Source organism: Euleptes europaea, chromosome 7, assembly GCF_029931775.1.
Source record: "Euleptes europaea isolate rEulEur1 chromosome 7, rEulEur1.hap1, whole genome shotgun sequence".
Taxonomy (NCBI): domain Eukaryota; kingdom Metazoa; phylum Chordata; class Lepidosauria; order Squamata; family Sphaerodactylidae; genus Euleptes; species Euleptes europaea.
In genome coordinates, this window is record NC_079318.1 from 10,268,370 (window position 1) to 10,340,458 (window position 72,089).

Consider the following 72,089-nt stretch of genomic DNA (forward strand, 5'->3'; position numbering starts at 1 on the left):
ATATAAAGTAAGAGAAGGGGAAGGCAGGGAGGCCAGCTCTGACGGAAACCATTGCTGCCTTCAACCATAGGCCCGGCGGAACAGGCCCTGCGGAACTGTGTTAGAGCCTGCAGGGCCCTGATCTCATCAGAGAGAGAGTTCCAGCAGGCTGGGGCCAGGACCGAAAAAGCCCCGGCCCTAGCTGAGGACAGCCGTTTTACTGAAAATAAACACTGTGCAAGTTACTAAGAATAAAATAGGTTTATTATTTCTTATTTTACATAATCAGACCATGACATTAGTAATTTGTGTTGTCTGTGATAGGATTCTAATAAGAAAGACATATCAAAAGTTGCATGCCTTTGCTGCATTGATTGGTAGCAGGGTACTCTGACTAATATGCACAGTTGGATAAAGAAGAGAATTCACATACTATAACTAAGACATACAGTACACAACTTTACAGTCTTAACACATCTTACGGTTCAGCTGTACATTGAATTCTTCAGCTGATTTGATGATATTTTAATTGGCGTCGCTACTGAAGCTCAAGAAGTTTGCAAGATCAAGTGAAAGTCAAGTTAGCAAGAACTGTTCAAACTTTGTGGAAATAGGCAGTGTTGTATCAAAGTTCAGTGGAAACATGGGCAAAAGCAATAGTAGTAATGGGGGCAAGTTGTCAGTATTAATCTTGCCCCTTGATTGACACTTTAATGGGCAGACCCAGGTTTATATATAGTCACTTGCCTGTGATAAGAATTGCCTCCAGGTATGTAGGCAGGGAAACTTTTAAGAATTGTCTGAGGCAGTCAAGTTTTTTTTTCTCTTTCAGGCTGCTGATGTGCCACAAATAAACCAGACAAATACTCCAAACTAGGAACTTTTGTGGACATCTACAAGAAAGGCTAGAAATGTCTTGTAAAGACATTCACCAGTCCCTTGGCCAACCTCTGCTACAGCTGTGTTATTAAAAATGTAGGTGTGAGAAGAATAACAGGCCTGGGGGCTGAGGTAGGGTTGCCAACAAGTCTGGAGAACAATGTCCTGTCCCTTTAATAGAGGCTTAATCTGTGTAAATGGGCAGCTGAAGCTTCTCACGGCATGGGGGTAAATAACATTGCCTGGTAAATAACATGCCATTAAGCCTCTGTTAAAGGAACAGGATACTTTTGTCTCCAGGAGGTTTACAATCCAAGCCTTAGATGGGAAGCACATCCGGCAGAAGCACTAGGGGCAGGTCCAATAGTAGTCCATTAAGTACAACACAACTCTCCAGAGCAGCATGAGAGAATTGTCATCTTTTGTTAAAGTAAGGGAGAGACAAGGTTTTTAAAACATGGGGCATGAAACCCTGATATGTTCATGAGCCAAGGATGGGATATTGTAGCAACAAAGTTCTCCACTCTCTTGAGCTGAGGCTGCACGGCCTGGGTTTTCGTCAGCTTGTCCAGTAGCAGCATCTACACAGCTTCACAGCCTAGAAGAGGCTATCAGTACTGAGAAGCACATTAGGCCTTGTAACACAGCCACACAATTGTGTCTCATTCCTAACCCATGATAATTCTGGGCCACTTTTGGGTGTACACTGTAAGGCAGGATGACAAGGGAGCTCCAAGTCTCAATCATCTTCTTTCTCGATTGCAATAAATTTCTACAAAGGAAAACATGTTTATAATTGAACCTATTCCAATTCAGAAATGGTGGTGTTTTTTTTTTTTACTACGCAGTATTGATTTACATCAGATATATCCTTTGTGTGAGCTAAATTTGTCATTTCTCATATAATTGACCCTGTAAGTGAATACTCCAGGAATTGTATGTTTAGGATCTGATGTGACCACTGCACCACTGCAAAATGTCCTGACCTGTGGCAACATGCAATAACTCAGGCCATCATAATAATGCTTCGGCCATTCCTTGCCAGTGATCACATTGCCATCTCATACCACAGGGCAGGTCTGAGAGCAACACATTTACAAGCCCTAAAGACATTTCACTCACCACAAAGCCCGCGCCATCGGAGCCACTCTGCACACCTGAAATACGGCAGTACGGTGTTTCTCTGGGATTGCAGCCAACTGTCAGGCATGGCCTGAGAAAAGAATGTTGTGGTTTCTCCAGGTGCTGGCCAAGGCCAGCTCTAGCCCTGCAAACAATGTGTTTAGACTGGACTCTGTGGGAATGCTGGTAGAATCCTACCTCCCTGACAGCTCCTGGGAGGGGGGTTGCCATGGCATCCAGATCTACCCTGATTCGCCCTATGCTCTTTCATATATGCCCTGTACCGTGCTTATAGTTTTCATTAGTGTCCATTTGACTCTTAGCTTCTGTTAACCTGTGGATTTTCCAATAAATCAACTCTCTTTTGGACTACTTGTCTACGGGTGTCTGTTTATGGGATTATCATGGGACTAGAACTGACATTTGGACACTAATCCAAAACTATATTTTCATCCCTGGCTGGAGCCCTGGAGGGATCGCCGGGATCTCGGGTTGGAGCTGAGGACGTGCTCCCCGAGGGTATTGTCCCTGGCTGGAGCCCTGGAGGGTTCACCGTGAGGTCGGGTTAGAGCTTTGGGTCAGCTCCCCGAGGATTCGGATCTACTGCGTGCTATCCTTGAGGAGGTGCAGCGGACTCATGCTGAGTCCAACCGACTGACTGGGTTGGTCGTGGAGCAGTGGCATCGACTGGCGGCAGCGACCCCCTGGGAGACTGGTGGCAGCGGCCCCCTCCGCACCCACAACAAATTGTGGTGGCTGGACAACTTGCTGGAAGAGACCCGGTTGGTGCAAGAGGACTTAGCGCTTCAAACCCAGCTGTTTACCGAGGTTGTGTCCCGCGGGGCGCAGCAGGTGCCGGTGGCCCCGTTTCCCCGTTCCCAATGGCGGGAGCGGGAGGGAAAGATGTCCCGGATCCCAGCCAGTGCAGCCAGATGCGCAAAACGCAGCCGCCAGGACTGTATTGTCCCTTATGGATTTACCGCCAAGCACGGCGTCGCAGGACAATGTGGTTAAGGTACTGCATCCAGAGTTTGGCTCTTTCTCCATGGAGCTTGCCCGCCAGGTTTTACCGTTACTGGGCAATCATAAGGAACTTCAAGTGTTGCTGGAGCAAGCAGCCGAGCTGCTGGTGGCAGCCGCCACGGCAGCCCGTGCCGCTGCTTTGGAAGCGGCTCAAGCGCAAGCTGCTCAACAACGGGCAGCGGAGCAACTTTTGGTGGAGCACGACTGAAAGACGGGGGGGGGGACTGGAGTGGCCCTCGTTCTCGTTTTCCCCAGAGCCCTATCCGCCCCAGGATGTGGCTTGGCGGCGGCGGCTTGCCTTTGCGCCTGACGTACAGGATTACTTTGATGAGGTTGAGCCCGCTGAAGAGGACTCAGACGACTGGAATACAAATCTCCATGTTAGCCAAGCCCGACGGACTGGGGGGGCTGAGGAGGAGATACATGTTCTGAAGTATCAGAACCGGGAACTGTTAGAGCATATGGCCCAAATGCAGGACCAAATGGACGTGCTAGCACGCGGGTACGGTTGCTTGCAGCAGGCCCAAACCGTACCCCAGCCCGTACCGGCGCAGGTACCGCCCCCGCCCCCAGGGCAGCAGCCAGTTCCGGGCCAACAGTTGGTTCCTGGACAGCTGATACCTGGGCAGCAGCCGGTTCCTGGACAGCCGATACCTGGGCAGTAGCCGGTTCCTGGACAGCCGCCAGCGCTGCCCCCAGGACTGCCTGCCCAGCCGGGGGCCCCACTGCAACCGGTGGTACCGGTTGTACCATGGCAGCAGCCTCGATTGCGGGTGACTTTCGATGGCTCCGCAGAGGCAGTGCCTTGTTTCCGACACCAAGTGGACAAGAACAAGGGCATGCATTCCCCACGGAAGACAGCCGGGTAAGTTTCGTCTCTTCTCTTTTGACTGGGAGGGCTGCAGAGTGGATGATCCTGCAGTTTGACATCCGGGCCCGATCCGTCCGCTCTCTCAACGAATTTATGCGAGCGTTAAGACGGCGGTTCGAGGACCCGTTCCAAGGGGGAAAAGCCAAGGCTGCCCTCCTACAACTCTGTCAAGGATCTTCTTCGGTCAGAGAGTTTGCTGATGAGTTTGAGACTTGCTAGTAAAATCGTAGATTGGACAGAGGCTACCCGGGTGCATTATTTCCGAGAAGCCTTACACCCCGAGATTTTGAACTGGGCTTATATGCAACGGGATCCAGCCACCCTGTAGGAGTGGATCCTACTGGCGGAGGAAGTGGAAAGCCGCCACCAGTTCATTTCTCTTGCCCGGCGTCGGGCCAAGGAGGGGGGAGGCCAGAAAAACCCTCCTAGGGCTGCAGCTCCTGTCTGGCGGAGACCCGCTCAACCTGCACAAGACCGAGTGTTGCAGTTTCAAAGGGGAGCCTGCCTCGTTTGCAGTGCCATGGGTCACTTTGCTGCCGCCTGCCCGTTGTGTCCAGAGCAGCCGGCTCCTACTCCCTGGCCAGAGGGGAAGCCTTGTGTAAGGAGACGCGCTTGGAGAAGAGGCACCGTGGCTGATCGTAGCGCCGCACCAGGACGGAAAGCACCCCCAGCCCTCCACGTTGAGGAGTCTGCAAACGAGCCTTCGCCAACGGACCTGTTGGGGTCCCGGATTACAATTACCTTGGGAGGAGACAGCTCTGCTTCATTGGAGGAAGACAGTCACAGGGACTCCCCTGCTTTGAACTTGGAGTCTCCCCTGGATCAATAAAAAAACGGACCGGGTCTGCGGTGAGTGGAGCGACACCACAGACCTCCGCAGATGTTTCTGCAAAACCCAAGGCTCCCTTAATGGTGAGTGAGGTGGGAGAGACTGTTTATGTGGATGTAGTGTTGCAACATTATAGAAAGGGCCACCAGTTACAAGTTAAAGCTCTTATAGACTCTGGATGTGCCCGCTCTTTGATCAATGAGGCCACTTTTCAGGCACTCAAAGTTAAGTCGGTGTCTCTGCCGGCCCCTGTTCAGTTCGCCCAGATGGATGGCAGTGATTTTAAAGGTGGGCCAGTAGATCGTCGCACTTGGGGAGTGACGATGGGCATAGGCCGCCATTGGGAGCAAATCGACTTCACTATAGCCCCCAATATTCGTTACGCTGTGGTGTTGGGAATAAATTAGGGGACACAGCCCCTCCATTGACTGGGGGGCCGAGACTTTGACATTTTCCAGTCCGAGTTGCGAACGGCACCGATACGAAGTAGCTGTCAAAACCATACTCCCATCAACTCCTGCCTTGGCTTCAGACACTACTGGTTCATCCCAACTACCTGCTGAGTATCAGGACTTTGTGGATGTCTTTAATGTACAGGAGTGTGATGTGCTACCCCCCCCCCCAGAACAGACTGTGCTATTGAGGTGGTGGGGATGGGAAACTGCCAAAAAGCAAAATTTATGCCATGAGCGCTTCTGAAAGGACAGTGCTTCGTGATTTCTTAGACAAGAATCTGGCTCAAGGTTTCATATAACCCTCTACTGCCCCTTATTCAGCCCCCGCTTTCTTTGTGTGTAAGAAAACAGGTGACTTGCGGTTGTGCATCGACTTTCGAAAACTCAATGTGGTCACCCAAACCAATGCCTACCTCATTCCTCTGATCTCAGATCTTTTGGGGCAGCTAAAGGAGGGACACATTTTCACCAAGTTAGACTTGGTCGAAGCCTATTATAGAATCAGAATTCAAGAAGGGGATGAGCCCCTAACAGCCTTTTCCAGTTGCTTTGGTATGTTTGAATTTTTGGTGATGCCTTTTGGATTGAAAGGGGCTCCGGGGGTCTTCATGCAACTCATTAACGAGATACTACATGACTTGTTATTCAAAGGAGTGGTGGTTTACTTAGATGACATTCTTATTTACTCAAAAACCATGGATGAACATGTCGCCCTGGTTAGGGAAGTGTTGCAACGTCTTAGAAACAATCAGCTCTATGCTAAGGTGTCCAAGTGCGAGTTCCACCAAAAACAGTTGACTTTTCTGGGCTATATAATTTCACACCAAGGGCTCATGATGGACCCAGAGAAAGTGCAAGCCGTAATCAACTGGGAACCACCCTCAACCCGTAAACAGGTTCAAAGATTTCTCGGGTTCGCAAATTTCTACAGGGGGTTCCTCCCCAACTTCGCTCAGATTGCGCTGCCCATCACAGACCTCCTTAAGACTAAAGGAAAGGGAAGCGCAGCCACCTTGCCTACGGCTACAGTGAATTGGACCCCCCAGTGCCAAACTGCTTTTGACAGTCTCAAATGACTGTTTACCTCCGAACCGGTTTTGAAACACCCTGATTGTGAACAAATGTTTGTGGTCCAAGTAGACGCTTCAGAATTAGCAATGGGGGTTGCGCTGCTACAGGGAGGGGGGGACGGTCAACTACATCCGTGCGCTTACTTCTCTAAGAAGTTCACGCAGTCTCAGCTCAATTGGCCATCTGTGAAAAGGAGGCAGCCGTGGTTAAGCATGCCCTCACGGTGTGGAGACAATTTTTAGAAGGTTCTAAAGTCCCTTTTGAAGTGTGGAGCGATCACAAGAACCTGGAAGCGTTAACGGGGGCTCGCAAACTTTCCGCGAAACAGGTACGATGGGCGGACCTCTTTGCCCAATTCCACTTTGTATTAAAGCATGTGCCAGGGAAGCAAAAATTGCTGGCCGATGCTTTGTCTAGAGTGCCCCAAAACCCTACCATGATCGAGCGCCCCACGAAGTCTCTATTCACTCCTGCTCAGAGGGGTTTACTGCCCACCCTGGCAGTCCAAACCCGGTCGCAGACCCGACTCCCAACGCCGCCTCCAAAAGGAGGGGAAGCTCAAAGCCCAACCACGTTGGTTGGCCCGTCCACTCCGCTCCCCTCGCCTCCTTCACCGACACTGACTCCACCACCCATGCAGTCTACCAGTGCGAGTCCTGGGGTGCAGGGACCCGTTCTCCCGGGTGAACCGACCACCCTGCCCCCCTCAACAGCACCGGCTCCTTCTCCTGCAGAGAAGCCTGCCAGCACAGTGCCCACAACGCCGGATGTGGAGGCGCTAACAGATTCCTTCAAGGAAACTCTCCGTCGCGGTTGCCAAGCCGAGCTCTCAGCGCAAACCCTCCCGGCTTCTCTGATTGAACGCGGGGGTTATTGGTATAGAGAATCAAAGTTGTATGTTCCTAAGGTACTGCGGAGGGAGTTTCTGAGTCTGGTTCATGGGGCTAAGACCGCAGGACATTTTGGGTTTCTCAAAACGTTACATCTACTGAGGAGACAGTTTTGGTGGGTGGGCATGCGATCAGACGTGGATTTGTTCATCCACAGTTGCCCAGTGTGCACTGCTGCCAAGAGACCCGCCTGGACTATTGCAACCTTTGGAAACCCTCACTAGACCCTGGGAAGTGATCGCAATGGATTTTATGACTGATCTACCCCTCAGTAAAGGAAAAACTGTACTGTGGGTAATCACAGATCTGTTCTTGAAACAGGTGCATCTTGTACATTGCGCAGGTATCCCTTCCACCCTAAAATTGGCCCGCCTCTTTGTGTCACGTCTTCCAATTGCACAGTTTTCCACGCAAGGTGGTCAGCGACCGCGGGAGCACTTATGTGGCTAAGTTCTGGAAAGCTTTCCTAAAATTGGTTGGGGTGGAACAAGGACTGTCAAGCGCCTTTCATCCCCAAACAGACGGCCAAACAGAACGGGTGAATGCTGTGTTAGAATGCTACTTGCGCTGTTATGTTAATTACCACCAAGATAATTGGGTAGGACTGTTGCCCTTTGCTGAATATGCTTACAATAATGCTGTGCAACAGTCCACTGGGTTAAGCCCTTTTCGAGCTGAGTATGGACAAGACTTCAGCCCCATCAGCCATGTTGGTATGTCAGGGGAGGAGGGAGGTGGAGATGTGGCTGACTGGGTGCACACGATTCAGACAACCTGGCCGTGGCTGATAAAAAATCTGGAATGAGCCAAACGTAAATATAAGGCTCAAGCTGACAAACACCGTTAGCTGGGTAAAGAGTAGGGGGTGGGAGATTTGGTTTATCTGTCCACCAAGAATCTACGGTCAACCTGCCCATGCGGCAAACTCAGTGCCAAATATGTGGGTCCGTTCCCCATTTCCTGGATCATCAACCTGGTGACTGCAGAACTCTCACTCCCAAAATCGCTAAGGCGAATTCATCCCGTGTTTCATGTCAGTCTATTGAAACCGCCACTCCCCGGAGTGGCATCCTGAACCACCGCCTGAGGCACCTGGGTGGGGGGGGAGGAGCATTTTGAAGTTGCAAAAATCCTGGACTCGCATATCCATCATGGTTCTCTCCAATACCTAGTTCGTTGGAAACACTTCAGTTCTGCTCAGGATGAATGGGTGCGCTCGCGCGATGTTTCTGCCCCTCGCCTGGTCCACGAATTCCATGCTGCCTACCCTCACAAGCCCTGTACCGTGCTTATAGTTTTCATTAGTGTCCATTTGACTCTTAGCTTCTGTTAACCTGTGGATTTTCCAATAAATCAACTCTCTTTTGGACTACTTGTCTACGGATGTCTGTTTATGGGATTATCATGGGACTAGAGCTGACACCAACACAGAACATAGCATGTTAGATTTGCCTCATTCACCAAGCATAGGAGACTCCTACAGCTGTGGCAGAGGAAGCCATACTGTGCACATCTAACTTTACCGTAGATCTTAAAATAAATGTTTTGAAGGTAGTAGCTTTTAAACATGAGGTTTTTTTTTCTTTAATGCAAGAGGCACACCATTTCGGGAAAGCTTGAGGAAGGAAAGGAAGCAACCTGAATCCTGCTTTACAGATACATCCCATTTATGAGGTAATCTGATTCCTCAGACATAATGGGCCGAGCTTTCTTCAGTTTCTTTCTCACTAAGTGCAATCGGCAAGCTACCATGAGCAGCAGCAAAGCAGTGATGGCCAACCCTAAAGCCAGCGGTAGGACAGCACCTAGAAAAAGAAGTCAAAGAGTGTCAATAGTGGAACTCCTAAAGAAAGCAAGTAAGCAAAGCTAAACATTTTCAAACAATGGGCTACCCAGCCCTCTCTGATATGAAATGTTGTCTCTGTGCTATACAATGAATAACAGCAGGTTAACACTACGGGTGGCCATGTTAAAGTGCTACTGGGCTTTTGTTTTTTCAACAGCAGGTAAACAGGAGGATTCTTGCTTTGCAGAAAGTAGTTCCACATCTTGTTGGATGCCTTCCAAGTAAGAAGGCCAGTTTTCATATTACAAAGTCCACAGGGTGGACAGACATGCTCTGGGAGTTCTGTGCTGAGAACGTAATCCTCAGGCAGGTTTGATTTGGACCGGGACTTCAGTGCATGGGCTGATGGGACTTAAGCCTCCCTCTGGTAACATTTTCACAACTTGAAATGGACCTGGGGAGCAAACTAGGCAGAATATTTTTTTAATGCACACACAAGATGCAAGTCATTTTTGTATTGTCTATTGTTATCATTCTTGCAACAGTTTAAAATCAATTTAGAAAACTGAACCCAATATAAGCTACATCACTCATCTCCCATCATCTCTACTAGTGAGACCCAAGGCTTTTAGTATCAGGGAGGCATGCTTTGTTTTTTCCAATGTCCTGTTTAATCTGAGTGGGGGGAAAATAATTGTGATCTCATTCATTAATCTAGCTCTCTGAAAAAGAAAGTGGTTAAAAAAACACAGCAACACAATTACCTGTTTCTGGAACTGGGTGGCTCTTTCCAGTTTGAGTGCTCTTTAACACCACAATGTCATTTTTATTCTTATCATCTGTATCTTTCCCTGAGGTTCTAGAAACTGGGGAAAAAAAACAGCCAAAACATAGCAATAATCCTGCCTCAATAACTTCAAAATAATTTACACTATAGCAAATCTGTTAATTTTATACATGATTTCAGTAATGATAGCATTTAGAGCTGGTTGCTTTTTCAAAAAAGAAACTGGTTTGGAAGCAGGGAAGCAGAACTTTTAAAAAATCATAGGTATACTGGACCCAAACATATAAGTATTCCTGATATTCCCAAATACTGGTATGGTATTCAGGGTTTTTTTCAGGTTTCTGAAGTTTTTGGGTCCATTATTCCACATGAGGAAACTTTCTGGGTGGTGGTGGGGTGTTTTTAAAGATACAGGCAACAAAATTGCAGTGGAGCTGCTGGTATCTGTCGTTTAAATAACTCCCAAATTTCAAGAAGATTGGACCAAGAGGTCCAATTCTATGGGCCCCTGAGCAGGGTGTCCCCAGCCATCCTCCATTATTTCCTATGGAGGGAAAAAAATAAGAACATAAGAAAGGCCCCGCTGGATCAGACCAAGGTCCATCTAGTCCAGCAGTCTGTTCACACAGTGGCCAACCAGGTGCCTCTAGGAAGCCCCCAAACAAGACGACTGCAGCAGCACCATCCTGCCTGTGTTCAACAGCACCCAAAATAATAGGCATTGCTCCTCTGATACTAGAGAGAATAGGTATGCAGCATGACTAGTATCCATTTTAACTAATAGCCACGAATACCCCTTTCCTCCATGAATATGTCCACACCTCTCTAAAAGCCTTCCAAGTTGGCAGCCATCACCACAACCTGGGGCAGGGTGTTCCACAATTTAACTATGCGTTGGGTGAAAAAATACTTCCGTTTATCTGTTTTGAATCTGTCACCCAACAGATGACCTTGCGTTCTAGTATTTTGGGAGAGGGAGAAAAACTGTCCACTTTCTCCAAACCATGCATAATTTTATAGCCCTCTATCAAGTCTCCCCTTAGCCGCCTTCTTTCCAAACTAAACAGCCCTAAGCGTCTTAACTGCTCTCCACAGGACAGTTGCTCTAGTCCCCTAATCATTTTGGTTGCTCTTTTCTGCACCTTCTCAAGCTCTGTAATATCCTTAAAAAAACACCTCCAAGCTGCTTCAAAGGCAAAAGCATGCTTGCAAGCAGCAATCACTGCTCAAATGTCTCCCATAGAAGAACCAACAACAAGCCCAACAGAACCACTGCAGAACTCGGTAATCCCAGCAGAAGCAGAAGCCAATGTGCCAAGCCAAACAGAACCAAAATCAAACTAGAGAATTTCTGCAGTGGAAACTCAAAGTTGGGGGGGGGCACTTTTGCAAGCCCAACAGGACCAATTGCAGTGTGCAGATGCCCAGCAGAACCCAGGACCTTTGATAGATTGAGAGAGGAGTGGGCAGGGAATAGAATGCTGAGACAAGCCAAACTAGCCTGCATCCCCACCTCCTGATGCTGAGGATTGGATGGCTAGAGAAAGCCAGAGCTCTGATTGGGCAAGGAGTGCTGTGTATCTGGCTGTCCTATTCAGGCTTGGTTGCATCTATTGGTTGCTCAATAGAAAGTACCAAACATTTATATGTCCAGCATTTTCTCACTTGCTTTCCTGGACAGAAAGCACGAAGAGGAACACTGCTGACTGATGGAAATGAAAACTGTTTGATGGGACATTGCCCCTCTTTCCCTTCCCCCCATGGCTACGGGTCTGGTTATGTCACAGTAAGATCAGTAAAACAAAGTTAATGAACATAACCTGAGAATGCTAACATGTAAAGAGCAGAGCTGACCAAAAAAGAATGATGATCCTGCAGCTGGCTAGGACCAAACAAGACAGTACTTGTACTGTCCTAAACATAGTTAGACACTTCTAAATCCATTGGAAATAAATGGTAAATCCATTGGAAGAGTGTAATTGTGCTTGGGACAGCACCGTGAATTTGTAATCTTCCATTTTAATTTTAACTTACAAACATCCTTGGGGGACCCAGAATTGAACCAGGGCACTAGCATGAGGGAACATCTCGCATGTAATTTTCCTAGCCTAAATTGCCCTAAGGAAACTCTTGCTTGCCCCACTAGAGAGAACAATGTACAGTTAGCTTCTGAAAAGTTTTCCATTGAGGAAGAGGACATGGCTCAGTTGTAGATCATTTGCTTTGCATGCAGAAGGTCCTGGGTTCAATCCCTGGCACCTCCAGTTAAAAGAACCAGGTAGCAGGTGGCGTGAAAGTCCTCTGCTTAAGACCCTGGAAAGCTACTGCTGGTCAGAGTAGACAATACTGACCCTGATAGACCAGTGGTCTGATTCATTACAAGGCAGCTTTGTGTGTGTACAGGACACTAGTTAAGCTCTGAACGTTGAATTTACCCCTCAATACCCATCTCCTGAGTTCAGAAGTCCAGCTGGAGTGAGAGGGTGTCTTCAGTCTGTTTGTTTTGTCCTCCTAGACTGGAGCTTAACAATGAATCCCATGGCCCAGAACTCTGTAAATCATCAAACAGATCCAAGGGAATTACCATCCTTCCAAGAGGCTCTGAGGGCTCCAGACTGTGCAGGGAATTCCACACACAAACTTCACAAAAGCAAAATACGAGTGTGTGTTTTGCATGTAATTTCTAGGCAGTGCAACACCAACCCAAGATGCCAACAAAGACAGACGTTTTATAACAATGCTGTAAGTACAATGGTAGCTTTGTAGAGAGAACTTATGTTCACTGGCAGACATTCTGGCTGCCAGAAATGGATTGCCATGGCTGCGGGCGTTGACAACTGCTATTGCTGCATTGCTTGCCAGAATTTGTTGAACCAACAAAATGCTGCTATTGGTAGCTAAAATTAGGGTATGTGTGTTCACATTTAGATGGCATGATTATGGGAAATTCTCCTTTCTTTTGTCAGAAGTTGTAAAGAAACGTTTTGTGTGGAGATGGTCCTATCAGAAACAACATAATTATATCCCTGTAGATGGGTTCATTTGGGCAAATTTCCAAACAGAAGTGCCCAGGTTTCCCTTGATATGTATAGAGTGAACATACACTGCAAAATGTTTACTGCTGAGTTACCTCAGGAGCCACTTCATTTCAAGAAGTGTGTACTGTCTTGAATGGGGTATGAATGATGAAAAAACTATAATATGCATCTATAAGCACTAAAAAAAATTCCTTACATGCTCCCAGAAAGCACTATAAAATTGATTCAACATTCCTATAAAAATCCACATACATCTATTAATAGTGAACAACAAAGAAGTACTGCTTTGCACGTAAGTCTGTGTTAAATTATCAGCCTCCGCATCCATAACTGGCTACTCAAAAGAAAAGACAGTATTAGATGCTGCTTTAAGGCTAAAACCACAGCGTCGATGTGACACGACTCCCACAAAAAATGACTTCCCCGTGTCAAGCTGCCCTTCTCTTTTGCCCCCCACCCCCCCAAAAAAAGACATGGGAGATTGCTTACCTTGCTCCCACTTCACCTCATTGTCCACTGGCAGCAAGAACACAAAATGGGGTGATGTTAAGCCATGGGATAAGTTGTGTAACAAGAACAACAGAGATGAGGAAATTGACTTCGGCTATTTGATCAGCAGCCCTGCACTGAGTATTTCATGTAATTCCATCCTCAAACAAATGCACAACTAGTGTTCTGCAGCAACATTTTCCTGCTTTTTTATACAAAATGTTACGACAGTAAAACCAAAGTGGGGTGTGCGAAGGACACAGGATGCTCTTGTAAATAAAACTGGGAATGTTTGTTGGATAGGCATTATAGAAACGCTAGTACACATGGAATGTATTATTTAAATACCCCATTTGCTGGCTTGGGCAGTGATCACTGGAGATCATGACAACAGGAGTAATAAATGTGCCTCAATTGCTGTAGATATCCTCTCAATAGACAGGGATGTCCAAGTTTTTCCAGTAGTGGGCCACTTAATATATGAGGCTCTGTGTAGTGCATCTATCCCGAATCTTAGCCACTACTTCAGATTTGACAACATCATCATCCCTGAATGTCAGAGTCAAGAGGGTCCAGGTTTAGTGTACAAGTATTCGACATGACTCAAACATGATTTAAGCACATTGGAGGCTTTATTCATAGCAATTTTCCTTTTGTCAGCAATTCTTCACAATGCCCTGGTTTCATGATGTAATTGTAGTGGAACTAAACCTTAATAGCTCAAACTTTTTTAAAACTAAAAATCTCAGGTGGCCCACACCCTGGGGTCAGGCAGGCTGCATTTGGCTTGTGGGGCCACATGTTGGATACACATGATTTAATAAGATGGGTATCTATGAAAAGAAAGCACAGTGAGATGTTGGAAGGACAGAGAGAGGACAGACGGACTCTGCTGGAGCTAGCTGAAGCACCTTGGAAGGTACAGAATCTCTCTCTCTCTCGGAGTCTGATGTGAGGTAGCAGATCTGCTGTAGTGTAGGTGTGCCTCTGTGGCTCCACCTGTGCTCTACCTTTATACTTCTATAAAAAAATGCCATGAGTCTCCAGTGCTGTCTCCTCCAAATAGGACTAACAAGGATATGTGCCAGAACTTCTTAATACCTGGTAATTTGTTTCATTTATATCCCACCGTTCACCCAGTGGGGTCCCAAAGTGGCTTAAATTGTTATCTTCTCCATTCTATCCTCACAACAACCTTGTGAGATAAGTTAGGCTGAAGAGTATGTGACTGGCCCAAGGTCACCCAGCAAACTTTAATGGCAGTGTGGGGATTTGAACCTGGGTCTCCTAGATCCTAGTCTGAAACCCTAACCACTGTACCTGCCTGGCTCATTTGGTCTCTCATCTCAGACTAGAGGGCTTAACTACACTGTTTCCAGGTTTATCCCTGGATCTGACAGGGTCCTGCCAAGCCAATGTATACTGGTAATCCCTCCCTGCAAAGACAAGAGGGCTTTTCCTCCCCTTTTGAACTGGGCATCACACATACCAGTACACCAACCCTCCTTATGGCTCCCTCTGAGTCTGTGATTTGTCAACATATACATAAGAATCCATTAACTAACCCTTTCAATCATCCCTCCTCCTTCCCCAGAGCGGAGGGAAGGTGAAAACACCCATCAGGAACTCTCCCAGATGAAAATATTTTATTTATTTTATGTTATTTATAATCCACCTTTCTCATGCAGAGTCAAGGCAGATTACCCAGTGTAAATCAATGAAACCAACAGGATGAGACATCTATAACGCAATGTAATAGAACTGGGAATGAAGAAATCTGAACAAAGCCCCTCTCTTTGTGTCAGTTTCCCACCCATCTGAACAGAAGCTCTGGGGAGGAGGTATGAAAGGCAAACTACATACTGAACTTCTTTTCAGTCCCTGACTCCTATTCCAATTTTACAGAAAGAGTCAAACAGGACTGAGAATTGGAGTGAGATAATCATTGTCCTAGATGGCCATGGGTAAAAAAAAAATGATAGGAATTTTTTTTATTATAAAGATAATAACTTCATTAATATTCTAAAACAATGTGATGTATTAACAGAGAAACTAGCCCCAGATATTTCCCCACTGTCTTCCTTCCTTTGGAACATCTTACCCGAGAATCCAGAATTCAAACTCCCTTGCAGAATAAAGACAGATAAACAGAATGATTATCATTATTGGATTAAAAATAATAATAATTTAGAACCTCTAGAAAATTTTTTGGTAATGAAAGAAGTTAATATTACCTTTATAGAATATTTACAAATGAAACATTATTGGAATAATTTAAAAGAAAAAGCATTAACTGAAATTAGAGAAAACTCTGAGTTTGAGAAATTAATACTTCAAGATAAAGCTTCAACTTCAAAAATATATGCAATTTTAGTAAAAGAAAATTTAAATCCAACATTAGGCTATAGGGACAAATGGAACATTTATTTAGATAAACCATTGAGCGATCAAGAATGGGAATATATTCTCTCAAAGGGATTGGATTTCTCAGTTAGCTTGCAAATAAGATAAAATCTAATTAAGATGGTATATATGTGGCATTTAACTCCAATTAGAATAAGTAAAATCTACAAATCAATGAACGATAGTTGCTGGTACTGCGATAAAAAACAAGCAGACTTCATTCATATGGGGTGGAAGTGTGAGAGAGCTATAACGTTCTGGACCGAAATAGTGAAATATCTGTCTGTTGGAATGGAGATTGATATCCCATGTAAACCTGAGATACTTTTGTTAAATTTAGCCCCTAACCTAACTAAAGATAAACGATGTATGGGGGTACCCATGATAACTGCTGCTAGAATGAATTTTGCCAGGCATTGGAAACAAAAAACGACTCCAAAGATAGAGGAATGGTTGGTTAAAGTAAAAGAAATATATGTATTAATTAAGTTAACAGCATATCAGATACAATGAAGCTAGACGAACTATGGTTACGAACTGTAAATAAAATGGAAACTCTTATAATCAAGGGTGGGAAAGGACAAATTTCTGCGATGACAGTCTAGCTATTTTAAAGAAGACTAAACCGTGAAGCTGTAATATAGAAATTCAGGGTGTGTTTTCTTAAGTTTACACTCTCTCTCTCTCTCTCTCTCTCTCTCTCTCTCTCTCTCTCTCTCTCTCTCTCTCTCATACTATATATATATAGTATGTTATATATATTATATATATATATATAATTTTAAATTATGAAGACTGCTATATGTTTTTCTATATATTTTTTTTTTGCTATTGTTAATTTTATTGAATAAATATAATTTTAAAAAAGAGATAATCATTGTCCTACATTCTGTCGTCAATTAATACATTTTCTCATGTTCTTACATCTTCATTTTAACACATGCTGCTTAGAATGATATTCATAGCAACAGACTAAAATGAAATGAGCTTTTCAACCATTTTTACAGTGCTAAATGTGATGTACCTGGAAGCTAACAAAGCTTTTAAATCTTAATCCAAATCCTTTCAGGTGTAAATGTGATTATCACTGGTGTGGTCTAATAGTTAGACAGTTGGACAAGGATCTGGAAGAGCCACATTTGAAGCCCCACTCTGCCGTGGAAACCTGTTGGTTGACCTTGAGCCAGTGACACACTTTCAGCCTAACCTACCTCACAGGATTGTTATTGTGAGGATAAAATGGAGGAGGACAGAATGATGTTGTGAGACAGTTTGGATCCCCACTAGGGAGAAAAGAAGGACATCAATATCTAAATAAATACAGATAAATAAATAATCGACATATTGTGTGAAACTTTTGTGTGAAAATGTAGGAAATAAAATGTAGCCTTTCTACTCTTCTCTCCATGGGGATACTCCACCATCACAGATCACCTTGCTCTGATGTTAAAGGATATCACAAATTGCTGAAGACATGAGGATTAGGCTGTTAGACCTTGTCAATAACATTTATAGTTTTAAAACAATAGTGACATTTTAAATCAATGTTATAATATCTGAAGATTTGTACATTTTGACATTTACTGATTATTTCTAAGATTCTAGGCAGCCAAATGTACTTGTGGTTTATCAGAAAATATCCAAAATGCTTGTCCCAGGAGGCTTGTTTTATCTTCTACAAACCAGCCAGGATAAATGTTGTCCTTTTACCAGTAAATGATCATTTGGTAAATGTCAATAAATGTCAGAATTATATGATATTTCTTGCTGGTTTCTAAAAATCATTAGAATTACCTGTAAATATCAACATTCATAGAGAATTATGACATTTACCTTTGGATAGGAAATGTCAAAAATTCCTGACACCAGTAAATTTCAAAAACTATCATTTTATTATTTTCATCTCATAATTTACACACTCCTTCCCACCAATGTTAAGAATTACCATAAAAATCAATATTCAGTGGATTTCTGATACTTAATGTTTTATCATCACTGGCTTACTCAGAGAAGACCTTGTAGTTTGTAATTATGTTGCCTGACTTGTAAAAAGAGAATGCAGCTGCTGGGGTTGCTCTTTAAAGAGGGGATTGCCAGGTTAGAAAACTACATGGTAACTTTTTACCCTTATGCAACTCCCCCAACTTTACTCACTTTGAGAAAAAGCTACGGGTCCCCAGGGGACAAAAGACAAGTGGGAACAAAAGGTAAATACAAAAAGAAGCTTTGAGTGACAAATTTTGGTAGAAGAACTGCATGAAAAGCAAAATACCTCCTTCCATGGCAGCGTTCTCCTTTAAACTGCTTCCCAATTCTATTTTTAAAAAGTGGGAAATGATGAAACTAAACGTAGTACACAGCTAGGGTTGCTAACCTCTCGGAATGAGGAGGATTGTTATAGCTGCTCTGTGGATTCCCTGGTACTATAGTACCCTAAGAGTTCCATTTCCAGATTATTACTCTGAGCTTGTACTCATTCAGCAAGGCAGTCAGATTCCTGAAGGAAATTGTTTTCATTGCCTTTGCAGCCACCGTAGATGAAATGTTGGCAAGTGCCTATTAAAGCATCAAAATGCCAGTGAGGGAAGTGTGCTTTTCAAGGGCCAGCAGCTGGGGGCTCCGAGCATTGCTTTGTCATTGTAAAAATAAACAACAAACATAGGGTTAAACTTGCTTCTAAACAGGGCTGGGGGGGGGGAGGCTAGGGGACAAAATTCCTAAGGCCCAAGTCAGCTAGAGGGCCCTTGAAGCCAGCATCAGACTGCAGTCAGAATTATGTTTCTAAGGGCATACTTTACATTATTACCTGAACCACTGTAAAAAGGAGGGGAAGTATTAAAACAGGAGGGCGATTTGAGTGATGTATTTGTCATAGCCTGATGCAGAAATCAATCCCACTGAACTGATTGGACACTTTGAAATACGTGTACACAGGATTACAGCCTCATTTTATTACTGTCATCGCTGGTGTTCAGTATTGATCCGGCCATGAAATCCAGCTATTTGTTAGCTTTGAACAATATTCCATCCCCTACCACAAGCATGGCCAAAGAGGGAGGGAAGGCTGCACCCCTGCCAGGGAGCATTGAGAGGTCGCAGCAGAGCTGCTGGGGCCATGGGAGCAGCACTGCGCAGGTACTGAATGGCTAGTGGAACCTGGCACAAGTGTGGGGTGATGATACCACTTGCCAGCACCAAGTTCTACTAGCCACTCAGTAGCTGCACACCTACACAGAGCTGAAGCCATGGTGCTGTCTTCACCTCCTCCTTCTGTGACACTCAGTGGTGGGGTTTGGGATTATTCCCCATGAGCCACTTGTGGCTTTCAGCAAGCCAGGGTGCAGCAGGGTGAACTCTCTTGGCCTGTCAATAAATTCCTGCCAAATGGCAAGAAGATTTTTACCACTCATCAGGGCAGTCAGGTAATGAAAACTGTGGTAGAACATGTGGTAAAATGGTTGACTGCTTGGTGTCTTCTTCAGCCTGTCACATTAGAAAAGATGGAGGCCTGTCAAATTGTACCATCCAAGGACTACTTTCTGCATATACTGAATTCTACAACGTTTGATCATCCAGAGGTAGGATTTCCCCACAAAAAGCTCCAAAATAAGAAACATATTTTGAAACTGTAAGAAAAGGGTGTGTCAGACCATTACCAATACTTTCTTAGAATATGTCATCCTGGTGATATATTCAATTAAAGTTGTTTTGGCCATTGTGTTGTTCATCTTCTGTAACTATGTCTGAAATAACTAAACAAGGAACAGTTCCTTGAAATAAGAAACAGGTGGCATCCCCATCTAGATGTGCAAAGTATGTTTGTGGATGATGGTTGCTTAGCATAAAATGCTACAAAAACAGAAGAGTGACTTCTTAATGTTGCAGTGGTTTAACTGCAACCCTCCAGGCAGATTATGTCTAGGCCAAGATTTATAATCTGGGTACTAGTCTGAAAACAATGGATGATTCAAGGATTCTCACGTGGTTAGTCTTACCTGGAAAAACCCCAGCAGGTTTTGTTCCCTTTGTTCCCTGAGAGGGTGATTGGTTGGTCTGGTCGGCATCAGGTATGTGATGGCTTACAGGAGTTTTCTGGGTGATTTCTAATGAGAGTTCCTTGTCAGCATCTTTAATTAGTCCCATGGCATGTTGCTGGCTAGAGCTCACGGCTGTGTGAGTTATCATCTTTTGTCCAGAATTCACTAAATATTTGGAAATTGAAAGAAACACAATATATCAGTTCAGAAAAATAAGGATTTTTACTGATAATAGGAAAACTTACATGCTGTAGTCTAACAAGCAGGAACTGCATGGAGAAACAGAGTTTATGTAGACAAAAAGACAGCTCTCCTCTTCTACCTGCACAAATGGGGCTGTGGTGTAGAGGGTGGGGGCATTCTGCTTTCTGCACTTGGAAAACCTATACTCTGCACTGCATACACAATCCAAAAGAAATAGGCCATTACCACACTAAACCATTACCACACAGCATCCTCGTTGTCGATTCGTAAAGTCTGGCTACACATTCAAATTTTTTGTCCCCGTGCTGGCTGTCCCTCATGCTGGCTGTCCCCTGTCTGCACTTTCAGGAGGGGAAAGCCTTACGTTCCCAGGGGAGTGAAAATTGGAGGGAGGATCATTAATAATTTGAGATACATTACTGGCAGAAAATAGCGAAGACTTGAAACGACTACTGCTGAAAGTTGAAAGAGAAAGTGCCAAAGCAGGACTACAGCTGAACATTAAGAAGACAAAAGTAATTACTACAGGAGAATTACACAACTTTAAGGTTGACAATGAGGAAATTGAAATTGTTGAAGACTTTCTATTCCTTGGCTCCATCATCAACCAAAAGGGAGACTGCAGCCAAGAAATCAGAAGGAGATTGAGACTGGGAAGGGCAGCCATGAAGGAGCTAGAAAAGATTCTGAAGTGTAAGGATGTGTCACTGGCCACCAAGATTAAGTTAATTCATGCCATCTTATTCCTATTACTATGTATGGGGTGTGAAAGCTGGACAATGAAGAAAGCTGATAGGAAGAAAGTAGATTCCTTTGAAATGTGGCATTGGAGAAGAGTGTTACGGATAACGTGGACTGCCAAAAAAACAAATCAGTAGGCTATAGATCAAATCAAGCCCAAACTGACCCTAGAAGCTAAAATGACTAAACTGAGGCTGTGGTACTTTGGTCACATTATGAGAAGACAAGAATCACTGGAAAAGACAATCATGCTAGGACAAGTTAAAGGCAGCAGGAAACGAGAAAGACCCAACAAAAGATGGATTAGCTCTATAAAGGAAGCCACGGCCCTCAGTTTGCAAGATCTGAGCAAGACTGTTAAAGATAGGGCATTTTGGAGGACATTGATTCATAGGGTTGCCATGAGTCGGAAGTGACTTGATGGCACTTAACACACACACAAACATTAGTGATAGTGCCTATGAATAATCAATCAGTCTCAATTTAGAATTGCACCACAAATTCACTAGGGTACCTGTGCCAAATTTTTAAACAGGGCTTGGTTTGCTGATGGTGGGGTGACAGCACCGCTGATGTATCCTGCCTTGAAAAAGTTAACGGTGGATTTTGACACAAGTGTGAACACAAAAAATACAAATTTGCTGCTTAGATGGGCTGACGGAAAATACAGGGAAAGAAAGGAGGTGCAAAATGTTCAGTGCAAAGCCGATCTCAAACACAATTAACCATGCAAAAAACTGGGAGTAAGGGCAGCATTGAGAACAGACATGAGAGCCAAAAGAACAATAGTTGGGTAGAGCAATGAGCTACTCTCAGCGGGGAAATGGTCTCGTCAGCACCAAGAATAATGTGCAGCTGGTCATAGTAGAGGCATTTTTTGACACTATTACCCGAGATGTTGTTATGTGCCACGCTTCTCTTGTACTCTCGCCGGAGAGCTTTGGTTTTGGTGCAGCACTCAAGCGCAGAGCGGTGATGTCCCTTCCGCGCCATCTCCTTTGCGATCTTATCAAAAACATCCAGGTTACGGTGGGTTTTCTGCAAAGCACGCTGCATGGAATGCTCGCCCCAAATGGCCAGTAAATCGAGGGTTTCTCGTTCCCTCCACGATGCGCCATGAACATCCGCGGTTCTTTGCAAACCGGACATCGCGGAAAAGAAAGGTGTTCAAACGTGCTGTGCCTGATGGAAGTGGTCCCCTCAACAGCAACGGCAACTTGAATGGGGTTGGACAGGCGACCTCACAATTAATGCCATTGGCTCCCACCCGCAAGCAATCAGCTTAAGTCAAAAGTTGTGTAAAGATACCAAACAGTGTTGGAAGTTGAAAAAAGAAAAGATAGGACACCTGGTGGTCACCGCTGATATTGCAGAGAAGTAGGTGGTGCTGACAGCGAGGCACCAAACTCCGGGAGCCAATCGTGTGATCGGGGGTGTGGTTATAACATCATGGGCGGGCTAACAAAGCAACCGAAGCAAACATTTCTTCATGGGCATCCCAAACAGTAAATGCGTGTTAACAGGAAAGAACAGTTCAAAAGTGGTTTGGGTTGCCATGCATTTAACGCGGTTTAAACTGAACATCCTGGGAAAACCCGGAGCTGCAACGAATAAACTAAAATTTAATCCGAGGAAAAATTTATTTTAAACCGCAGCAAATCCCCGTGAAGAATCCCCCCTTGTGATCTGGCCAGCTGTGTAACTGCCATCAGGGTAAAACACGGAAGCCTGCAGAGCCTGCTGCTCATAGATTTCGTATTCCTACCTGTCAGCAATTTTATCTCATCCATTTTGGAGAATGAAGTTTGAACCCACGGACGTCTTGCTTAAAGATTGAATCACTCATGGTACAGTCGGTGAATATAGTGAGTTTCAATTAATCTATTTGTGGTATATGATATATTAGGATTTCTTGTTTTGTTCTTATCCTGTTTGTTACCAGTATGATTTGGGGATTTATTATTTCCACCCACAGTTTGTGTTGTACCAACAGATAGCTGAAGAAGAACATCGAAACGCTGGAATTATCTAGAATTCACGTCCTATTGCTCCGTTGGATTGGGTCCACTTCATTGGACTAAGGCTTTTCATATACAGCCAGACTGTGTTAAGCGGTTTTGACGCTACAGATTTAACTTCTCAATATTGTCATATTTGTACATATGGTTTGGTAGCTTTGCGTGCATGTATTTGTTCCACCTGCACTCCGTTTTTGTATGTAGCTGTGTTTACTTGTTTGTTAATATAGTGTTTATGATATATTGAGCCTCCGTGCTGCTTTATATAAGCTACGCTGTTGCAGCACAGGTCATTTTTGGTTTGAACCTCTTGATACTAGCTGGAGATCTCCAGCTATTACAACTGATCTCCAGCCGATAGAGATCAGTTTACCTGGAGAAAATGGCCGCTTTGGAAATTGGACTCTATCGCATTGAAGTCCCTCCCCTCCCCAAACCCTGCCCTCCTCAGGCTCCACCCCAAAAACCTCCCACCAGTGGCGAAGAGGGACCTGGCAACCCTGCATGCACTGATTGGCGGCTACTACCTGTCACAATCACCATTAAGGCCCTTGAGCAAATGCAAATAAAACATCATGCTAACACAAACCGGTGTGCTCTTCACTCACGTTTCTGACAAAAAATTTCATCGGACCCATCAGGACACTGCTCCTCTCCATCGCAGGCATACGTTATATCGATGCAGCAACCATCATCGCAGAGGAACTGGTAGCGTGAACAAACCCCCATGCAACCTACAACAGACCAATTTACAGGAAAACTAAAACACCAAACTGACATTTAGATCAATTCAGGCATTCTAAAACCTTTTTATCCAGCCTTTCCTAAAAACCTCCAAGCAGTTCACAGCAAGCCATAATAAGACATGATAAAATATTACAAAACAGTAACAATTAACACTGGAAACTATTCAGATTATACCCTCTTCTGATCTTGTCATTAGTAACATAGCCTCTTTCTAGTCTGTAATTATTTTCACTGTAAGAATAATGCAAAATTGATGAATGAGTCATATCCCTTTAAAAAGGAAGCAAAATCTGTGCAAGTGAAAACCAAATTTTGTACTCTGCACAAAAAAAGTAAATTCAGCCAAATTACAGGGCACAAACTCTGCTTATGTTCCATTGTGAGGGTTTATGAAAATATACTGTCCTGATTTTAACCACAATCACAGGCAGTCTCATTCCCATCTACCCTTCAGAGTGACCTACAGATACCATGCTGTTGCAAAACTATTATTTCCACAATTTTCTCACCTAATGCAGAGGGCACCATTGGAATCACCGTCACCGAGACATTATCCGAGCTCCTCTGGCCCGCAGTGTCAGTCACAGTCAGCTGCAAAATGTAAGTACCTTCTTGCAAATGAAAGAGCTTCACAGTTCCCGGCTGAGGTTCCTGATCCAAAGAAACCAGAATATTCATTGGTCAAGTTCTGTCCCTGGAGTAAGGCGCTGACACACCAATAAAAAACGATAAAGGTAATCTCCTCTGCAAGCAGTGGGTCATTACTGACCCATGGGGTGATGTCACATCACAACATTTACTAGGCAGACTATGCGTACAGGGTGGTGTGACAAGTTTTGACACCAGTAAAAACTTGTAATGAAATAGTACACATGAACACACACATGAAGCTGCCTTATACTGAATCAGACCATCAAGGTTCATCAAGGTCAGTACTGTCTACTCAGACTGGCAGCGGCTCTCCAGGGTCTCAGGCTGAGGTCACAAAATCACAAAATCACACAAGGTTGGAAGAGACCACAAGGGCTATCCAGTCCAACCCCCTGCCATGCAGGATCCCAAAATCAAAGCGCTCCCGACAGATAGCCATCCAACCTCTTCTTAAAGACCTCCAAAGACGGGGACTCCACCCCCACCCCCGAGGCAGGGCTTTCCACCGTCAAACCACCCTCACTGTCAGAAAGGTCTTCCTAATGTTTAGGTGGAATCGCTTTTCTCTTAGTTTAAATCCATTACTCCATGGTCTAGTCTCTGAAGCAACAGAGAACAAGCTAGTTCCCTCATTAACATGGCATCCCTTCAAATTTTTAAACATGGCTATCATGTCACCCCTTAACCTTCTCTTCTTTCACATCACCTACTTACCTGGTCCCTTTAACTGCAAATGCCTGGGATTGAACCTGGGATCTTTTGCATGTTAAGCAGAGGTGCTACTACTGAGCCACAGCCCCTCCAGGAGTTTCCCAACCTGGAGCTGGCAACCAACCCCCCATCCCCCACCAGTGGTGGTCAGGGGGGACATGGCCACCTTCGCCCCACCTCCTCCCAAAAGCATCGGGAAGTGTCAGCCTCCCGGGGCAGAGTTCTTTGAGATCACGGGAGGAGCAGCCTAAGGCTGGAGTGGGATGGGGAGAGCCGCCACTGCCGCATGCGAGCCCAGGGAGTCCAGGGTGCCGGAGGTGTGTGAAGAGAAGCAAATGTCTTTCTGTTGCTTAAATATCTCTCGATCCACTTCAACCAGATTATTTTAGTTTACACACAATAAAACAAAAGGCACAAAGCTGGTGATCCATCTTCCTAGCCAGCTGGATTGCATTTGCGGAAATGAGCTGGAGATCCATGGTTTGCTGGGCAGAGAAAGGCCCCTTGCGTGGTCACAAAAGCTTACCAAGTGGCTAAGAAGCAAATGATAAGAGGGAATTTCTGTGGACAAGAGAAGTGAAAAGCCAGAAATAGACAGTAGTAGTAATGATGGAAGCCTAATGAATGGCAGTACATTTGGCGAGTGATCTCCTCTGGCAGGACTCCTATGGCAAGCCACACTGCCCAGAAGAGGAACATGTCAGAAACGGTAACATTTCAGAAATGCCTTGAGCTCCTAACACACTGCACACTCTGCTGGACCACAATCACATTTTTTAGAAACATATTATCTCAGTGTTTTGGAGAGCCTGTACCCTTTCAGCATTCAATAGGAGGAGGATATTTGTCTAAAATGTTTTATGCTTAATTATACTGCTCTTAAAAAAAGAAAAAGGGTGGGAGGAGTGGGTACAGTGAGAAGCCTTAAACTTGTGATACTAAAGTCAAGAATTTGATAATATTGAGGACCTTCAAGATGGCGGAGATGTGAGGAGGCAGCTGCTTCAGCTCTCTGGTAATTTGGGTTTTTTTCCCCTTTGGTTTTGTTATAATTCTTGTAAACTGGCATCTGTGTACTCACTTAGAGATACAAGGAGTGAGATAAGGACAGCTGGAAGTGTCAGCTCCAGGCAGTGCTCCCAGAACCGGAGTTGATAAGCAAATTAAAGAGAGTCTCAGGAAGCTACGGTAAGATAGAGGACATCGAAAGCAATTATATAAAGTCAAGTTCAGCAAAAAGTCTGCTACTGATACCAGTCAGAAGAAAGGATAATGAGAAAACACAGGGGAAAAGGCATGAAAAGACTGGACCCTAATTCCCCCTCCATCTCCATGTTTTAAAACTTGCAAACAGCTGCGTATAGGTGAGCTGTTCTGTAACAAATAAGTTCAAGCTTCTGGGACAGATAGAGGAACATGATTCATCTTTGTACCAGCCGTTATTAATGCCACCTATGCAAGAAGCTTCAGCTGCAGAAGAGACGGAGGAATTGGACGGTGAACCGACGTCCCCTTTAAAAATCAACAGCCAGCAGTCATTGTTACTGGATAATGCAGGGAGCGTCTCTAGAGCAGAAATGTTCAAATGAGTGGAGAAGTGCTGTTAGAGAGACTGAAACAGGGTCCCAGGAAACATCAACAGAACACACTGCCTGCTCACTCTTGACTTTCCCAAAAAAAAGAAATGCTCTATGCTCCCCTCTATTACAACATCAAAGGAGGACAATCCTAACAAGACACCTGCCATGGAGGCAGGCAATGGCAAACAACCTCCAAAGGTCTCTTACCTTGAAAACCCTACGCGGTCACCATAAGTCAGCTGTGACTTGATGGCAAACAAAACAAAACAAAACAAAAAACCCTCCACAGTGCCCAGTGCCAAAATAGTTCCGAACTTTGCTGGAACAAAGGCAAGGCCTGGTCTCCCCACAATATAACAACAATGTTACAATTAACACAGCAAACTACATCAGAAACAATTATCAATTAACAATAAAAACCAATTGCAGAGAGCAGTTTAAAGCAGCAAGTTAAACATGGCATCAGGAATGGTTAACAGAAAACTTTCAAGTAAATCAGGATACCCCACTTCAAGCAAGCTGACCCTGAAAGTTTTGGGGGAATTTTGCTGGATTTTTAAAAGAAATGGCATCTAAATTAAAAGAGGTTTTTAAACACTAACATTCGTTCCAGTATAATTTTTTTGTGAGTCAGAGCTGTCTTCCTCAGATGCATCAGGTATCTGTTAAGTGAACTCATCCAGGGACGTAATTCTTCCCGTTGCTGGCTCATTTGAACTTATTCCATCTTGACTGAGAGTGTATATCAGTAGTGGCCAAGTACAAAAAATAAACAGTGAGGTCTCATGTACTATCACAGTAATCACTTATTACTTTTTTTAAAAAAAAACCTTTGCAAGATATGGTATTTTTCCTGTCTCCTTCACACTTGCCTATGTTATTTATTTAAAACGTTTATACCCAGCCTTATCTGAGCAAACTCAAGGCAGCTAACAAAACTGCAATAGCTGCAAGGACAAAACTGTGAGGGTCTGTATGCCTTTGCCTGGTGTGGTTTCTCTCCCCCCCAACCTGGACTCGTAAAAGCAGTCCAGGCCTTTTGCCTTTCCTTGGTTCAGGCGCTGGGTCTGACAGGCCCAGGTTGGAATGTCTCTTCCCACGTCCACCTCCCTTGCTCTCTCTGACTCCCTCCCGCCAGCTGTGGCCTTGGTGGGTAGATAGCCTAACGAGTTCCCTGAGGTCTTTGATGTTCTTGTACCATGCACAATTATCTCGTAGATTCCCATAACATACGTTTGACATCTGCTTTCCCGTAGGGGTTATAATTCTGTCTTTGTGAAACTGTATTCACTTGCAACTTTATCAGTGTAAGGCCTGTACTACCTGAAGCTTCCAATAAAGTTCCTTGTTTCTGCATGACAGTCTGAGCAAGTGGTTTTATGGAGTTTGCACAGGAAGGTTGGGAACCCTCACATTAAGTTGCAAGTCCTCTGCCTCGTTGTCCTGCTCCTGTACCGTTCTTGGACAGCTATGGCAGGCAACGGGGATGACAACGACAATAAGGACGACGCTGTACCCAAACAGCCCGACCTGACCCCTTCGGAAGGGAAGTCGACTGGGAAGACGCCCAGTGGAGCTGACTCGGGTTTGGGTGCAAAGCCCAAGCCCACCCGCTTGGAGACCTGGCTGGAATCTCCCCGGCATTGGTCGCTCCCGCAGAGCGACGCGCGGTCACGACGGACTGCGGTTCACGGGTTGGGGTTCGAGGACGATCCCGCCCGAAAGGAAGCCCTGCTGCTTCACCAGATGGATGAGGAGCGGCAGCGCTGGCAGAAAGAGCGCCAGGAGTTACTGGACCGGATGGATGCCATGAACGCAGTGATGCTGGACATGGCCCAAGCCATGGACGACCTGAAGGTTCAGACTCCACCCGTGGTTCCGGTGGATGGAGGGCAACAACCAGACCCACCCGTGGTCCCCGCACCTCCCATCTGTCCCGCTCCACCGGCCCGCCGAGATCTGAAGATCACGTATGACGGGTCGAGTGACCAGCTGACATTTTTTATGGTGCAAGTGGACATTTTTATGCGCGAACAGTCCTGGACTTTTACCTCGGAAGAATCCCAGGTCCAATACGTGGCGTCCCTCCTACAAGGTGAGGCGGCCGCCTGGATGGTACAGCAGTATGAGCTCCGCTCTCCGGTCTTGCGAAGTCTCGATGACTTCATGATCGCCCTTCGACACCGTTTCGAGGACCCGCATTTGGGTGAGCGAGCAAAAACTGCCTTGCAACAACTGCGCCAAGGGACTAAATCTGTCACGCAGTATGCAAGCGAATTTCAGTCGCTCTCTAGTCGGATTTTGGACTGGAGTGAAGCTACCAGGGTGCAGTGTTTCCGCGAAGGTTTGAACCCGGAATTGCAACACTGGGCTTTCATGCAAGGTAACCCTCCTGATGTTGAAGGGTGGGTTCGTCACGCCGCTGACATCGAAAACCGAAAGCAACTGCTGCTCCTGTCCCGACAACGCACCGGACGGGAGACCAAGACCCGGGGAGACAGGCCCGGCGGTCCGAAGGACTCTCGTCCCCCCTCGGGGGGAGGACCCTCCGTGACCGAACGCCGCAAACGCTTTGAGAGCGGGGTCTGTCTCATTTGCGGGGGGAAAGGACACTTTGCTTCTCAATGCCCTTCCCGACCCGGACGTCCGGGACCGTCTCGTCCGACAACGATCGAACCTGAGAAGCCCCCTCCCGAGGGGCAACCTCGCCGCCGGAGCGGCGCACCAAGCCGACGGGGCGCACCCTCGGCCTTGCACGCACGCGCCGAGGTCGAAGCCTCGGACTCTTCTGGCCCATCGGGGCCACGGATTACAAATGAAGCCTTGGACTCATCGGAGTCACGGATTACAAATACCGCGTCTGCTTCCTCCAGCGAGGAGGAGGACTGGGACAGGCCGGCAAAAAACGCCGTCGGTCTGCTGTAAAGGGGGCTCCTCAGCAGACCGCTCCGAACGTTGTGAAAGGAGCTCCACTGATGGTAAGCGCTCAAGAAGACAATGTGTATGTAAAGGTCTATCTCTCACTGCCAAAAGGGGGGCCCACGTTAGAATTTACGGCCCTAGTTGACTCGGGTTGTGCCCGCACCCTTATAAGCGAAGAGGCTGCCCGACAATTGCGAGTTAAGAGAAAACGGCTACCTGAAAACGGCGAAAACACTGCAAGCATCCAGCCAGTTAAAAGGCATACAGTGATATGAAGGGTAAATTGTAATCTTAAGTGTAAGACACTGTGGTATTAAAGTATTTCAAACATTCATATTTGTACATTTTCTGCATTTATTAGGATCTATGTGATATATATTTTTGCACCTGATAGATTCCCCCTCTTATCAGTACTAAAGGGTACATTCAGAGTATGTACCCCCCTTTTTTAAGTGGAAGTAAATAACAGAACATGCCTTCCACATGACCAGGTACTCACCGACACAGCCTAGCTCACAAGCATAATTCCTCCTAAATGCTGTTTCATCACTAACCTGGTGGAATACATGAAGAAGCCTTATTCCTCTTTTGCTGCCTGGCCTGTTTGTTTCTCAGCTAATAAATGTAAACCAAGGGCGCACCTCTACCTTTGGGTAACTCAGCTCCCATGGTGTACTGTTAATGCCAGCTTCTGCTCCTCAGACTCACATCTTCGTAGTTGCTGCACAAGTCCCATGTGGCTTGCCCTGTCTCTGCCACAGAAGGAGAAGCAGAGGAGGAAGACACAAAGGCTTGTACAGTCCTGATGGAGCCAAATTTTCTGCAGCAAATTTTATTAAGTGGGGTGAATTTATATGCCCGCATTCTAATAAGGACTTAGATATAATATCAGGTAAGACAGCACACAGAATCTTGTTCTCAAAATGTCAGATGAGATTCTCTGTACACAGTTTTATGTGGAGGGTTTACTTTTTTGTGTAAACAATTTTATTATTTTAATGTTGATACTGTTTTATTGGTTTTACTGATTTTCACTGTTTTTTTAACGTTAACAATGTATTTTAACCTTCTGTACTAAACTGGGAGAGAGCCAGCATGGTGTAGTGGTTTAGAGCGGCAGACTCTAATCTGGTGAACTGGGTTTGATTCCCCACTCCGCCACATGAAGCCTGCTGGGTGACTTTGGGCCAGTCACAGCTCTCTCAGAACTCTCTCAGCCCACACAGAGGCAGGCAATGGCAAATCACCTCTGAACATCTCTTGCCTTGAAAAACCTACAGGGTCACCATACGTCAGCGGTGACTTGATGGTATTTTCCACCACCACACTAAGTTGGGCACTTCATGGCTAAGAGGCAACATAGAAATAAAGTGCACTCCTAAGACTACTTTCCTGGGAGTAAGTCCCAGTGCGTAGCTTTCAATTAATAGGCTTCTGAGTTGTCCTGTCTAGCATTGTTCTGTAAAGACAAAATTCCATGGAAATATACTTCTGTGGAAGGGAATGATTTTGGAAGTTTTTTTCCTTCTCTTTCTCATACTTGAATTGTAAGTAGGTTGTGGAACTATTTTGTTTGTTCTGCTGTTGGATCAAACCAGATGACAAATTTCCAGAGTAACAATATATCACTCGCCACAGAGTTCAATTGCTTCATGGACACACAAATCATTCAACAAGCAAAGTTGTCCTTCAGTCAAACTTCACCTGGCCTAAATAAGCACAACCTTTTCTTTCCACAAAGTAGCAGAGGCAGTCTGATAAGGCACACTTCTTCCCTTTTGAAACAAGTTGACTCGAGAAATATGGCAGCTGACTTTTATCTTGGTCAAACATACAGCTTTATTAATAGAGGAACCAACAACAGAAACTCAGTATCTGCTTAATACCTGGCAGCCAGCAATATTACGATGGCTTAACATACCGGTAATCAGTAATTAAATCAGTTCTAGGAAGTAAAATTGACAGAAGCAGACAAAACAATAGGAATAATCTATAGCTTTGTGGCTGACTTCATGCCTTCCCCCTTCTATGAAGCACACCATTGTCTATGATTACATAATATAATGACATACACCAGGCTTTTTGGTGATGGAAACAAGCCCTGGAAGCCCTCTCAAGCCCCTGCCCTGTGCAGCTCAGCAATTGTGAACAAGGAAGTCTTCAACAAACCATAGTTGGGCATCGGATTAAACGAACACAACAATTATATCTTACAGTTATATCTTTTTGACTTTCAAAGGTTTATACCCAAAACATCTTGTTGCTTTCTAAGGTGTTACTGGACTTGAATCTAACTCTTCTATTGCAAACCAACATGTCAAGCCCCCCCCCCCCATTATAGTTTGTTCTTTTGGTCACAGATCAGGATTCCAAGCCAAGATCAAACGTTGGTTTGGAATCCTAATTTGCAGGAAAGCAGAACTAACTGCAGTTTATTGTTTCATCCAGTTTAAATGAAACAATGAATTTCTGTTTGTTGGGAATGTAGAAGCCTTCAGTTGAGCAGCACTGGAAAGGGGAGCATGTGAGCCCAGCCACCTTCCATGGCTCATTCCCACAATTATTAACCATGATTTGATTTTACATCTGAATGTAGAGATGATGCACAAGAATAAAAATTGTATGTATAGAATACTCCACTGGTCACAGAAGAAAAAAGGAATACCCAATGCTACGTATGTGTGCATGGCCATTCAACATTTATCTGATATACATTTTCAATGAACAGATCTAATTTTCTTTAGCTCATTATTATTACAAGAAAAACAACAACTAATTTCAAAGTGAAATGGTGAATTTCAGTTTGCAAGAAGAAACTGTAACATCGCATATACCAGTCTACAGTTTTACTATGCTAAACAGTTGATGCTGGGAATTGCCAAGGATGAGAAAACTGATTTAAACGCAACGTTTCTAGGATGGTGTGTGTCGTGAGTCAGCCTGAACTCTCCTCGGAAGAAGAGGAGGAAGGAGTGGCAGAGCAGGGTGATGCACCGGTGGAAGTCTTACCAGGGCGACCGGACCATAGATCTGAACCAGCAAAGACGACAGATGCAGAAGAAGGTGGTACGTATTGGGAAGGAGCAGAGGAACAGAGAAGGTTATCACCTCCAGACCCACCCAGCCCAGTTAGCCATCGAAGATCAAAGGTTCGGCTCAGTTTGCAGGAGAGGCATCACAGCGCGAGATTGCAGGCAATTGGTCGTAGGTGTTTGCAGGAGTCAACACCAGTGAGTGATACGGAACAGCTGGCCCGGGAAGGGAGTGAGGAGGAACAGCCATAAATCTTAGGCTGGCCAGTCAGTCAGTGTGGGAACAACTTTGCTAATTACTGCAAGCTCTGCTGCTCGTGCTGAGATCTCTGCGCTCAGTATTATCTCGCTTAGGTGCCAGCTACCAGCTCCTGCCCTGCTGATATCCCTGCAGAACCTGGGAGGACCGAGCCTAGACCTTGATGCAAAGGAGCTCATTCTGGTGAGTAGACCTGTTCCTTGTTTAGAGTGCTGCCTTGGTTACACACTCAGTCCACCCGCACTACCGGGAAGAGTAAACCGCGACAGGCTCTGCTCCCCCCAGTACTCTCCATTGCTGGGAGTGGAGTCAGAGGCCAAGCACCTCTGCCTGGTCCCTGCCTGGATGCAACACGTTGTTCCCACCCCAACTTACTGGCTGAGAATGGAGGGAGAGGCTGCAGCTGCACTTGCTAACCAAATGCAGGCCCTGCAGGGGCAGGTTACCCAACTTACACAAGTGGTGACCTTGCTTCAACAGCAGCTGCTGCAGCAGCAGCTCTCACCTCCTGCTTTCCCAGCCAGACCACCTAAATGTCTGGTCTCTTTACCAGAGAAATTTGCTGGGAATATGGAAGAGTTTCCCATGTTTCTGGCTCAGTGCCAACTGTACATTTGGCTCCGGCCAGGAGATTTTCCAGATGCCAGTACTAAAGGGGGGTTTGTGCTGAGCCTGCTTAAAGGACCGGCAGCAAAATGGTCTATACCACTCCTCCTTAGGCAGTCCCCTCTGCTTCAGGATTGGGATGGATTTCAGGAAGAGCTCCAGAGGGCATTTGTGAATCCAGTCAAGGAAGAGAATGCCAATAGACGAATCCGTCGCCTGCGGCAGGGGCGGGGCACTGTAGCTACTTATGCCACGGAGTTTCAACTCCTGGCACAGGATCTGGCGTGGAATGAGGTAGCCCTGGTGGATCAGTTTGTGGAAGGGCTCTCGGATGAGATCCTGGATGAGCTGGCCCGTACGGAGCGACCGGCAGCTCTTCGGGACCTGATAGTGCTGTGTCAGCGCATAGACCATCGGCTGGAAGCCCGAAGACAGGCCCGGGCTGAGAGGTCACCGAGAAATGAGTCCCCCCATCGGCTTGCACCAGTTCCCGAGCCAGGCCCACCTGCACCAAGGGAGAAGGGCGAAGGGGATCCCATGTTGCTAGGGCCCGTTAAAAAGGCAGCCCCGGCTCATAGAAGCCCAACAGGGCTGGGGCAAACCATTACTTAACATGGGGCCCTTGACTCCGGAGAGGGGCCACTCCTCCTCCCCATTGAGCTATGTCTGCCTTAACAACGACTAGCAACCTTCGCCATGATTGATTCTGGAGCAACGCGCTGTTTTATGGACCTGGGCTTCGCCCGTCAACATCAGGTTCCAGTGCGGGCCAAGGCGAAGGTCTCCATGGTGGAGACCATTGATGGGCGTCTGCTGAAGTCCGGTCCAGTTATGCAGGAGACTGAACTCCTCGGATTGCGCATAAAGCAATACCAGGAGCCACTCCGCTTTGACTTGGTGCACATGCTTCGGTTCCCCGTGGTGTTGGGAATGACTTGGTTGATCCGGACCAACCCCACCATAGACTGGACCCAACGAACAGTCCGCATCCTGTTGGGTGAGTTGGACCCTCCAGGGCCGGTGCTTGCGGTAGCAACCGCCAGCCAGAAGACACCCATGCTCCCAGATCAGTATGCTGATTTTGCAGACGTGTTTGAGGAAAAGGGGGCTGACCAGCTCCCCCCTCACCGTCCCTATGACTGCGCTATAAATCTGGTCCCAGGAGCTCCGCTGCCTAGCAGTAGGCTCTATTCCCTGTCAGAGCCAGAGCGAGTAGCCCTTCAAGAGTTTCTGGAGAAGAATCTGGAGCGAGGATTCATCCGCCCGTCCACCTCTCCCACCTCAGCCCCGGTGCTATTTGTTAAAAAGAAGGGAGGAGAGTTACGGTTGTGTCATTGTCAGGCTGCTATCTCGGTTTCAGTATTGTTTCTGTGTCGGTACTGTACTGTCTAGCCTCAAGGCCGACCACACATACCAAGGCCTGGGAATACTGCTCCTGGGAAAGTTGCCTCTGTCTGTGTATGCTGATGTTGTATAATCTCCCGCCATTTACTGCCTTATATTATCGTTCGGCTAGTAGGACTCTCATAGCTGCCATAGTTCCCTGTATGCACTGTATTGCCTTTTTGACCAGTAAAAGCCATCTGCTTGGATTCTATATGACTCTGTGGTGATTTCTGGTTCGAAGGGTCAGGAGCTTACATTATGGCAGCTATCCATCTCCTTCTTTATTGTACTACTAGTCAGGCTGGAGCCCAGGAGGGTTCGCCTGCCGCTTGGATGGGAGCTGAGAAGCTCTCTGAGTGACCTATTATCCTGGATTCCTCTCGGAAGGATCCCACCCTGTTACAGGACATAGTCGCTGAACTCTTCAGGACTACCCTAGAGGTTTGCCGCTTGAGGGGACTGGTACAGGAACAGTGGTGATCTCTTAAAGGGACTCTCTGGATGTTGACGTCGGAGGATACTGATACTCGTTTAGATCTTCAAGACTTGGATCAATTACTGGACGATGCCCGGTTGGCAACTGAGGATTTACAAGTACTAACTGGACTTTTGGATAATCTTATTTCTCGAGAAACTCTTTCCTCTAGTTCTACCATGGCGGGAGCCCCGCCGGAGGGTTTTTCCCTGATTCCGGATGCAGCCAGTTGTCAGGCTGAGGCCAAGCGAGTCGCTATTAGCACCGCTCTTCTCCTTGTGGAATGTACAAAGGACACCCCGGTAGCCACCTTGGCTCAAGTTTTGACCTCGACTTTTGGAGCCGAGGCACCCGCACTGGCGGTTCGAGTACAACCTCTGCTGGGCGGGGAACCCGACCCCATACTCTCACTCCTGGAGACGGAACTTTTGCCGCGCATTACAGCGGAGGCTGCCCTAAGACTTGAGAATGCCAAAGTTCTTGCGGATCAGAAAGCCGCTGAAGCGGCTAAGGTCGCAAGAGAGAGAGAAGCTGCTGAAGCAGCCAGGGCGGCCGCAGCAAGAGCTAGGGATCGGGCGAACATGGACACGCGCCCCAAGGACAATGTACAAGGGCTATCAGGTCTGTCTTTTTCCCCGGCGTTTGTCCCGTCGCGCGCGACCCAACGCGCACGCCGTTTGGCTGACCGACGTCGAGACTCAGGAGAGTCTGAAGACGAGGATCTATATGGGGATAGCTCTCAATGGGCCACAAGCTTCCGGACCAGTAAACCTCATCTTACTGGTGGCCCAAGTGAGGAGGTTCACCTCTTACGAGCCCAGAATCGGGAGCTCTCCGACCGTGTTGATCAACTCCAGGAACTAATGGAACGTATGCTTCAGGAGAACAGGCAATTACAACAAACCCTGATAGCCCAGAGACAGCCCGTTCCGATACCGGGCCAGGGGGTACCCATACAGCCACCCCAACCACCCGCTAATGTGCCTGCTCCACCCTTGCCTCCTGGAGCTCCTGTTGTTCCTCCGCCCGGACCACCCGTGCAACCGGGCCAACCTGCGCCCGGCCCTTGGAAGCAACTCAAATTGAGGACTACGTACGACGGATCTCTCGAGACTTTGCCTTGTTTCTTGCATCAAGTGGACAGTTATATGCGAGAACAAGGACAACTTTTCCCCACGGAAGATAGCCGGGTGCGTTATGTAGCCTCCCTTCTGACAGGTAAAGCAGCTGACTGGATGGTCCTCCAGTTTGACACCCGCTCTCGAGCGATTCGTTCCCTCAACAACTTCATGACTGCTCTAAGAAGGAGGTTTGAAGACCCATTCCTGGGGGAAAGAGCCAAAACGGAACTCTTACAACTCAAACAAGGCTCTGCTACAGTTCGAGAGTTTGCCGATGAATTTCAACGACTGGCAAGCAAAATTGTAGGCTGGCCCGAAACCACTCTAATTCATCATTTCAGGGAAGCCTTGCACCCTGACGTTCTGAACTGGTCATATATGCGGGGCGATCCCGATACCCTTGAAGACTGGATTCTATTGGCCGAGGAAGTGGAAAGCCGCCGACGCTTTATTTCCCTAGTCCGTCAAAAGCACAAGGAAAAAGGCACCCAAAAACCGCAATCCAAGGCACCACCGCCCGTCCCACGAAATCCTCCACGTCCGCCCCAGGAACGTGAAGTCCGATTTCAGAGGGGTGCCTGTCTTACTTGCGGAGAAATGGGCCACTTTGCAGCTGTTTGCCCGCACCGCCATGAGTTATTTCGTCCCAGCACGACGACCCGCGCCAGAGGTCGTCCACCACGCAGAGGCACCGCGGCCACCCGCAGCGCAGCTCCGGGAAGACCCACACCCTCTGCACTCCATGCCGGAGACCCAGCCTCCCTGCCTACTACCAACGACCCCGCCGGGTCTCGGATTACAAGTGCCCCATTGGGGGACAACTTTCTCTCTTCGGATGAGGAAAATCCTTGGAATTCTCTAGCCTTAAACCTGGAATCTCCCCTCGACTTATCAAAAAACGGCTCCGGTCTGTGGTGAATGGAGCGTCTCCACAGACCTCTCAGGATCCTCCTGTTAAACCGAATGCTCCTACCAAAATCAAAGAAATGGACTCCACCGTCTACGTAGATGCAGTTTTACAACACACTAACGGTGGCCCACAACTACCCGTCAAAGCACTAATCGACTCCGGTTGCTGTCGCACTCTCATAAGCGAAGCCACGTTTGCTGCACTCAGAGCCGAATCTGAGGCTCTACCCGCCCCCGTCCAATTTGCCCAAATGGACGGGAGCCATTTCCAGGGGGGTCCAGTTGATCACCGCACCGTAGGGGTAGCAATGGGAATTGGCTCCCACTGGGAGCAAATAGACTTCACTATAGCCCCTATCCGTTTTGAAGTGGTCTTGGGTATTAACTGGATTAAAGGACATAGTCCCATTATTAACTGGGAAACAAACACTATCTCCTTCGCCAGCCCCATGTGCAATCAGCACCGGCAGAACTTTGCACTATTATATCCGCCCGTACCAGCACTAGCCTCCGATGTCCCAGCACTTCCAGTCCTACCTAATGTGTATCGAGACTTTGCGGATGTCTTCGACCTTAAAGAATGTGATACCTTACCCCCCCACCGGGCCTCCGACTGTACAATTGAGGTGGTCAAGGACTGCACCTTAACCAAAAGTAAGATTTACCCTATGAGCGCTTCCGAGCGCACCGTTCTCCGGGACTTCCTTGACAAAAACCTCGCCAGAGGGTTCATTCGCCCATCGAATGCCCCAAACTCGGCCCCCGCGTTTTTTGTCCGGAAAAAAGAGGGCGACCTTCGTTTATGCATTGACTTCAGAAAACTCAATGCGGTTACCCAAACCAACGCCTATCCTATCCCATTAATATCTGATATTTTGGGACAGTTACAGGAGGGCCGGGTATTCTCCAAGTTGGACTTGGTGGAAGCCTACTACCGAGTCCGCATCCGCGAAGGAGATGAGCACCTCACTGCCTTCTCTAGCTGTTTCGGTATGTATGAATTCCTCGTGATGCCGTTCGGATTAAAAGGGGCCCCGGGGGTCTTTATGCAACTCATCAACGAAATCCTTCATGACTTGCTGTATCGCGGGGTGGTGGTTTACTTAGACGACATTCTCATTTATTCAAAAACCATGGAAGAGCATGTAACTCTAGTCCGAGAAGTTCTGCAGCGCCTGCGCGACCACCAACTCTTTGCAAAACTGGCTAAATGCGAGTTTCATCAAAGCCAGCTCACATTTTTAGGATACATAATCTCCCACCAAGGTCTTCGCATGGACCCTGTCAAAGTCCAAGCCGTTCTCGATTGGACTCCTCCCACCAACCGCAAGCAAGTGCAACAGTTTTTGGGATTTGCAAACTTTTATCGAGGATTCATTCCTAACTTCGCCCAAGTGGCCCTACCCATTACTGATCTACTAAAAACCAAAGGGAAAGCAAACACAGCTACCTTACCCTCCGCAAAAATCCTGTGGACTGATCAATGCCAAGCCGCGTTTGTGGCTCTCAAACGCCTCTTCACATCCGAACCCGTACTACAGCACCCGGACCCAAACCAAATGTTTATTGTGCAAGTCGATGCCTCCGATGTAGCTATGGGAGGGGCCCTCCTCCAAAAAGGTCCGGATGGCCTCCTTCACCCGTGCGCTTACTTTTCGAGAAAATTTGCGCACGCACAATTGAACTGGCCCATTTGGGAAAAAGAGGCAGCGGCCGTTCACCATGCCCTGACTCTATGGAGACAATTCTTAGAGGGGTCCAATATCCCCTTCGAGGTTTGGACCGATCACAAGAATCTAGCTGCCCTCACGGGGTCCCACAAACTATCAGCAAAACAACAACGTTGGGCTGAATTCTTCGCTCAGTTTCGTTTCGTCCTAAAACATGTTCCTGGGAAACAAAACGTTCTCGCAGATGCCCTCTCCCGGTTGCCACAATACCCGGTAAAACTCGAGAGACCAACTGACTCTCTGTTCACCCCTACGCAAAGGGGAACCCTTCCTGTGCTGGCCGTACAAACCCGATCTCAGCAACAGCACCCCAAATCCAGTTCTCCAGCATCTCCAACCCGAGCGGCTACCCAACCGCCCTCGCAACAACAACGAACCGACGGTTCCACTCCTCCAACCCCACCGGCTGCCCTACCGCCTACAATCTGCGCACCACCGCACGTAAGCACTACCCCCATAGCGGGTCCTCAGACTACTATAGCCAGGGGGGGGGGTTCCCGCCAAGGTTCCCATCTCCGAATCCTTTTTAAATACCCTTCGGAACCACTGCCTCTCTGAACGCTCCACTCACACCCTACCCCCTGGGATAATAGAACAAGGAGGCTCATGGTAGAAAGACTCTAAATTGTATGTACCCAAGGCACTTCGAAAAGAAGTCTTACACTTAGCTCATGGAGTAAAAACAGCTGGACACTTTGGATTCCTAAAAACTCTCCACTTATTGCGCAGACAATTTTGGTGGGGGGGAATGCGTTCCGACGTTGACTCTTTTATTCGCAGCTGCCCTGTTTGCGCCACAGTGAAGCGATCACAAGGCAAACCCCCGGGGCTACTGCAACCTCTAGAAACACCCACCAAACCATGGGAAGTGATTGCTATGGATTTTATGACTGATCTCCCTCTCAGCGGAGGAAAAACTGTGTTATGGGTTGTTACTGATTTGTTTTCCAAGCAAATCCATTTAGTTCCATGCGCAGGGATCCCCTCTGCTCAAAAAATGGCCCGCCTCTTCGTTACACATATCTTCAAATTACATTCGTTTCCGCGCAAAGTAATCTGTGACCGCGGCAGTGGCTTTGTTTCCAAGTTTTGGAAAGCATTCCTCAAGTTGGTGGGGGTTGAACAGGGATTGTCTACTGCATACCATCCTCAAACCGATGGTCAAACTGAACGTGTAAATGCTGTCCTTGAATGTTATTTACGCTGTTATGTAAACTACCACCAAGATAACTGGGTAGAACTGTTACCTTTTGCAGAATATGCCTACAATAATGCTGTACATCAATCTACAGGTTTTAGCCCATTCTATGCAGTGTATGGACAGGATTTCGGTCCTGTTACGCCCAAAAATAATGTGGAGGGGGAGGGAGATCCTGACGTTGCTTCCTGGGCACATACCCTCCGTACCACTTGGCCTTGGCTCGTTAGCAACCTCGACCGAGCCAAGCGCAAATACAAAGCACAAGCTGATAAGCATCGTTCCCCCGGGGGCGAACTGCGAGTGGGTAAATTAGTCTATCTTTCCACCAAAAACCTACGTTCCACCCGTCCGTGCCTTAAACTTAATGCTAAATTCATTGGCCCTTTCCCAATCACACGGGTCATAAATCCTGTCACGGTGGAATTAGCTCTCCCGAAAACTCTGAGGCGTGTGCATCCCGTTTTCCACATTAGCCTCCTGAAACCCCATACGGCCTCTCCACAATGGCATCCCGATCTGCCCCCCGAACAGCCCATTATGGTGGGGGGGGAAGAGCACTTCGAAGTCTCCAAAATCCTTGACTCCCGTGTTCACCATGGCAACCTGCAGTACTTGGTCCGTTGGAAGCACTTTCCCCCTGCCTACGACGAGTGGGTTCGTGCACGAGATGTCTCCGCCCCCAAACTAATTGATGCCTTTCACACTGCCTACCCGGACAGACCATCCCCCTAGCCGACTGGGAGGGGGCCTTAAGGGGAGCAGGATGTCAGGCTGCTATCTCGGTTTCAGTATTGTTTCTGTGTCGGTACTGTACTGTCTAGCCTCAAGGCCGACCACACATACCAAGGCCTGGGAATACTGCTCCTGGGAAAGTTGCCTCTGTCTGTGTATGCTGATGTTGTATAATCTCCCGCCATTTACTGCCTTATATTATCGTTCGGCTAGTAGGACTCTCATAGCTGCCATAGTTCCCTGTATGCACTGTATTGCCTTTTTGACCAGTAAAAGCCATCTGCTTGGATTCTATATGACTCTGTGGTGATTTCTGGTTCGAAGGGTCAGGAGCTTACAGTCATGACTATCGGGCTTTGAACAAGATTACGATCCGGGATCGTTACCCACTGCCATTAATCCCTGAACTGCTAGAACGACTCCGGGGAGCATCTCGATTCACAAAGCTAGATTTGCGAGGGGCTTACAACCTGATTTGAATTTGCTTGGATGACGAGTGGAAGACGGCCTTCGGAACTCGATATGGCCAGTTCGAGTACCTCGTGATGCCTTTTGGTCTATGTAATGCACTGGCAGTCTTCCAGCGGTTTATCAATGATATATTTCGAGACCTGTTGGACCGGTATGTGGTCATATACTTAGATGACATCCTGATCTATTCCAGGAACCCTGCCAAGCATACAGAACATATGCGGACAGTCCTGTCCCGTTTCCGCCAGCATAGGCTCTATGCCAAACTGGAAAAATATGAGTTCAATCAATCAGAGGTTGAGTTCTTGGGGCATCGTGTCTCCTCCCAGGGGATAAGCATGGACCCAGCCAAGGTTGAAGCAGTGCTATCATGGCAAGCTCCACGGAACCGTAAGGATGTCCAGCGATTCCTAGGGATCGCTAATTATTACCGTCAATTCATTCCACGGTTTGCAGCCCTTACGGTCCCGCTGACCTGCCTGCTACGGCCTAAGGAACCCTTCCAGTGGACGCCAGAAGCCCAACAGGCATTTCAGGTCTTGAAGAAGAGTTTCACCACCAATCCGGTTTTGGTGTACCCTGATCCTGACCTTCCCTTCATTGTGGAAGTGGATGCATCAGATACCGCGTTAGGTGCAGTTTTGGGTAAGAAACACTCTCCAGACGGACCGGTGCGACCATGTGCCTACTATTACCGGCAATTCACTGTGGCCGAACGAAATTACACCATCTGGGAACGGGAGCTGCTAGCCATTAAAGTTGCCTTTGAAACCTGGAGGCATCACTTGGAAGGAGCACGGCATCTGGTTACGGTCCACACTGATCATTGCAACCTGGAATATTTGCAGACTGTCCGAGCTTTAAACCAACGGCAGATCCGGTGGTCATTATTCTTCTCCCGCTTCCAATTTGTCATCTGCTACCTGCCGGGGTCTCAGAATAAGCGAGCTGATGCGCTCTCCAGAAAACCTGAATTTGCCCTGAGGCCAGAGGAGGAAAGGCCAGCGCCTATGATCTTGGCCCCGGGAACTATAGCCGCAGCACTCCCCACTGAATCTTTACAAGATCGAATCAGAAAGGCCCAACAGGGAGACCCCCATGCTCAACGGATCTTCCAAGTCTTACAGGATCCAAAACAGAAACCCCCACCAGGGTATACCCAGCAACAGGACCTAGTGCTCTATGAGGGACGACTGTATGTGCCCCTGGGAACAGTACGAGGGGAGGTTCTCCAACTGGCTCATGATGCCCGAGCAGCTGGGCATTTCGGCCAGTATAAAACACTCCATCTCCTGTCCCGAGAAGTCGCCCGCTATGTGCAATCCTGCCAAATCAGTCGACGGGCCAAAGGTGTACCTGGGAAGCCGGTGGGACTCTTGCAGCCACTCCCTATGCCCATGGGACCTTGGGAGGCTGCCTCCATGGATTTTATCACAGATCTGCCATGTTCTCAGGGGTACACCTGCATAATGGTTATTGTAGACCTGTTCACGAAACTGGCTCACTTTGTACCTTGCCCCGTCGGCAAAGGAAACAGCTCGACTGTATCTGCACCATGTGTTCCACCTCCACGGAATCCCCAGGCATCTGATTTCAGACGGTGGAATACAATTTACCTCCAGATTCTGGCGTTCACTGCAGACGCTCCTAGGAACCCAGGTACACCTGTCGTCAGCTCACCATCCCCAGTCAGACGGCCAAACAGAGCGTACCAATGCCACATTGGAGCAGTATCTGCGTTGTTATGTGGGCTACCAACAAGATGACTGGGCTGAGCTCCTACCGCTGGCAGAATTTGCCTATAATAACTTGGTACACACCTCCACTCGGCAGACACCATTCTTGGCAACCTATGGGCGCCACCCCGATACTTCCCACAGACCGTGCCAGCTTCACCCGTCCCTGCGGCAAACACCTTTGTACAGGAGCTGCAGGCACTGCACCAGATACTCGGGTAACAACTCGAACGGGCCAAACATGCTTATAAAGAGGTCGCAGATAGGAAATGCCAGATCGGGCCCGCTCTGAAGGTGGGGGATTCTGTGTGGCTCTCCACCAAGTATCTCCGCAGCCAACGGCCCTCCAAGAAGTTAGATGACCGTTTTATTGGGCCCTTCCGGATTTTGGAGCAGATCAATCCTGTGGCATTCCGCCTAGACCTTCCCAGAACTATGCATATTCACCCAGTTTTTCATCGCTCCCTCCTCACACCGGTGGCGCCCTCACACCCCCTTCACACGACAGCTGCTCCCCCACCACCAATATTAGTGGACGGCCAGGAGGAGTACGAGGTGGCCCGAATCCTGGACTCTCGTCGACGTCGAGGGCACCTCCAGTACCTAGTGGAATGGGAAGGTTACGGGCCAGAAGACAGGTCTTGGGAACCGGTGGAAAACGTTCATGCTCCTGATCTGATTTGGCAATTCCATCAAGCCCATCCACGGAAGCCTGGGGCTCCAGGGCCCTCAGGGGAGGGGCCTGAGGGGGGGATGGTGTCGTGAGTCAGCCTGAACTCTCCTCGGAAGAAGAGGAGGAAGGAGTGGCAGAGCAGGGTGATGCACTGGTGGAAGTCTTACCAGGGTGACCGGACCATAGATCTGAACCAGCAAAGACGACAGATGCAGAAGAAGGTGGTACATATTGGGAAGGAGCAGAGGAACAGAGAAGGTTATCACTTCCAGACCCGCCCAGCCCAGTTAGCCGTCGAAGATCAAAGGTTCGGCTCAGTTTGCAGGAGAGGCATCGCAGCGCAAGATTGCAGGCAATTGGTCGTAGGTGTTTGCAGGAGTCAACACCAGCGAGTGATGCAGAACAGCTGGCCCGGGAAGGGAGTGAGGAGGAACCGCCATAAATCTTAGGCTGGCCAGTCAGTCAGTGTGGGAACAACATTCGTAATTACTGCAAGCTCTGCTGCTCGTGCTGAGATCTCTGCGCTCAGTATTATCTCGCTTAGGTGCCAGCTACCAGCTCCTGCCCTGCTGATATCCCTGCAAAACCTGGAACCGAGCCTAGACCTTGATGCAAAGGAGCTCATTCTGGTGAGTAGACCTGTTCCTTGTTTAGAGTGCTGCCTTGGTTACACACTCAGTCCACCCGCACTACCGGGAAGAGTAAACCGCGACAGGCTCTGCTCCCCCCAGTACTCTCCATTGCTGGGAGTGGAGTCAGAGGCCAAGCACCTCTGCCTGGTACCTGCCTGGACGCAACAGCGTGTAACAATTCACAGACAAAAGCCTAGCCAAGAATGCTTGACCGGGAGCTTTGTGCAGAGCTTATGTTTCCCCAGGGCAGCAGCATTCCATGCTGCAATATAAGCAGCTGTTTAAACTCCAGTCAGTTTTTAAAACAGCTTGCAGTGCAGTGAGGAGATGCTGATCTTTGGCAAAGAGCCCCCCTCCCCCAATGCTTACATATCAGATTTGGGCTTAAGACTGTTTATGTACTACCTAAGTATACATTGAACAGTGAATCCCTCCCTAAACTCAACAAATTACCAGCTCTTTGGAAATTTATTTCTCTAAATAAAATTGATACTTTGGATAATTTTCATAAGGTGCATAGCAAAACAAATTCCTCTGATCATTTTTTTTAACTTAAAAAGATGCAGTGGTTTTGAACAAAATATATGTCAAAGGAACCCTTGAGTTAAGCCACTAGTCCACAAATCTCTCCTCTGTTTAAGAAATATGAGTTATTCTGATCGGCATGGTCTTTCTTTCAAAATCTGTATGAATAAAATAAATATTTCTCAGGAAGATCAGTTTTACAAATTCAATATGAATCCACTTCAACCATCCCTGCTACACAAGTTAAACAGAAAAGTATGAGAAGTATTAAATAAGTTCTTGAAACGTGTAACTTTAATTATATATGCTGCTGCTTAACCATGATACAATAGTTATAATACATTATAATTTAGTTCTTTTGTACATTATGAATTTGTATACATGTCTGTGAATCCCAGAGTTATATGTAACATATTACATATTATTCTGTAACACAATCTTTTTAGGTTTCAACATACAGGTTTCAAGAGGTGAGTATCAGACCACTGTGACTTCTTGTTTACCTTTTACCTGTCTGCGCTGTGATATCTATCTCTATCCCTATGATACTATTTCTGTTTCTATGATACCAGTCCCCACACAGTTTGACTTGAACTTGAAGAGCAAAACTTTATTTACCTGCATAGCAACCGAAGGGGCCCCTTGCAGCAAAGTCCATTCGTACTGTATGATTCCGTGGTCATCAAAACTTTCTCGGCCATCCAGAATCACCCAGTCAACAGGCAACTGAAGCACAAGGTCTTTCCCTGCTCTGCTGACAGGAGGCTCATCATCTTCTAAATAAAGCAAGATTATTTAATTATTGAAAGAAAACAGAGTATGTCTTTATTCACAGTAAGAGTTTTTGTTCCTTGATACCCTTTTATGGGTGTATTCAGCCCTGGTGAAGAACTGTCTCAGAGCAGGGGTTCCCAATGTTTTTGAGCCTGCAGAGACCTTTGAAATTGTGACATTGGGTTATGGGCTGTCACAGGAAGTGGAGCCAGCCAAATAATGGCAGCCACAGCTTACTTTCAGTCACACAGTGAAGATCTTTGTGCTGTCGTGGCAGCTGTAGCTAAAGCAACATTTTAAAAAATCTGCACAGCTGATCCAGTGAACAATGGCCAGTCAGAAATCTTGCTGATCAAAAGCCCCACCTGGCCCCACCCACTTTCTAAAAACATTTGGTGGTACCTGAAAAGGTATTGGTGGGTGCTGTGGAGCCTACGAGCATCATGTTGGGGACCACTGTCTTAGAGAGACACATGTAATACCTTTAGCATTGTTCTGGTAGTGTGCTGCTCTATGGAAACAGCATGGCAACCAAATGAACCAGTATATGCTTCCAGAATAGTGGAAGGGGTGCAGCAACCTGGGACTTATTTTCACATTACATCTGTATTGCAGATGATTACAGATATTATTCTCCAGATAAATTCTCTTGTGAGTACCAATGGATGTAGCAAACTGAGGGAGGGTGTCTGTTCATGACCCGTTAGACCACTTTCTTTAAAAATGGCATGAGAGATTTGCAACATGTCATTTCTTTCTACCTTCCTTGCTGCACAGCATCTTGTTTGGGCCTAGAAAATTACAACACTTCTGCTCCTCATGTCTGTGCCCTTCTCTAGCCCCATGCTCCTAAAGGCCTTTAAGGCCGCCCCCAAGAGCTGGGCCCTGCCACTCTCCACCCTATATGCCCACCATCCGCTGGAGACCAAGCAGGTGCTGTCTCCACCCATGGCAAACTCAATGGCTGTGGCAAACCCCAAATGGCTCATGCCCAGCCACACTCTCCCAACTGGCACTTGGGTTGGAGCAAGCAGTGTTTGGGGTGTGTGTGTGCACTGCTTGGTTAAAGCTCTACTGTAAGCCAATGCCCTCTTCCCAGCTGCCCCATGTGCTCCTCCCACACTGAAATAGTTTTCACTTAAACAGTTTTAAGTTCACAGTCAGTTTACCTATGCTATACAGATTCCACTGGAAATAGTTTCCATGCGATGATTTATTCCCCCCCCCCCACAACCATAAACACGCAGCAGCAAATAATTCTGGTGACTAACACAGAGTTCTCACACTAGCACTATCCATCTCCCAGAACTAGAAATGTTGGCATGGACACTCTCTGAGCCAGGCTGAAGAATTACATGCTCAGTGGCAGCACGATATAGCCATGGTAGGAGTAGATAAAAGATTCTTTCCAAGAAGAATCTTTTGAAGAAGAACCTACAGTTTTAGAAAGTGAAGTGAAAGCTGCATTGAGAGCAATCGGGAGAAACAAATCACCAGGAGCAGATGGGATATCAATAGAGCTATTCCGAGCCACAGAAACAGAGTCCATCAAAATCTTGACAAGAATATGTCAACAGATATGGAAAACAAAACAATGGCCCATAGACTGGAAACGATCCATTTACATTCCAATTCCCAAGAAAGGAGATATCAAAGATTGCAGCAACCATCGGACCATAGCATTAATTTCTCATGCAAGTAAAGTGATGCTCAAAATCTTACAGCAAAGGCTGTTACCATATATGGATCGAGAAATGCCTGATGTTCAAGCTGGTTTCAGAAAAGGAAGAGGCACTAGAGATCATATTGCAAATATACGCTGGTTACTGGAGCATACGAGAGAATTTCAGAAGAAAATCAGCTTGTGTTTCATAGATTACAGCAAAGCTTTTTACTGTGTGGATCATGAAAAGCTATGGCTGGTTTTAAAGGAAATGGGTGTGCCACTACATCTGATCGTTTTAATGCGCAACCTGTACTCTGGACAAGAGGCCACAGTTAAAACAGAATATGGAGAAACGGAATGGTTTCCAATTGGCAAAGGTGTCAGACAAGGATGTATTTTATCTCCCTATCTCTTCAATCTATATGCAGAACATATAATCAGGAAAGCAGGATTAGATTTAGATGAAGGTGGGGTGAAAATTGGAGGGAGGAACATTAATAATTTGAGATATGCTGATGACACTACATTATTGGCAGAAAATAGTGAAGATTTGAAACAACTACTGCTAAAGTTAAAAGAGAAAGTGCCAAAGCAGGACTACAGCTGAACATCAAGAAAACAAAAGTAATGACTACAGGAGAATTACACGACTTTAAGGTTGACAATGAGGAAATTGAAATTGTTCAAGACTTTCTATTCCTTGGCTCCACCATCAACCAAAAGGGAGACTGCAGCCAAGAAATCAGAAGGAGATTGAGACTCGGAAGGGCAGCCATGAAGGAGCTAGAAAAGATTTTGAAGTGTAAGGATGTGTCACTGGCCACCAAGACTAGATTACCGTAATTCATGCCATCGTATTCCCTATTACTATGTATGGGTGTGAAAGCTGGACAGTGAAGAAAGCTGATAGGAAGAAAATAGATTCCTTTGAAATGTGGTGTTGGAGGAGAGTGGACTGCCAAAAAAACAAATCAGTGGGTTATAGATCAAATCAAGCCTGAACTGACCCTAGAAGCTAAAATGACTAAACTGAGGCTGTCATATTTTGGTCACGTCATGAGACGACAAGAGTCACTGGAAAAGACAGTCATGCTAGGAAAAGTTGAGGGCAGCAGGAAAAGAGGAAGACCCAACAAGAGATGGATTGACTCAATAAAGGAAGCCACAGCCTTCAATTTGCAGGATCTGAGCAGGGCTGTCAAAGATAGGACATTTTGGAGGACTTCCATTCATAGGGTCGCCATGAGTCGGAAGCGACTTGACGGCACTTAACACACACACACACACACACACACAGGAGTACGTCATCATGTGCAGCTCAATTTGAGAGACCAACACATGGTGTGGTCCATGTATCTAAGTTCACTTATCCCTGGCTCCCACATGATCAAAATGGATTTTCTGAAATGGCTGAGCTTTTGCATGACATGTTTTGCATATCATACACACTGGTCTTGTGATTGCACAGAGTTAGCAGATTTTCAGGTCTGGGCTTGAAAATGTAATTGTGGTAAAATGGTCATCTGACCAGTTTCTCAAAAGAATGTATGATATTTTTGGTATGCTCCTGAAAACCTTTTCCCAAGTTGACAGAGCAAAGTCATGCAAAATTATAGCTTGCTCCTTCATTCTAAAATCCTAAGCTCAACCCTTGAAATTTCCAATTAAATAGTCTCAAATAGCAGAATTAAAACAACAACAATGACACAGTTCTGCAGAACTGCTGACAGAATAAATCAAATCTGAATAAATAAACCAGTGGCATGATTCAGTATAAGGAAGCTTCCCTCTATGTTAATAACATACGATTCTGGTGACTACAGGTCCATTTCCAGCCTGCAATGAGAATAATCATTCTTAACAAGAGCACCCAGACTGCAGCTTTTCAACTCATAGACTGGTAGTTGTGCTGTAAACAAAGTTGCTACCTTGCAAAAGAAAGGACCTTGTTCATAGCATGACTCCTGCACTTCAGTTTATACTGCCCCCAGACTTGCAGTCCCTAGTGGTCTACTGTTCAGAGTCTATGGTTTCAAGCTTGGATACACATTGGTAGTGGAAAGTGCCATCAAGTGACCCTGTACGGTTTTCAAGGCAAGAAACCTTCAGAGGTGGTTTGCTATTGCCTTCTGCCGTGCAGTAACCCCTGGACTTTCTCGGTGGTCTACCACCTAAGTACAAACCAGGGCCAACCCAGCTTAATTTCTGAGATCTGATGAAATCGGGCTAGCCTGGGCCATCCAGGTCAGAGCGGATGCACATTGCTTGCACTTTCCCATCTTCCTTCAAAAGTGCACGGGCAGCAAAAGCATCTTTGTGAACGGCCACAAGTGGGACCTACCATGTGAACGAGGCTGGGGGTATGTAACACAACAGTGCCTAAAACAGTCCTCCCATCACACGCTACTATGCCCAGTTTAGACGGACCTGTTTCAACGTCACGAATGTAGAGCAAGACAGAGGAAGATCTTCTGTGCACCTGCAAAGCGCCCTCCCCTCCCTCGAGCGACCGTTAAAGCAATTAACCAAAGCAGCAGCGGCGGATGGGATGGGGTGTCAGCTTGCAAGTGGTCCCTGCCTGTGGGCCCCCGATGCAGCGGGCCCCTCTTAAACATTAGACAGTATGTTAAAATGTTAATGACGTTTTAGTAGTTTGAAAATATAACAGATTTATTTAAATTTATTTAAAAATAATGTACAAATTCAATTATAACGTTTATTGTGTGTGTGTAAAGTGCCGTCTAGTCGCAGCCGACGTATGGCGACCCCTTTTTGGGGTTTTCACGGCAAGAGAGCCACAGAGGTGGTTGGCCAGTGCCTTCCTCTGCACAGCAGCCCTGGACTTCCTTGGTGTTCTCCCATCCCAATACTAATAAATATCTTAATGACTGCATATTTTATGCACTCTCTGTAACAATCGTAATATTACTTATGCCATTAAAGGTTTCATTCATTCAACTACTAACCAGGGCTGACCCTGCTTAGCTTCTGAGATCTGACCAGATCGGGCTAGCCTGGGCCCATCCAGGCCAGGACATAACGTTTATGACCTGCTGTATACTGTGAGTAATATGTACACTGTAATTACTAAGAATATATTCTATCTCTGTCTTTGGTATGCCAATAAAGGTTAATGAAATGAAATGAAATGAAAATACTAATAATATATTTATTTGGCAAAACTTTAAATGTATTTTTTTTTTAAAGTGTATTTCTTCTACCAATGAAAGGTTTGCCTTCCCCCTTTGCCCCCGGGGCCGCCCGCGCTTTCCTTCCCCGCCGCGAGGGCCGCGCTGCCTTACCGGGGCCCGGCGGGCCGGCGGCGGGCCGGCGCGCGTAGCTGTGGTAGCCGCGCTGCGGGGCGAAGAGGCAGACGGAGCGGCCGCGGTAGGCGCAGTCGAAGAGGTAGCAGCGGCGCGCGGGCGGCGGCGGCGGCGGCGTCTGCGGCTGCTGCAGGACGGCCAGGGTGCAGCGCGGCTGGGCGCAGCAGGCGTCCAGGCACTGCCGCAGGCCCGCCACCGAGCCCGGCGAGCCCAGGAAGGTGGCGCCGGCCGCCAGGGAGTCCTTGGTGCGGATGATGGCGTCGGGCCTGGGCGCGAAGGAGCCGCCCGCCCCCACGCAGCGGCCCCCCCCCTGCCGCCGCCGCCGCCGCCGCCCCCCGCTCGCCGCCGCCCAGGGGCTCCTGCTGCAGCTGGCGGCGGAACTCCTCCAGCAGCGACTCCACGCCCGAGGCCGCGGCCGGCGGCGGCAGCAGCAGCAGCAGCAGGAGGAGCCGCGGGGGGAGCCCGGCGGCCTGCTCAGCCATGGCGCCGGCCGGGCCCAGAGCGAGAGGAGGGCGGCGGGAGGAAGGCCGGCTACAAGGGTCGGGGGCGCGGCGGCGGCGGGCGCGCCATGGCTCCAACCGCGCCGGCCGGCCGGCCGGAAGGAACGAGCGGCCTCCGGTCAGCACCCGCCCGGCGCCGGACAGCTCCCAGCTCCCGGCCGCGCCCGCGCGCTTCCGCCTCCGCCCACGGCCGGAAGGGGGCGAGGTCACGGGGAGGCCCCGCCCACTGGCCGGAATGCCCTTCCGGAACGCTCGGCTTTGGGTGGTGGGCGTTTCCTGTGTGGCGGGCGCCTCTCTGGTAATTTCAGTTGATGCCCGGGAGGTTTGCCCCTCGCTCGAGGCCCGTTTCCCCCATCCGAATCCTCAACACTCATAAAAATAAGCCCCCCCCCGCCCTGCGGGGGGGGGCTTATTTTTATGAGTGTTGAGGATTCGGATGGGGGAAACGGGCCTCGAGAGAGGAGCAAACCCAACGGCAAACCGCCCGGGCATCAACGGCCGCAGTGTGTCAATCAGACGGGCTCGGCCAATGAGCTGAGCCGTGGCGCGCTGGGCGCGGCGGGGAGGGGCTTATTTTTATGAGTGTTGAGGATTCGGATGGGGGAAACGGGCCTCGAGAGAGGAGCAAACCCAACGGCAAACCGCCCGGGCATCAACGGCCGCAGTGTGTCAATCAGACGGGCTCGGCCAATGAGCTGAGCCGTGGCGCGCTGGGCGGCGGGGGGGGAGGGCTTCCCCCATGTTTCCCCTATCCAACTCCTCAACACTCATAAAAATAAGCCCCGCCCCCTGGTGTGTGTGTGTGTGTTTGTGTGTGGGGGGCTAGGTAGTTGTGGATTTCCTGCATTGTGCAGGGGGTTAGACTAGATCAGTGGTTCCCAACCTTTTTTTGACCAGGGACCACTAGGACTTTTTTTGTTCGGAGCAGGGACCCCAAGGTTCCAAATAAAAATTCCGAGAATTTGAAAATAAACTTTAATCATAACTGTTAGTTAAACGTTAAACTTAGAATAATATTTGAATATATATATTTTATAATAGAGAACTTTTAATTGAAAATATTAATTTATTATGGGTTTATAACTTTGTTTCGTGGACCTTAATTTAGTTCTCGCGGACCCCTGGGTGTCCACGGACCCATGGTTGGGAACCAGTGGACTAGATGATCCTGGAGGTTCCTTCCAATTCTGTGATTCCATGATTCTGCCTGTAAGGCTGCTTTTCCCTTATACCCTATAATATCCTTTATTGAAGACTCTTCTGTGCAAGCTCCTTAAAGACCGCTTCGTCTCCCACTTCCAGGACCATCTTTGCACTTTCTGTCATTCTGGTCCCTTTACATAGACTTAATGTGCCCCCACCCCACAATCTGTCCAGCCCTTTCTTTCTTCAAGCTCCTTCTCACTACTTAGTGCTTACCGTATTGGGTTATATATTTAAAATAACTCCTAGGGCAAAATTTGAAATGCATATCCCCTGTATTACTTTTGAAACTATCTTTTTTGGAAAAAAATGGAATGCATACTGGAATAATTCATACCTATTATCTGCTTTCCCTTTGAACCTAAAGCAGCCTTGCAAGAGTCTGATTAGCAAAATGAGTGTTCTCTAGGGATCCATCAGCAGGCTTGATGACTTGTGTAATCATCGATCAGACTGCTCTCTTTCCTCTTCCCATCCATGATTAAGTTGCATATGAAATAACTTCCTTGCTTGTTAAATTTTAAATGTGTACAAAGAGAATATCATTGTGAGATTTCAAATGACTAGAAAATTATGTTAGAAAAGAAAGAAAGCTTTACTAGCACAGGGGGTCCTCAGGGCTGTTGGCTGATGTACACATGGTGAAACAGAACTCTTGACTGAGCTCAGGGAGGAAGAAACTTTGCTTTTTAACCTTGGCTAGGTGAAGTGTGGTGCAGTAGTTAGAGTGTCAGATGAGGATCTGGGAGACCCAGGTTCAAATCCCCACTCTGCCATGGAAGCTCACTGGGTGACCTTGGGCCAGTCATTCTCTTTTATTCTAACTTACCTCACAGGGCTGTTTGTGAGGATATAATGGAGGAGGGGATATTGATAAAGACTTCCCCGATCTCCCTGGACAAGGGACAGGATAAAAATATGTGAAACAGAATTAATAATCTATGAAGTACTGGTAACCACCTGGGTTTATTTCAGTTAACACTGCAATTAACAATATTATTAATAATAAGCATTTAGAGAACTTGCAGGAGTGCTCAAATTGCATTATATGTATTATTTCAGCAGTCCTTTATGATGTTATTCACTCCATATTTCACATGGGAGACTCTTAGAGATTATAGGGTGCCAAATCCATTCATGGTAGAGGTGAGATTTGATTTTCTGGATCTTAGCTACTTCTCTAAGCCAATATAATCTGATTTCAAAAGAGGTAATTTTTGCTAAAATAGGGACTAGTCAGAAGCACATTAAAAGGAAGAATTAAGACAGACAAATCCCTCCAGGATGAAAGACTACACTAACTGAGGACAAGGTTGAATGCATTCCTCAAATCAGAAAAGGTAACACCAAGTCTAAAAAGGTGCCTGCATGGTTAATGAAGAAGAGTTGGTTTTTATACCCTGCTTCTCTCTACATTTAAGGAGTTTCAAAGCGGCTTACAATCACTTTCCCCTCTCCACAAGAGACACCTTGTAGGGTAGGTGGAGCTGAGAGATTCTGAGAGAACTGTGCTAGAAAAAGCATTGGAGAAGAGATTCTCATCCCACTCCTTTACCCATTAGCTGTCTGGAGCTATGGCTGGAGCACTGTTAATAAGAGAGGACGGAAAAGGAGAAGCTCCCTAAGTCTCTCCTCATAGGGCATAGATTCCAGACCTTTGACCATTCTGGTCGCCCTCCTCTGGACACACTCCAACTTGTCAACATCCTTCTTAAATTGTGGAGCCCAAAACTGGACACAGTATTCCAAATGAGGTCTGACCAATGCGGAATACAGTGGTAGTATTACTTTCCTTGATCTAGACATAATACTTCTATTCATTGTCAGTTTGCCTAGTAGTCCTAGAACTTTATGTTGTTGTTGTAGTAGTAGAAGAGGAAGAGGAGGAGGAGGAGTTGGTATTTATATGCCGACTTTCTCTACCACTTAAGGGAGACTCAACTCGGCTTACAATCACCTTCTCTTCCCCTCCCCACAACAGACACCCTGTGAGGTGAGTGAGGCTGAGAGAGTGTGACTGGCCCAAGGTCACCCAGCTGGCTTCATGCGTAGGAGTGGGGAAACAAACAGACTCCGCCGCTCCAAACCACCGCTCTTAACCACTACACCACGCTGGCTCTCAATTTACCTAGTAATTTCAATTTATATCCTGCCCTCCTACTGCAAAGCGGGACACAGAGCAGCTAACAACAATCTTCAAACAAACTTCATCTCTCTTCATCTTAATTTGACTCTGTTCTTCAGACACCCTTCCCAAAAACAGTGGCTCCAGTGTCGGTATGCAGCTCAGATTTTCCACAGTGAACACAGATGTAAAGCATCCCTTAAGTTTCTCTGCCATCTCCCCACCTTTCTCAAAGACCAAACCTACTCCCTATCTGGTTTCTTGCTCCTGATAAATTTGAAGAAGTGCTTATTGTTTTTTTTAATGTTTTTGGCCACCCACACCCCAAATTCTCTTCTTGTTCACCTTATTGTCAATTTGCATTTGTTTTGCTAGAACTTGTGGTCCTTTCTGTTCACTTTGATTGAGGAATTTTTTTTAAGCCTGCTTGCCTTTTATGGCTTTCCTGACTTGAGTCAAGCCAGCATGGTGTAGTGGTTAAGAATGGCAGACTCTAATCTGGAGAACTGGGTTTTTCTCCCAATTCTACACATTAAGCCTGCTGGGTGACCTTGGGCCAGTCACAGGTCATTAACACAGGGCTGATTTGTCTTGCGATTCTCCCTGTCATGTCTCACGCTTTTTTTCCGGAAGCCAAAAACTGAACGCATGGTGAACTCCATCCTGCATCAGTCCCACAACTGTTCAGGGAGGGATGTTCCCAAGTGAAGTGCCGCAGGATAGCAGGGGAGTGATCATTATTTCGTCAGTGCTCTGTGATTGGCTGATTCCAGTTAAGGGCTGACCTAACAACGAGGGTTTTTTTAAAATATTTTTTTTGCCTGTATGCCAGTATACCAGTATACTATCATATCAACATTAAACTCTCTTATTGTATAGCAAGCATGGTTGTAGACTCCCCCCACCCCTTTGCAAAATAAAAACAGCCTGGCGCCATGACTTTTAGGGTGCTGCAAGGTGGGTGAGCAGATGGGTCCTGATGACCCTGGCCGGTGAATGAGCTCCATGGCAAGGGGGAAGCTTGGAGAATGGCTACCTCTTTGTTCTTGGTGGGGGGGAAGCATTATCTCATTTGCTCAGTGTGCGCTCCTTCTCTACGCCCCAGCCTCTGCTGCAACAAAGGGTTAGGTGTGTGTGTCTATAGGAAAGCAATGCCCCAGCTCCCAGCTGCAAGTGATTCTTGTAACTGCTGTTTCTTTCTCCCTCTCCTCTTCCTCTGGGAGCCAAACATCAGTGGCTGCTAGCAAAGAACAAGAAAGAACTTAAGCGAAAAAGACCCCCCCCTCAAAGTTTCCAATCGACTGAGAGAACTGCTGCCTGAGGAAGGTCGGAGTTGAAACCAAAGACTTGTCTCGCAAGACAGTTGGGAAAAGGAGGGAAACATGAAGGACCCCTGTCCCTGTTTTACCAATTTGTTGGTATTCTGGTATACTGATCACTCCAGATATGTACGACCATTACGGGAAATGGTGGACATTTTCTGGAGTTCCACTGAGAGGGAAGTGGGAGGAGGAGTGGGAGGGGAAAGTGGAATGGGGGAGTGTCGGAAGAGGAGTCGACCCGAGTGCTGAAACACAATGGCAGTCACTCGCAATAGCTGCGCTTCTTCATTTTTAATTGGGATAAAGCTGGGATTGGAAAACAAGGGGAAGTTTCGCAACAGAAGTGGGTTGGCGGCACAGGAGGGGGGGATCATGCATTTAGACAACGGAGATTCACTACATTCACGGGAGAACTGCAAGACAACACAGCCATGCGTTAATGGCCACAGTTCACTCAGAATCTCTCAGCTCCACCTACCCTACAAGGTGTCTCTTGTGGGGAGGGGAAAGTGATTGTAAGCCGCTTTGAAACTCCTTAAATGTAGAGAGAAGCAGGGTATAAAAACCAACTCTTCTTCATTAACCATGCAGGCATCTTTTTAGTCTGGAGAAGAGAAGGTTAAGGGGTGACATGATAGCCATGTTTAAATATTTGAAGGGATGCCATGTTAAGGAGGAAACTAGCTTGTTCTCTGTTGCTTCAGAGACTAGGACATGGAGTAATGCATTTAAACTAAGAAAAAAGCGATTCCACCTAAACATTAGGAAGAACTTTCTGAGGGTGAGGGCAGTTCGACGGTGGAATGCGCTGCCTCGGGGTGGGGGTGGGGGGTGGAGTCCCCGACTTTGGAGGTCTTGGGGTTGAAGTGGAAAGCATGATGAAAATGCAGGTGTGCAGCAGTGGTGAAAAAGGCAAACACCAGGCTAGGAATTATTAGAAAGGGGACTGAAAATAAAAGGTCCAATATTGTAACGTGGCCTCATTTGAAATACTATGTGCAGTTCTGGTTTGTAATTATATTCAGCGGGGGTTATATTCAGGGGTTGGAGCACCTTTCCCTCTGAGGAAAAGCTGGAGAGTCTGAGACTTTTCACTTTAGAAGAAAGGCTGTTAAGGGGAGGGATATGCTATAGGTTTACAAGAATATACATGGGGTAGAAAAAATGGATAAAGTCTTTTGTCCCTCTCCCATAATAGCAGAACTCAAAGGCACCCAATTAAGTTGTAGGGAGATAGGTTCAGGACAGACAAAGGGAAATACTGCTTTACTCAAGGAGTATTTAAACTATGGAACGCCTTGCCAGTGGTTATGGTAGGGTTGCCAACCTCCAGGTGGGCAGAATTACAACAGATATGGGCCATTTACGCATGGCTTTTTCCTCACAGTTACCCCGCTGACTACTTCAGGGTTTTGCTTTGATTATGCTTGCATTTTCTGACCGTCAGAGGTTGCCTCGCTCTCTCTGTGCATTTCCGTGCGTTTTCCCATATTTTCTGGATTTGTGCTTAGCCAGCATCCAGTAAACAAGGGGAAAATGCATGGAAATGCACGGGGAGAGAGACCTCTGACGGTCACAAAATGCAAGCATAATCAAAGCAAAACCCCGAAGTAGCCGGCAGCGTAACTGCAAGGAAACAGCCATGCATAAATGGCCTTCTAGACTGCAGAGATCATGTCCCCTGGAGAAAATGGGGGAGGAGACTGCTCAGGGAGCTGACCTGCTGCTATACCACTGTATCTAGAAGATATGTCAGCATATCCCGAAAATATGCCAGCATATCCTGGAGATATGCTGCTGCTGTGCCATGTTAGGGAACAAAATTGAAAGATGAGATTTCTGTTCCTGGGTCTCCCGTGTCTGATTATAATCAGCACAGCCGCTGAATGTTCTGGCTCACTCCCACAAAACATAAACTCTAAACATTTGAAACCACTGCTAATTCATTAGAAAGTCATTACTTGCTGCAGCATCTCACTTCAATTTTGTGCTCCTCTGATGAAGACATTTCAAAACAGGATACAATACTGGATTCCGGTCACTTGTTCACACATCCCACAATATATATTGTTCTCTGTTATGTGATCTGTTGTGTTAGGGTTTTGTAATATATGCACATGCATCATATTTTATTACAAGTATATGTTCTAATGTTTAAAATATATATCACCTACGTTTTGCATGTTCTGTCTTTGATAGATACTTAGTTCTTTATAGTAGTGTATATAGTGTGGTGCTCTTTGGCATTTTGGACCTTGGTTCTTACACAGTGTGTTCCTCCAGCACTGTTAGCTATACCTTGTTTGGATGGCTATGGCATGCACCTCAAGGGGGGATCCTGACAAATGGCTCCCCCATGGGATAGGAACCACGGATGGTACCCCACCAGCATGGCTGTAGTGGTCTCAACCACTGTGCTCTTTATCACCATTGTATGCTTCTTTCTTTGGTGTCTGTGCAGGTGGTGATTCAACAAGGAAGAGAGCTGGGAGGATGACTCTCCTTGTGCCATATGAGATGGCTGCAGTGACAAGTGTGGACCTGGGCACTCTGCTACGGGGCTGCCATCCCGCACGTTCCAGCCCAGCTCCAGCACTATCCTGATTCAGGCAGCCAGCTGTCTGGCAAGTCCACCCCACATATGGGCATGCTGCGATGTGGGGCTCACCCCATCTCACCATGACTTCCTGGAGTAATGTGCAAAACACACAGGAGCGATACTGGATAACTTGTTACTATTTCCCTGCTGCTTTTCAATAAAATATGCAATGATTTGCAGCTCTGTTCTTGTTTGTTGTTGAGCGGATGAGATTTGCTTTCTGCCCCTTTCCACCCACCCCACTCACAGCACATGATTCTCTGCCCCCTACTGTGATTTCTCCATAGTGTTTCCTCAAATGATCTCCCTTTCACAGATCTGAGGGAGTGAGCTGTGACCCAGCTCATGCTGGTATCAATGTTGTTATCTTTCATTGTGGATTCACTCGGCCACTATACCATTTAACTGCAAAACCTAACACAGGTCCAGTGGCACCTTAAAGGCTGATGGCAGGGAGTTCACTATAAATTTTCACGCATAGCAGCTTACCCCTTCAACAGACTAACACAGCCACCCCTCGGCAGACCCCTCCCCTTCCCACTCATGTGGCAAAGAAGGATTGTGAGGGGTGTCTTAGCCAAAATGATGAGTGTCCATGCAGCCCATCAACTGGGCTGTCCTGTTCCCCCTTTTGAAGTTTGCAGGGGCAAAATGTCAGCTCTTAAACTTTTGCCAGCCTCTGGCCCCTCCCCATGAGAGGATTGAATCATGCTATCTGGGTGCCTGTCAACTAAGCCCTACTTGTCTTTGCAATAGGGTTGTCATCCATGAGACAGGGCCTGCAATTCTCTTGGAATTACAATTTATCTCCAGACTACAAAGATCCATGACCTTGGAGGAAGTGGCAGCCTCAGAGAACAGACTCTGTGGCATTACATCCCTGCTGAGTTTCCTCCCATCCCCAAACTCCACCCTCTCTCAAATCTCCAGGAATTTCCTAAGCCAGACTTGGCAATCCTATTTTCCAGTGTTCCCTGCCTGAACCCATATGTAGGGTTTGCCAGCTCTAGGTTGGGAAGAGGTTGGGAATACCTGGAGATTTGGGGGGTGGAGCCTGGGGAGGGCATAGGGTTGCCAGGTCCCTCTTTGCCACTGGCAGGAGGTTTTCTGGGGCAGAGCCTGAGGAGGGTGGTGTTTGGGGAGGGGAGGGAGTTCAATGCCATAGAGTCCAATTGCCAAAGCAGCCATTTTTTCCAAGTGATCTCTATCTGCTGGAGATCAGTTGTAATAGCAGGAGATCTCCAGCTAGTACCAGGAGGTTGGCAACTCTAGGAGGGTGGGATTTGGGGAGGGGATGGACTTTGACTGAGTATAATGCCATAGAGTCCACCTTCCAAAATGGCCATTTTCTCCAGGCGAGCTGATATCTACAGGCTGGAGATCACCCCTCATTTGCATCTGATTTTTTTTTTTGACCAAGCGCTTTGAGTTCTAGGCTTGGGTTTGGGGCTGTGGGTCTGAGCTTGGCATCTGTCTCCCCCTCATGTTTTTCAGGGGAATGGGGTTATGTGTCTTGGAACAGGGATGGGTGTGTGGGGGAAGCACTTTTGCTGCCATTCAGACCTTTGCCAGGGGGACAGATGGGTGTGCTGCCTGTGAGTGGATGCCCTTCCTTTGTTAGGCACAGCTATTATGGTGGCAAATAGCTGCCGCCACCACAGCCCCCCTTGGGACTGGACTGCCCGCGTCTCCCCAGAGCAGCTCTGAGTCTGGGAAGCTCATTGGGTCACCACTAAGCAGCCTAAGGACCCAGGGCTGCTGTCAAGCAAGGCAGCTTCTTTATTAGAGCTTGGCATTGAACAATGCATAATTAAAACAGAATTTTTAATCCTCAAGGAAAAGGCTTTGATACCTAGATTTAATTTTAATTACGTACTATGAAACTGCAAGCAGACAATTTTCTATCAAGAATAATTTCAAGCTTCATTCAGCAGGTGGCAGCAGTTTACTGCCAATTGATAGACTGGCGTTTGTATTTAATATCAGATAAATGTTGATGTCTAGCTAATTTCCCCATATTAACTAATTGCTGAGTGATGTAGTAGAATGACTGACATGTGGCTTAGACATTGATTATTAGCATAGCGGACATGTGAATTATTAATCCAGTTGTAAAAGAGTTTAACTTGGGACTGAGAATGGAGGGCAAGTAAACTTTTGGAATGTTTTCAGTGTAGGAATTCTCAAATTGGTTTTAAATTGAAATTGAAATGTATATTATTGTATATTGTATGATGTTTTAAGGATGTTAGCAGCTCTGAGCCTCAGCTGGGATAATGGAATATAAGTTTTAAAAACAAACAAACAAAAATATCACAATGGGAACACCATCCATTGACCCTCTAGCTCAGGAGTGGGGAACCTTTTTTTCTGCTAAGGGCCATTTGGATATTTACAACATCATTCACGGGCCATTCAAAATTATCAGCTTAAAAATCAGCTTGCTATATTTGGTAAAACATTTAGCCAAGAGGCATGACTGGAGATGGCGCTGAGTGTCTTCCACGTAGAGTGACTCACTTTTCAGCTCTGCTGTCCCCAGCTGGGCCCAAGAAATTCAGGCAGGGCAGCAAACACAAGACAGAGTGAGCAACAAGCCCCTCGGGGCTTGCGGGCGAAGGAACCCAGTCCAGTAATGCCCCGATCCGGCACTTTCCCGCCCTATGCGTCTTTTGCAGGACTTAGAGGGGAAAGAACCAGAAGGGAGATGGGGTACCAACCAAGCCCCAAGCAGGCAGCTGCCCAGATGACCCCCCTGCGTGGGCAAGCAGGCAGACATCTAATTGGTGGCACACTAGCCCACCTGGTGGCACAGGATGGTCTGTTGCACCAGCCAGGCGTAGCCGTCTAGCCGCACAACAGAGTTGCTCCTGCTCTGCATGGTCGAGGCCAGATTCTACAGCCCGCTCCTGCTACCTCCGCCTGCAGGGATGAAATGAGGACACACTGCCTAAGAACTCCCCCCCCCCGTGCGTGCATTCTGGCCCTGCCCCCTTTAACCCCTCCATTGTCGCCACTTCCGCCCCCAGCCCTCTTGTAGTACAGAGGAAATATGTTTCTCCACGGCCCAGGTGGGAAAGGGTTAACACAGTTTATTGGGCGGTCCTAGCAGCTCCATAGCTAATGACTCTTCTGCAAGGGGGAAAGAAAGTTCCTTTTCTGGCAAAACAAACTCACATTCACCTTGAATAGAGGCTATTCCTGTCCGTGGGAGGGGGCGGATCACCAGTCTTAGATCCTTCTGAGCTAGAGATCTGCCAGGACCCACAAAGGGCCAGACCAAATGATTTTGCAGGCCTTATACGACCCCCGAGCCTGATGTTCTCCACCCCTGCTGTAGCTTCAGCACCGTCTAAAATGTTGTACTCTGCTGCCATCACTAGCAAATGCTTTGATTTATAAAACAATGGGTAGAGTCCTTTTTCATTTTCATCTATTTCTTGTCATGTCACTATTTTCTTTAATTAGATTGGCCTTCTGCGTTGTCCCAGAGTCACAGGGTAAGATCAGTGTATGCATCCTGCCCAATAGTTTTTCACATGGTTTGTTGTTGATATTTGCATGAAAAAGGTACACTGCCTGTTCCATACCCTGTGATCTGCTGGAGTTTATGCTCTACTTCTTGATTTCATTAGGCACAAGTTTTGTGCGGTGATCACATGAGAAGCCTTGTGTTCCTCAAACTGGCCAGTATTCTGCCCTTCATCATTAAAGGTAAATGTAAATGTCCCCTGTGCAAGCACCGGGTCATTCCTGACCCATGGGGTGACGTCACATCCCGACGTTTACTAGGCAGACTTTGTTTGTGGGGTGGTTTGCCAGTGCCTTCCCCAGTCATCTTCCCTTTACCCTCAGCAAGCTGGGTATTCGTTTTACTGACCTCGAAAGGATGGAAGGCTGAGTCAACCTTGAGCCGGCTACCTGAAGCCAACTTCCATTGGGCTCGAACTCAGGTCGTGAGCAGAGCTTGGACTGCAGTACTGCAGTTTTCCACTCTGCGCCACGGGGCTCTTTCCTCCGTCATTATTTGACCTTTTATCAGTTCTCACTTGGGTCCAGTATTGATGTTGGGGAAAAGATGGGCTGTGAATATTTTCATAAATATCAAACATAAATATTGCTTTTTAGAAGAAGAAGAAGAGTTGGTTTTTATATGCCGACTTTCTCTGCCACTTAAGGGAGAATCAAACCGGCTTACAATCACCTTCCCTTCCCCTCCCCACAGCAGACACCCTGTGAGGTAGGTGAGGCTGAGAGAGCATGACTTGCCCAAGATCACCCAGCTGGCTTCGTTTGTAGGAGTGGGGAAACCAACCCAGTTCACCAGATTAGCCTCTGCCGCTCATGTGGAGGAGTGGGGAATCAAACCCGGTTCTCCAGATCAGACTCCACCACTCCAAACCACCGTTCTTAACCATTACACCACACTGGCTCTTTAGATGAATGTGTGCCATCATGTGTGTGCACTCATTCTCTTCTACACATTGCTAAATTCACTTGGTGTTGGAAACCAATCCAGACTAAAATGGCAATTTCTTCCAATTCCCCCTTTTCACTACAGACCCCCTCATGTCATTTGTCAGGGTCCCCCTAGCCCCCAGGAGCAGCAAGAAAGCCCTGTTCCAATGGTGGAAAATTTAGTCTGGATCCAACTTATAAAATCTAGTTGCTGCATGGTCATGAAACCTGATATTTCATAATCCTTTTTCAAGGATTCCCTTCTGCCTTTTTTTTGGTGGGGGGGGGAGGTCTTGGAGCACTGAGGCAAATTGATTGGTGTAAAGTATGGGAGCCATTGCGCAAATTCAGCATTTATTATAAAATTTCTGAGAACAGTGAAGAACAAAAGTGAAATTAAATAAAACGTGGCAGGGTATTGTGGACATGTTCTTCCTGGTGTACTGTTCATTCCACCATACATTATTCTGAATGCATGTAGCAAGACCCTAAGAGTTTGTTTTTTGTTGCAAAGAAACAAAAGGGGGATTTGAAGAGGTGAAGCAGTGGAGGGGAATGCTTAACCATCCCCCTCCCCACACTTTTCTCCCAAACATATATCTGCAAGGTTAAATATACATATGGAATCTGGGCTGGTGCGGAAACAGTGGCTTGCTTATATGTGCCCAGTTTAGGAACCTCTCTAAAGCCTTGCTGGCAAGAAACTCATAGAAACCATTAATAAGTTAGTGACTGGGTAGGGCACTTCGCTGCCCTCTAAGTAGGAGGCACTCCTGTAAGAGCTGTAAGCCTTCTAGAAGGAGTTAAAAAGTACAAGTCACAGGCCAATTATTCACAGCCAAGTGTGCTGGTCTCTTGCAGCGGAGCAAAAAAAAAGCGAATGTAAAATTTTTATTCATGGACGTGCATCATCGATGTTAAGAGCGATGTTGCTTTGGTTATTCATAAACAAAGCCCGCAGTATTTGTCAACGGCTGGGTCTGTCCCCTGTTGTTGCATTCCTCCCCCTGCTCTCCCCCTGCCGACAACATCATTGGTGATACCCGCTCCACTTCCGCCCCAACTCCTCCCATCGGAAGCTGCTACTGCTTTGCTCCATCTTGCCACTAGATGTCGTTGTTGGCCAGATGTAGTCACGTGAGCGAGTTGTTTTAAGCAATTGGTTCGCCTTCCTCTGCCATTAAGCGGGGCTTTTAAAATGAATCAAACAAAATAGAGCACGCTGGAATTGTAAAAAATAAACAAACCCATGCCATGGACTGGCGAGAAAAGTGGTTGGGTGAATACTCATGTGATACTCGTGCCCTGCTCTGCATCTCCCATTAACCTACACTAGAAAGGTCACCAAAGGCAATGGCAGATTGGCTCTTAGGGGGGGACATTGAATTACCACGGGCAGGGAGAAAGGTTCACCTCTGTGGATACAGCAATCATATTACAATGGCTATTTTTCAATGTTCATAAATCACAATCTTGAACAGCTCTCCTGGTGCTCTCCCCGCCCTTGCCCAGACTTTGCAAGGTGCTCCTTGGTGGGGTACCCCCCTAACTTTGACAGGGTACTCCTCGGTTTCCTCCGCTGCCCGTACTTTGCCCCTTTCCCCTGCTCTGCATCTCCCATGAACCTAAACTGGGGTGTACTAAAACGAATGACAGGCTAGCCCATTAGAAACAACGGGAGCGGCTGCACAGCCCATTTGAAATAATAGGAGCCTGGATTGGCCATAGACTTGCATTGGCTACATTGAAATACATTACAGCAAAAAATAGAGTTGCACAGCAAATGTGGAATGGATTTTCCAGCAAGGTCTCTAAACCCAGATACAGTACTCTGGGACTGGATTGACAGCCCCCCAAGTGGATTGATAGTCCCTGGGATGGGCACAAGTGTTTTAGGGCAGAATTGACAGCCCCCCAAGTGGATTGACAGCCCCTGTCAATCCTGCCCTAAAACACTTGTGCCCATCCCAGGGGCTGTCAATTAGGGCTGTCGATTCAGTTCGGCCCAAACCAAAAACCCTGATTCGTCGGTTTTTAGTTCGGGACGAACTGAACTCAAAAATGGCGGGAAAACGGGGGAGCCGAATTCAGCGAGTTCGGGAGTTCACGAATAAATTTGGCAAATTTGGGGCGAAGCAGCATAACCGTCAGTAAGCAGCATTCTCCCCCAGCCAATCGGTGGCTAAGCTGGGTCTTCTTCTGGCCAATCAGTCAGGATTGAGTACTGGAGGAATCAGCTGCTGCGCGGCCCGGCTGGAAAGAGAAAGAGAGAGAAATCCTCGTGGGGGGTGCGTGTGCACATTCGCTCCTTTCCATGGCTGCAAGGGGTGCATTTTTGGGGGTAGAGACCCCAAACCTACAGCGGAGCTTCAGACGAGCCTTCTTAAGAGACCCCCCAAGTTTTGTAAACATTAGGTCAGGGGGTCCCGAGATATGGGCTTTCCCCTTTTCCCTATTGGGATGAATGGATCACCCGATCCTGTGTGCATCTCCAGAGCGGCAAATCCAAGGCAAAACCTCCCATGCTTAAATAGAATCGTATTGGATTACCCAGTCCTCCCAGCCCCTCCTGATGGAACAGAAGACAGCCACAGTAAAACCCCTTTGGGGGCTTTAATCTATAATTTTTCTCCTGTGCGTGTGTGTGTGTGTGTGGGGAAGCAGAGTCTGTGTGTGTGTGTGGAGGGAGCAGTTTCTGTGGGTGGGTGGGGGGAAGCCAAAGGGGGCTTTCGCCTGTTCTGCCTGGGGTGTGTGTGCCCCCTCGAGTCTCTCTCTCCCTGGTTTGAGGGGGGGGGGCTTCAGTTGTGTGTCCTCAGGTTTTCCCTCATTCATAAGATCGGTTAGGTCTATTTTGATGCTTGCTCAAAACTGGTTTTTAAATGGTGACTTAAAGAATGCATTTGCCTGGTCCCGACTCGAGTCCAATGCAAAAGGGGAAATTCCACCCCCTCCTGTTCATTATGCATAGCTAGCTGCCTCTGTCCCTTTCCATGGTTTGCAAACTCCCAGGTGTCAGGTGTTGCTTTGCATGGTTGCAAACGTGTTGCTTTGCATGGTTTTGTTGCTTTGCAGTTGTGTTGCTTTGCAGTTATGTCGCTTTGCAAACTTCTTCGCACCTGCCCCGCCCTTGCTCCCCGCAGCTCAGCTGTTTGTCGGGGCTGGGAGCTTTGTGCATGGGCGGCAAGCTCTGCTCAGAGATGCACATTAAGGGTGGGTGAGACCCCTTTCGGGGCCCATATCTCAGCCCCCCTGACCCAATCTTTACAAAACTTGGGGGGTCTTGCAAGAAGGGTCCTTTGAAGCTCCGCTGAAAGTTTGGGACCTCTACCCCCAAAAATGCCCCCCGGAGCCGCGGAAAGGCGCGATTGTGTTTTTAATGGCTTTATTTGGCCGATTTTTCCCCCTGAACTTTGAATTCGTGCCGAATTGCATGGACCCGAAGCAGGGGAGTTCGGACTTCGGCATATCCCGAATCCAGACGGGCCGAATCTGAACTATACCGAATTTTTTTTTTCAACAGCCTTACTGTCAATCCACTTGGGGGGCTGTCAATCCAGTCCCAGAGTATTGTATCTGGGTTTAGAGACCTTGCTGGAAAATCCATTCCACATTTGCTGTGCAACTCTTTTCGTGCTGTAATGTATTTCAATGTAGCCAATGCAGGTCTGTGGACAATCCAGGCTCCTATTATTTCAAATGGGCTGTGCAGCTGCAGCCGTTGTTTCTAATGGGCTAGTCTGTCATTTGTTTTAGTACATCCCACCTAAACTACCATGGTACATACCACCTAATGCGCAGAGTATGGGAAACAAGCAAGAAGAACTCGAAGCCCTAATACAGGAAGGGGATTTTGACCTAATAGGCATTTCTGAAACTTGGTGGGATGTCACTCATGATTGGGATATTAAGATTGAGGGGTACAACTTGTTTAAAAGGGATAGATTGATAAGGAAGGGGGGAGGAGTAGCACTGTATGTCAAAGATGTGTACACTTGTGAAGAAGTACATGAATCTGAGCATGGTAGGGCAGTCGAGACACTATGGGTAAACATAAAAGGAATAAGAAATAACCGTGATATTCTCGTGGGGGTCTCCTATCGACCGCCAAACCAGGCAGAGGACTTGGATGGGATGCTCCTAGACCAGATCACAAAGTTCTCAAAGAGACGGGACATGGTGGTCATGGGAGATTGTAATTACCCGGATATCTGTTGGAAGTCCAACGCTGCTAAAAATGCAAGATCTAATAAATTCCTGACTTGTCTTGCTGACAACTTCCTATTCGAGAAGGTGGACAGGGAAACAAGGGGGTCTGCTATCTTAGACTTGGTTCTCACCAACAGGGAAGAACTGGTCGATGAAGTTAAAGTAGTAGGTACCCTGGGTAGTAGTGACCACGTACTCTTGGAATTTACAGTCTTGGGGAGAGGAAAGCCTGTACATAGTCAGACATGTAGGTTGGACTTCAAAGGAGCAAATTTTAACAAACTTAAACTTATGCGAGGTAGAATCCCATGGTCAGAAATAATTAAGGAGAAGGGAGTTCAAGAAGGGTGGGCATTTCTTCAAAATAAAATACTGAAGGCTCAATCCCAAACCATTCCTATGTGAAGGAAAAATGGGAGGAGCCTAAAGAAGCCAGGGTGGCTCCATAAACAGCTTTTTAAAGAGTTGAGAAATAAAAAAGACTCATTTAGGAAGTGGAAGGAGGGCCTTATAACCAAAGAGGAATATAAGCAAATAACTAGTGTTTGTAGGGAGAGTGTTAGGAAAGCTAAAGCTCAGTATGAACTTAGGCTAGCGAGAGATGCTAAACGCAACAAAAAAGCCAGATGGGTGACCTTGGGCTAGTCACAGCTCTCTTAGAGCTCTCTCAACCCCATCTACCTCACAGTGTGTCTGTTGTGGGGAGGGGAAGGTGATTGTAAATTGATTTGATTCTTTCTTTAGTGACAGAGAAAGTCAGCATATAAAAACCAACTCTTCCTCTTCCTCCTCCTCTTCCTCCTCCTCTTCCTCCTCCTCTTCTTTCTTCTTCTTCTTCTTAAATGATTTGGATGAAGGAATAGAGGGGATGCTTATTAAATTTGCAGATGATACTAAATTGGGAGGGGTAGCAAAATACGGTAGAAGACAGAGCCAAGATACAGGATGATCTTGACAGGCTGGAGAAGTGGGCTAGAACTAATAAAATGCACTTCAACAAAGACAAATGTAAAGTTCTGCATTTAGGTAGGAAAAATCAAATGCATAATTATAGGATGGGGGAGACTTGTCTGAGCAGTAGTGTGTATGAAAAGGATCTTGGGGTCTTAGTAGACCAAACACTGAACACGAGTCAGCAGTGTGATGCTGTAACTAAAAAGGCAAATGCAGTCTTGGGCTGCATCAACAGAAGTATAGTGTCCAGATCACACAAAGTAATGGTATTGCTTTACTCTGTTCTGGTTAGACCTCAACTCGAGTACTGTGTTCAGTTCTGGGCACCACAATTTAAGAAAGATGTAGACAAGCTGGAACGTGTCCAGAGAAGGGCAACAAAGATGGTGAGGGGTCTGGAGACCAAGTCCTATGAGGAAAGGTTGAAGGAGCTGGGTATGTTTAGCCTGAAGAGGAGAAGACTGAGAGGGGATATGATAACCATGTTCAAGTACTTGAAGGGCTGTCATATAGAGGAGGGTGCCGAGTTGTTTTCTGTTGCTCAAGAAGGTCGGACCAGAACCAACGGGTTGAAATTAGATCAAAAGTGTTTCCATCTAGACATTATGAAGAATTTTCTAACAGTTAGAGCGGTTCCTCAGTGGAACAGGCTTCCTCGGGAGGTGGTAAGCTCTCCTTCCCTGGAGGTTTTTAAGAAGAGGTTAGATGGCCATCTGTCAGCAATGCTGATTCTGTAACCTTAGGCAGATGATGAGAGGGAGGGCATCTTGGCCATCTTCTGGTTACTAGGGGTGTGAAGGGGGGAGGTAGTTGTGAATTTCCTGCATTGTGCAGGGGGTTGGACTTGATGGTCCTGGTGGTCCCTTCCAACTCTGTGATTCTATGATTCTATAAACTACCAATGGCAGACACAATGTGGACAATGTAGACACAACATTGGCACTTAGGGGGGACACGTTTGTAGACCATTGGAATGGTGACCGAGCAAAAACTAATCATGAGGGCAGGTGTCCTCATTGGCGACGCTGTGCTGCTCCCGCCTTCCATGCCAAGCGTGGTGCGAAAGCAAACTTGCCCCAGCAAAACAAGACTGGAGCCAGCGCAGCAACATCTGCCCCCAGAGACCCAGTGAGGGAGCAACATCTAGTAGCCATGCAAAGGGCAAGAAAGGGGGCGGGCTTCTGGTCGGAGTGCAAAACTCTGCTTGCCCAATCGCCATTCGCCGTTCACCTGGGTGGGGAGAGGGAGGAGACGTTTGCTGGCATGGGCGGGGAGAATTGATCCGAATTAAGGAGTTTTTCATGGAAAAAGGCCACGTTGAAGGCGGCGCAGAATCCAGGTTCTCGGCAAAACAGGTTTCAGATAATGCGGGGATAAAGCGAATTTTGTGCTCCAACCTGAATCAGTCATGAATAATTAAAAATTAGCTGCGAGGCAACACAGCCTGGAAAGTGCGGCAAATCGCCATGAATAGTTGGCCACAGGGAACGAGGAAAAAATGTGCTGCCTATTCAAGTCTGGCTGGTTTTTCTTTGACCTTTTATGCTTGGCTGTTTCCCTTGCGGTCATCCCTCCGATGACTTTGGGTGTTTGTTGTGATTTTGCCTGCCATTTCCGACCGTCAGAGGTCGCCTCGCTCTCTTTCTGCGTTTCCCCGCATTTTTGAATCTGAGATAAAACAGCTCTCTGAAAATGTGGGCAAAACATGGGGAAATGCCGGGGTAGAGCGAGGCGACCTCTGATGGTTGGAAACGGCAGGCATAATCACAACAAAGACCTGAATTCATCAGAGGGGCGACCGCGAGGGAAACAACCAAGGATAAAAGGCCTTTGTCAGGTTGTTTCAGACGTATCCATTCAATCACTGAAATAAAATTATCAAAGAAATGCTGCAGCTCTGCATCCTGGCTTGGCTGTCTCACAGGTGGCAAGTTTTGGATGAAAAGCAGCACATGAGGGAATGATTACGCACCTGTTTTCTAGCTGCTTCTTCACCATAACTTGTCCCCTCCTTTCCAGGCAGGAGAAGAGAGCATGTCAAACTCCATACGGAGGCTCCCTGGCCACTGAGAATTCCTTTGCATTCGCAGCAGCAATCAGAGCAGAACTGTTAATTACCTCCATGCTAAAGCAACCCAGATCTTAGGAAGAGGTCTTTTCCTGTGTGTGCCCCCACCTACGTGGAAATGAGGTGGGTGGTGATCAGTGATAAGGTTGTCTCCATGGTGTCACCTTGTCTCTGACGCTCTGTCCCCTCAGAAATCTGTCAGGCACTGAATTTCCTTAACTTTAGCTGTCAGTTGGTTATTTATTCCATCAGATATTATTGCTGGTTTTATCTTTAGATTATCTTTTAGACTGCTGTTTTAATTATGATTTTGGGGGCAGTTTTTATTCGTGACTCTTAGTCATTGTAACTGATAATGTTTTAAATTCTATTTTGATTGCATTACAAGAGGCCTTACAAAACCCCTATGGGCTGAGTATTCATCATTAAGTATCAAAACCAAATGTAACTGAAAAATTATAGATTTGCAAGAGAACTGAATTTCTCCTCTCTGAGCAAGGTCCCCCAAGCAAGGTCCTTCATAGTTTAGTCCTTCAACAAATTAATGGATATAATCAAGGTTATAATATAATGCATGTATAGAAAAGAGGGTGTGTCATATAAGAAAGCCCAGAACAGTTCAGGCAAGTGAAGCTGTACAAGCAAGTCTGGAAGTTTGTTGTGCATGGGATTTGTGGCAATGCACCACTGAAGTCTGTGATCTACATAGCATCACTCACTAGCCAGTTTTGCTTTTAATGTTCCTTGATAGGTAGAAAACATCTGGGTCAATTCAGGAATGGTATCTGCATCAGGGTGTCCCCTGGGATCCTTAGAACTGCTGCTGTTAACTTCTTGGTAAAGACTGCCAGGAATAGTTGGGGAAGGTTCAGCCTAAACTAGGACTAGCAAACTGAAGGAGGGGCACCCTTCCGCCATATGCAGGGTGGTGATTAGAGGGTTGGACTAGGACCAGGAGGACCTGGGTTCAATGCCAAAATTGCCTTGTAATTTACTGGGAGCCCTTAGGCAGGCATTCTCTTCTAGCTAAATCTACCTCACAGGGTTGTAAGGATGAGAGGCGCATCATGTATGCTTCCCTAATCTCCTTGGAGGGAGAGCAGGATACATAACAGCTGATCCAACTTCTATATTGCACATGAAGGGGAAAAGCTAGGAGCAATCTGACAAAGGACCACCACCCCTTACAACTTGCAGGCACTGCCTTCTGCCCTGTGCTACAATTCACTACAAATAAGGGGCCCAGCCTTGAGAGAAATTGGACAGCCAAGGGCTGCACTGAAACCACACACATCAACAGAAAAAAGAACCACACGACCCCTCCCTGGTTCCTTGTGACTATGAAAATGCCAGCCCCCCCCATGTAGGCAATGTCTTTGTAAACCATACTAAGCTGTTGCAGGTGCACACGATTCATTTATATAAAACATTGTCAGGGTTAAGTGTCTCTTTATCTCTTTGGATTACCTCTACAGCTTCCTTTGGCCTTGAGTGCAAATTGAATTTGCAGACTCCCCCCAAGTTCCATATCCTTCTCCATAGGTTGTATTAAATCACAGGGGAAAGAACAGGAGAGACTTTGGGTGGGGGAGCTCTTTTAGTAGCAGTGTTTAGAAAGAAATTCATAATGTATGATTATTTTAACATATCTTTTAAGTGTGTGTGTGTCTGTGTGAGAAAGGGAGGGGAGGAGAGGCTTGCTGGCTGGCTGGCTGTGGAGATTGTTTCTCTGCCCAGAGACTGCATAATTGCCTGCACAGCATTAGGTAGACACCACGTGGTACAGAAGATGAGTGCATTGAAGAATTGGTGCCAAGAGAAATCCTTCAAATTTTGTTTAAAAAGCAAATAGCAAATGGAAAACACACACACACACACAATTTATTTGAAGGGTTTATCTTTTAATTTGTCAGTTGCTTTAGACAGAAATTCATCTATGACAGGGAACGGCCCTGTGCTGCCAAAGCATAGCAGGCACCTGCGGAAAAGGTGAATTGCAAAGTGAATGCTGGCACAGGAGGAAGGAAAAAATAGATCACAAGTGATCTACAGTACAAAAAACCCTCCAGTGAGAATCTTGCTAGTGGGATAGAATGCAAGAGAACCACCTTGAAAACCAAGTGTATGGTTTGGTCAATGAAGAGTTTACACGTGAACTACAGATGAAGGA

General features: G+C 46.9%; 1 protein-coding gene across 1 annotated transcript; it reads right to left on the minus strand.

The window, feature by feature from the left end:
* Window positions 1-8,654: 8,654 nt before the first annotated feature.
* LRP11 (LDL receptor related protein 11) lies at window positions 8,655-50,966 on the minus strand. The gene is given in 8 exon segments (XM_056853105.1): window positions 8,655-8,924; window positions 9,670-9,771; window positions 19,618-19,824; window positions 23,231-23,356; window positions 23,879-24,020; window positions 45,340-45,497; window positions 50,464-50,803; window positions 50,805-50,966. Coding segments are annotated over 8 exon segments (1,392 nt in total). The 3' UTR covers window positions 8,655-8,769.
* Between the last annotated feature and the right edge of the window lie 21,123 nt (window positions 50,967-72,089).